Raw genomic sequence first — 72,089 nt, forward strand, 5'->3', positions numbered from 1 at the left:
AACACAAACATGGAACCAAATCGAGATGTACGTGACACGGGTCACCAAGAGAAACTTCATGAGAGGGCAGAGACGGCGGGATTGCACGCAACAGATGGACAAAAAAAAAACTACTGACAGCTGCGGCGACTAAACCCCCTCCCCCCTTCCCTTATATTGTGCCCCAGAACAGTGGAACTACTGAGTGTGTCAGTGAACAGTGATTATACGGTTCTTAGTCCAATGCATATACGTGTGTTTCTGTCAGAGAAACTCTGACTCATGTGTTTTGCAGGAGTTCGGTTTATTGGTGTTTATTAGACTGACTCTCGTATTTTGCAGGTGTTCTATTTATTGTTTTTTTTAGACTTTGACTCTTGTATTTTGCAGGTGTTTTATTTATTGGTGTTTTTTTAGACGTTGACTATTGTACTTTAAGAGCTGTTTTATTTCTCAATGTTTGTGTGTGTTGTATTAGTTTTGTGATATTTTGTTTCGTAAATTCATTCCTGTGGCATTGCTTCGTTTATCAGTCAGATAGCTATTCATGCTCATTGGACTGTGATCGATTAGCCTTTGCATGGGGCACATTTATAGTGAGGAACCTCTTAAAGGTAACAATCACATAATTAATTGTAGTTTCAGTATAATGACACAGTGATCATTGTTTGCTAACTAACTGAAAGATAGTAGAGTGATTAAATTAGCGCCACAAAGTTATTTTAATTCTACAAATTATTAGTTTTATAAGATATAGAATTTTTTTGCGATAACCACTTTGTAAAACATGTTTTTTTCTCTTATCATTTTTGCAGATTGTGCATTGTAATGTTCTGATTTATAATACTGATGTTATTTTCATATTTTTTTAAATTGCTGTGGCACCTTTGCTATTTTCATAAATTTTACTTGTTAATAAACAGTCATAAATTTTCCTGTGATAAGTTGGCTCTTGCAATGAGCAAATACTGGTGAACTCCATAAGGGTAACAACCAGAAATTGTTTTCATATTAATGACACAGAGACCATTGTTTCTACTTGCTGACCGAATTAGGTCTACACTATCTTTTAATAGGTGTCACAGATTGTTTTTTCTCTTTGAAATTGGTAGATTCTAAAGATGTGTTGAAATTATTGTGTTTTAGCAAGTAGCTGGTGACCGTTAGCCTTTTCTTTACATTTTTGGTTTAAGTTGGGTGTGAGAAGCCTGCTTGGGAATGTCCTAGCATGGCCAGAAAATTCCCTGCACAGTCTTTTCCCGGAGCGTTGGGGTTATGAAAGGTCTCTGTTGGATTCCTTTCATGTTAATTTCTTAAATATGTTGTCATTTACAGCATAAATTCCTCTTCTAAATTTACTGTGGTGTTTCTGACTATCTGGGAGGAGACTGAGCGGTGGAACGTGTTACTTTTACACATAAACAAGAACGATCTGTCACACTACTACACTTTATAACACAGTTTATATGTAATTCATGTCACACAGTCTCATACGGAACCTACATGCGCTTTCTTTTATATACTGTATATGACAAGATACTGTCATCTCGCTTCCCTTCTGTGTGAGAGGATGAATGAGCAACTGTATTTCTAGTTGCATGCTGGATGGTAGCAGACAAGCTAGGACCAATGTAGGAACAGGTAGCTACGCTTTCTAAAAGCAAAGAGGTTTCTATCCTTAGTATGGTCCTGTCTGTCCCTTGTCATGTTGTTATAGGAAGGTGCCTCTCTGGCCACTTCCGTTTGTATTTGTGAGCCACCCTCAGGAAGGGACCACGGCAGTCTGTCCCCGGCGAGCGTCTGAAGTGGTAAGATCTCTGGCTAAGCGCGTGTCTGCTAAGTCCGTAGGACAATGGATTTCTTAAGTTCAACCTAACTGAAAATTTAATCACCTTTACTTCAGGTTTGGATCGAAAATATCGGGGTGTACTTTGTGAGACCAGTACCACGTGCTTATACAATTGTTTGACCCATCAGGTTAATAGTAAGACGATAGTAACCAGTTCAAGGTTTTTCTTGTGTAAATTGCGTTTCGATGTAATTTATTGTAATTATCAAAATTATTGTGGAGTTACACTCTTTATGTAAACCAAGTTGACCACGTGAAGCATGTGGTGTAAGCATCAAAGTAGCCCTCAGCTATTCTTTTCGGGAAGATTTCACAGAGAGTTAGTATGAATTTAGTATACCAGTGTGTGGTAATTACATGACGGACAGGATTGTGCTACGAACGTAACTTCTTTGGGTGAAAATTGAATCGGTTGGTTGTGGTTAATTTCCTCTTGCATTTGTTTCAATGTTCTTTGTGTGTTATTTTATGAATGCAGTGTTGTATGCAGTCTCCCAATCTTGGCTCCATATTTGATGTGTTCTGTACGATTACAAACTCACATTTTCACAATCCTAAATAAGGCAGCAGTTTAGTTATGAATCAAGTTTAATATGCTGAAATTTCAATGATCAATATTAAAATAAATTTCCAAATATAAACTGATTTATTTCTTTTTATTTAAATTCTTTTATATATATATATATATTACCGGTTGTCGTATGACTATTAAAAGATTATAATTAATGTTAGTCTGGTTGGGAATTTGGTAAGCTAGACTGGATACCTGGTGAAACAGTTGCTCATTAATGCAAGGTTAACTTCCCCAGACAGCTCACAGCTTTTAACCCGCTTTTATTGTCTATCAGCACCGCTTTCTATAGCAAATTAAAGCCACAACGTTACAAGGTCTCTACAGAAATTCTGGAAGCGCCTATGAATATCCATCGAAAGAAACTCAGGGACAGCTCTCTGCTTGGAAAGCACTTCCATTACAGACACCATTTTGAATGCTACGTAGAACGCGCCACCAATCGGAATTTCATGAAAGTGTATGGGCTGAAACGGGAATATTCCACTACGTCCCACAACAAATTCCGCATTTTTTCAACTGAAACTGGTAAAAAAAAAACTCTTGTAGTGCTGATTGACAGCCTCTCGTAGATGGCTTTACTCCTATGTAGTTTATAAGACTGCGCTGATAATGCTAATCATTTCGATGTCCAAGGATATAATACACGTTACACAGTTTTCACCATTCGTGTTGCTGTTTTAACGACCAACAGATAGGTAAAAATGAAACACCAATATTTCTTCATCCTGGAGTCCGGCCCCGGTAGCTGAGTGGTCAGCGTGACGGAATGTCAATCCTAAGGTCCCGGGTTCGATTTCCGGGTGGGTCGGAGATTTTCTCCGCTCAGGGAATGGGTGTTGCGTTGTCCTAATCATTATCATTTCATCCCCATCGAATCGCAGGTCGCCGAAGTGGCGTCAACTTGAAAGACCTGCACGAGGCGAACGGTCTCCCGACGCTAGGCCCTAGCCACATGACATTTCATTTCATTTTCATCCTGGAGCTGGATTTCTCGCTCACAAACTACGTGGAGCTCGATCTGGAAGCTGTTGACTGTAATTCTGTGGCGGCAAGAAATATCCATCTCCAGAAATTTGGGAAAGGAAGGGGTGGTGGTGGCACGCCACTCTTGACGATGATATTGTGCACCATCGTTCTGATTTAAAATCACTCCACTGATGGTGATGTGACCAGCTTGTTTCTCTCTTTTCCTCGTTGTATGTTCAACTTCAGCAATGACACAATTCTGAACATGTCTTCATCGCTAGTCACAAAGTATTAATATTTTCCGAAGGAACGTTGCCAAATACATCTAAAAACAGAAGATATTTACCGAAAGCCTGCTGAACTAGGAGACTTGAGCGCCAGGAGTAACGTATGGCATGCATTACTTACTGAGGACTTTTTAGAAGCCCACTTCTCTCTGTTGTTTGCATGTTAATCAGATAATTTTAAATCAGCACACTGAGTTATATACAATTTCAACTATTTATCTTACCCTTAGGTAATTCAATAATGTTGTGTCCTCAGTGGTTGCTAAATTTATTTGTAATTTGCACGGTTTTGTACGCGACTGCGAGCCTTAGTACGTTATCGACCACGATCTATTTCCAACTTGGTACTTAAAAATCCGTGTTGAAGGCTTTCATGATCAAAAGTTAGCCTCGTGTGTGTTCTTTACCGTATGCATATATACTGTGAATCATTGCATAGTATTCTGAGCAATCTGCTATGTGGCGAGGTAAGAAAGTAGACGAGAAACCGTGCCTAAGCAACTGTAATCAATCTACCAACCAGCACCGAAAACCAAGGAATAACACTTTGTTCGTTAACAATTATTTTTTCTTGACACCTCCTTCACACGCATACCCTACCCTTACAAATGCTAGCGTCCTTTGTTTTCGGTTTTAGACTTCTTTCTTTTTAGTTATTTGGATGTGAACATATGAGACAATTTTCTGTTTGTATGCCATTCCTATAGTTGCCGGTGCATCAACTGCGTCTTTGTTGAGATGCAACTGGCTGTTGGCTAACCATTGTTTTTCGGTTTTTCGGATACCGTTCGTGATGTTGAAGATTTCCTTGGTTAATCGTGATTCGTCCATTCGAGCTTGAAAATTGTGTGTCCTATTTGCCAGCTACAAGATACTCAATTTATTAGGTGTCTACTACTCGTACAATTAGCTGTTATCTCTGAACCCAATGGCCGATCCCGTATATCTTCTGTGGCGACTGCTAATGTAGTTTTCTCTGACGAATTTGTTTGAAGCGAGTGTGGCTTAAGCCAACGAGGAGCTAGGACGTCGGACACTAGCCATGTTTTCCAAGATTTGAGCGAGGAGAAAGCGTTCTTGGTCCATACCGTTCGAGGGCGTGCGAGAGCTAAGGTGTATTTTGTTTATAGTATATTACAATGTGCTATTGTAAATGTAAATGTCGTGTGACTAGGGCCTCCCGCCGGGTAGACCGTACAACGGGTGCAAGTCTTTCGATTTGACGCCACTTCGGCGACTTGCGCGTCGATGGGGATGAAATTATGATGATAAGGACAACACAACACCCAGTCCCCTGAGCGGAGAAAATCTCCGACCCAGCCGGGAATCGAACCCGGACCCTTACGATTGACTTTCTGTCGCGCTGACCACTCAGCTACCGGGGGTGGACAATGTGCTGTTAAAAGTGGCTGAATTAATATATGTTGAGAGCAGGAGAGAGAGAGAGAGAGGGAGAGCTATGTATATACAAAAGCAATAGTGGGTTTGTAGTAGTAATGAACTACTTAAAATTTTAAATCTCCTGTCGTGCAACTATTCATAAACAAATCATTTGCTACAGCTAAATGTTCACCGAGCCGTGCTGAATTGGCGAGATGTCTTAGGCGCTGGTCGCTGGTACAAAGCCCCACTCATACAGCTATTCAAGATAAAAAGTAACCTTTTGATGCCGGCCGGAGTGGCCGAACGGTTCTAGGCGCTACAGTCTGGAACCGCGCGACCGCTACGGTCGCAGGTTCGAATCCTGTCTCGGGCATGGATGTGTGTGATGTCCTTAGGTTAGTTAGGTTTAAGTAGTTCTAAGTTCTAGGGGACTGATGACCTCAGATGTTAAGTCCCATAGTGCTCAGAGCCATTTGAACCATTGGAACCTTTTGCTGCAACTAAATGTTTGCCGATCCATGCCGAATTGGCGAGATGTCTTACACGCTGATACAGATTGATAGCAGAGTGGCATTCGCAGTTACGAACAAATGAGGAAGGTTCCGTTCTGATTGTGACATATATTTGATTCGTGACGGTATTTCGTTCACCAAATAAATTTTGGATCTTATAAACTTTTCCAAATGTAATTTATAGAAATGGTCTTTGTGTGAGCATCACGTTTCTCATATAACTTAAGTCGATGCGTCCTGTGTGAAATCTTTGTATTCTTACAACCGAAGTATAAACTTAAGTGAAATCTCATATCCTTGATTCAAATTCATCCCCTTCTTCAGTTTTCTTAAATGAAGTACAATTTTTGCATAATGGTACTAGTGAATAGCCATGAAACTTTGCATCTATGCTTCGTGTAGAAGTTCATGTTCTCGTGCTTCTGATTCAGTCGGTAGTTCAATCAGAACCACTTCTGCTCACAACGATTATACAGCTAGTAAATTTTATTTTGGATTACTAGATTGTTTGCTTTTCACAGAAGTAAGTATGCCTCGAGATCTGGGGAACAACTACTTCGCCACTCTGATACTACGTGTTGTGATGATGTAGCGTTACCATGTCACAATAACGAAGTGTGATAAAGTTGTGAATGACTGAATACATGATGTTGGGTACATGTCCTGCCGATCAGGAGAAAAATGAGTTCACTTGTGCGTTTTGAACAAGGGTTCAGTAAAAAAAATAAAAAATAAAAAAATTAGGCAGTGATCAATAATAAAAAATTTCAGATAAATATTTTCCGTTACATTTATGTGTCTGTGACAAACAATGTACAGAAAGTAATGGTCTAAGCATACGCTTCGACTCCTACTGCTACAGCAACAACAACAACTACTACTACTACTACAATTACGAACAACTAACATACACCAACAAAGCTATACATCAGAAAATGTCAGACCTCTTCTCCGTGCCATGAAATTGATTGTTCCATCATTGAATACAGTTTTTCATAACTTTCTCGCATACAAAATACCCTAATGAATCCGGATATTGTCCGTATCATCTGTCATCCTGTTTGCTGGCCGGTGTGGCCGAGCGGTTCTAGGTGCTTCAGTATGGAACCGCGCGACCGCTACTGTCGCAGGTTCGAATCCTGCCTCGGGCATGGATGTGTGTGATGTCCTTAGGTTAGTTAGGTTTAAGTAGTCCTAAGTCTATGGGACTGATGACCTCAGATGTTAAGTCCCATACTGCCCTGAGCCATTTGAACCCTTTTTTGTGGTTCTGTTTTATTAATGTTCATGACACTCGTTGGTATTGATGATATCTTAACCATTGAGTGCTTTTGAGAGAACGAGTGCTTGATAGTGGCATTGTTTGTTCTTGCTGGGAATCGATTTCTTGTTGTAAATATTTCAGATGAACGTATAGGCTTTACGCAGCTTTTTGTTTCCAATGTTCCCAGTAACCTAAGTATTTGAGGTGTTGAACGAGAGTGATGTCGTATTTCACCGTGAGGAATCTCAGGCCTGCATGTTTGCGGTCCGTAAGATTTTTCTTTTCATAAGAGATTTGGAGGCCAGTTTTGGCAGCGGTCTTACGAGATTTCACTAGGTCGTAGTCGTGGTTATTGCGTGGTTATCAGCAAAGGCAAGACGTTTTATATTGATCCTTTTATTTCTTTTTTTGCTGCTTCTTACAGATCTTTATTTCTGCCTTATGTTGATATTACCTTGTACCTTATTTAAAGGGTTGGAGATAACCAATCACCTTACCCTGAGCCTGTTTTATGTAAAATGATTTGTTGATTTCACCCATTATATTTACTTTAGAGACTATATTTGTTAATGTTGTTGGATTAAGCCATCTGTTTTGCTACCCTCATCATTTTCATGCAGCGCATAAAACAGGGTGGTACTGTATATAGAGGCACAGGCTTTTTAAAATTCTACAGACATGACCACTGTGCAAATCGACCGACAGTGCTGCATTATCATCTTGAGAATCCAGATTTGTCCTACACAGAATATACCGTCTAGAATGCCGATTGGTATTCATTTATCTTTCATTCTGTCTGTTGCGTTGCTCTGATCTGGTAACGAAGGCACGAGAGCGTACTTTGCAGGCGACCTACACTAGAGTACGTCGGTAATTATTTGGGTCTGTCTTGTCACTATTTTGGTGTAGAAGCTGAATAAAAGCAGTTTCTTAATCTGCAGATGAAGCTTCTTTTTCCCATAAATCCTCCAGTAATGGCGTAAAGTGCGGCAATCATGAGTCTGCCTTCGATCTTGAGCAGTTCGGTAATAAGAGTGTGTGCCTGATTCCTGGGATTCAGCAGATGTGGGAAGTGCTGTAAACACAATGTTCCAGATTCTCGTGCAGTTTTGTCTGCACTTCATTGAGTCAGTTCTAGTTTATCTAACTGCTTCGTGAGTTACACGCAGTTCTTTAGTCTCACGAAGTAATGAGTGCTATAACCTATAGGTATCCCATACTTCTAGATTTATAGAAGACTTTTGAGACGAATCCTCACAAATGTATTCTAATGAAATTGTGTGGCTATGGAGTATCGTCTGAGTTGCGCGATTGGATTCATCCAAGCGCCTGCAAGCTGTTTCTCTACCGTTCCACTCTCGAACAACACGCGGGAAAAGCAAACATTTAAATCTTACCGTGTGAGTAGGATAGAGTAGGATAGATACAATTTCTCGCCGTATAGCAGATTGCTCAGAATACTATGCAATAGTTTATAATATCAAACGCATACAGAAAAGGACGCTCAAGAGACTAACTGCCTATCAGAAAGGTCAGAGTTCGTAGAAATTGACGGGAGGTCATCGAGTAAAACAGAAGTAGTATCTGACGTTCCCCAAGGGAGTGTTAGAGGCTCTCTGCTGCTTATCTATATAACGATTTAGGGCGCAATCTGAGCAGCCGTCTTAGGTTAGTTGCAGATGATGCTGTCGTTTATCGTCTAGGAAAGTCATCAGAAGATCAAAACCAATTGCAAAACGATTTAGATGAGACATTTGTATTGTGTGAAAAGTGGCAATTGACTCAATTTAAGGAAAAGGGCGAAGTCGTCCACAAGAGTAGTAAAAGAAATCCACTAAATTTCGGTTACAGGATAAAACAGACAAATATAAATGCTATAAACTCAACTAAGATCAACTAAGTACTTAGGGATTACAGTTACGAGCAACTTAAAATGCAACTATAACGATGTTGTAGGAAGAGCAAACCAAAGACTGCGATTTATTGGCCGAACACTTAGAAAATGCAATAGATCTACAAAAGAGACTACTTACACTGCGCTTGTCCACATCAGATAGGACTGGCGGAGGCCACTGAAAAAAAGATCCAAGAAGGGCAGCTCGTTTTGTATTATCGCGGAGCAGGGGTATGATACATGAACTGGGGTGGCGATCACTAAAACAAAGGCGTTTTTCGCTGCCGCCGGATCTTTTCATGAAATTTCAATCACCAATTTTGTGTTCAGAGGAAATCAAACATCACACGGAAAGACTGAAATGTTCCTTTTTCGCGAGTGCTGTTCGAAAGTGGATCAGTAGAGAAACAGCTTTGAAGGCGGTTGGAGGAACCCTCTGCCACGTACCTAAAGACTGGAAAATTGCTCGAGTCACACCAATACCCAAAAAGGGAAGTAGGAGTAATCCGCTGAATAGCAGGCCTACATCACTAACGTCGATTTGCAGTAGGGTTTTAGAACATATACTGTATTCGAACATTATGAAGTACCTCAAAGAAAATGATTTCTTGACATATAGTCAGCAAGGATTCAAAAAATATCGTTTTGTGAAACACAACTAGCTCTTTATACTCATGAAGTAATAAATGCTATCGACAGGGGATGTCAAATTGATTCCATATTTTTAGATTTCCAGAAGGCTTTCGACACAGTTCATCACAAGCGTCTGCTAACCAAACTGCGTGCCTACGGGGTATCGCCTCAGTTGTGCGGCTAGATTAGTGATTGCCTGTTAGTTCGTAGCAATAGACGGAAAGTCATCGAGTAAAACGGAAGTAATATCCGGCGTTCCCCAGGGAAGTGTTATAGGCCCTCTATTGTTCCTGATCTATATTAACGACATAGGAGACAATCTGAGTAGCCGTCTTCGACTGTTTGCAGATGTTGTCATTTACCGTCTTGTAAAGTCATTAGTTGATCTAAAGACTTGCAAAATTATTTAGATAAGATATCTGTATGGTGCGAAAAGTGGCAATTGACCCTGAATAAAGAAAAGTGTGAAGTTATTCACATGAGTATTAAAAGAAATCAGCTAAATTTCGATTACGCGATAAGTCACACAAATCTGAGGGCTGTTAATTCAACTAAATACTTAGGGAGTACAATTACAAATAACCTAAATTGGTTCGATCACTTAGATAATACTATGGGTAGAGGAAACCAAAGACTGCGATTCATTGGCAGAACACTTATAATGTGCAACAGGTCTACCAAAGAGACTGCTTACACTACGCTTGTCCGCCCTATTCTGGAGTATTTCTGTGCGGTGTGGGATCAGCATCAGGTGGGACTGACTGATGACATCGAAAAAGTACAAAGAAGGGCAGCTCGTTTTGTATTATCACGAAATAGGGGACATAGTGTCACAGACAAGATACGTGAATTGCAGTGTCAATCATTAAAACAAAGGCGTTTTTCATTGCGACGGGATCTTCCCATGAAATTTCAATCACCAGATTTCTCCTCCGATTGCGAAAACATTCTGTAGGCACCCACCTACATAGGGAGAAATAATCATCACGATAAAATAAGATAAATCAGGGCTCGCACAGAAAAATTTAAGTTCTCGTTCTTCCCGCGTGCCGTTCGAGAGTGAAACGGTAGAAAGACAGCATGAAGGTGGTTCATTGAACCGTCTGCCAGGCACTTTATTGTGAATAACAGAGTAATCACGTAGATGTAAAATTCTGAATTACAGTGTAATCATGTAGATGAAGATTTAGATGAATACTGTGGATACAGGCGGCCCTACAGTACGTCGTTTCGTTCTTTGGAAACGTCACTATGAGGCTCCAGCATCTAGTCACTCATCGCTGGTCTCCAGTGCTAGGCGACTAACAGCGGTGAGCGCCGTTTTCACGGAGGCGCTGCGACGTCGGCGGTCCGGCGGGATATGAGGCGTTAGTCTCACGGGGCGTTGCGTGCGCGACCGCCGCCTGACGACAATGGCTATTAATGAACGCGTGTTGTTGTATCACACGACCGTCGTGATTAATGGGCCACGCCGGGACAGCAACAGCCGCGAGAATCGTAATCCCTTTAGCCCGAGATCGTACTGTCACTGTAGTGCTCTGGGACGCATGACGCTCAGAAGCGTGAAACAGACTCTCTTCTCCTTACAGAGCGTTAAATTATTTACCATTCTTGAATGAAGTGAAAGTTCGATGACGTCACCATTCGTAATGAAGAATACAGGTATAGCCTTCGAACAAATTTTTAGCTACGGGTGTGTTGCAAATGTATATGTATTTGATATTTCCGTATACATTTTGGGAAAGGTGTTTTCAAAGTTGTCCCGCCCACTTTGACTCCCGAACAAAACGATCGAAGCGTGGACGCCTGCCAGAACACGACCGAAATGTAAAACGCGGACAAATCTTTCCCGGAAATCATCATCACGGATGTTGAGACTCATTATTGTCAATACGAACTTACCACTTTGTACGAACCTAATCACTTCTTCAGTATAAAATTTTCTACCGTACCCCGTCGGTCCAAATGGTTTGGAGACAGGATTAATAAAAAAAAAGTTGAGAATAATTTAGGTGGTGCTTTTAACACTCCAGGTGTTCCAAATAGTCCCCCACAATTCAGCACAACGCACTGTACAGCCATGTGAACCATGTGGAGAAGGATGGTGTTCAATTCGCACGTGGTAGGTTCGTACCGACAACACTAAGTGTCAACATCTATGACGGTGATTACTGGGAAAGATTTGTCCGGGTTTTAAATTTCAACCAAGTTGTGGCAGGCGTCCACGCCTCGTTCTTTTTGTTCGGGAGTCAAGGTGTGCGGGACAACTTTGCGAACACTTTCCTCTAAAACATTCTGGAGACTGTCTTGTGAATATTTGATTCTGAGTTTATTTCCTTGTTGAATGGGTCCACAACTTCTATTAATATTTTAAAGGATTTCATCATGTTTTCAGCTGTTAGAATTTGATTTTGCGATTATAATTTCGGCATTAAGCAATTTTCAAGCATAAGATTTTGACATGTCTCTGCCTAACATAAACCTATATCTCAGAATCTTGTGCCTGAAAATGGCTTAATGACGAAATTATACACACAAAATAAGATTCTAAGAGCTAAAAGGAAGATGAAATCACGTAAAAAAAGATTTGGGGATGTTGCTCCACTGTGATTTGTGACACAACTACGTTGACATACTACGGTTGCAAGTCCACTACGTGAACTGGATGATCACGACTGAATGATCGAAATCACTTCTGTTGTTTAGAGTTATTAGTTCAAGCTGCCACAATACTTACTCTGTAGGTTAGGAGTAAAATCAACTTCGTAACGTTTTGAACGATGGCGTATATATTCAGACAAACGAGATCAAGGCATTCTGTACCGTCTGTTTTGCTAGAATACTAGGATAAAGGAATCTTAAAGATGAAGACTGGTTTGATCCCAACCGTTGTGAGTCACGAGAGCAAAATCAAGAGGGGTGGGTACTGGGGGACGACGCAGGACTCTGCTTGAAGTGGTGACCAAATCACGGTGTAGTCTGGCTTTTCCCAAACGGCTATAGATTCTTATGGATGGAAGTCATGGAACCGCAACGCGACTTATCGGAGACAAAACACAAAAATGAAAATTATGGTCTTACTTTATTCTTACTGAATCAGCAAACAAACATAGCTTAATACTTCGTGCAAAAAAGTAAACGATAATTTCCTCGAATATTTTAACGTTAATTACATGTTTCCTACATATTTTTATTCCTTGTACTCCTTTACTTTACACAATACTCCGACATTTTGACTAAATTTGGTTAATTGTAGTAATAAATCCCAAATCTAAGTATTAAAAAATGGGAAGAAGAGGCAGTGACACAAAAGAGGTTTTTTATACACTTTCTGGGAGCTGTGACTGTTCCCAACCATTGTATCATGCACATTATTAGCAAATACCAAAGGAAACACAGATAATTAAAAAAATATGTAAACAAAGGAATTTCTGATTTACATGTCCTGCCACATTTAGAAGTAAACTTCATTTTCGCTTGATTTGTGGATGAGACTTTCTTACAAGTAACAGTTGCTTAAGAACGATTAAAATTTTGTATAATACAAATATCGTGGCCACCTGAATGAGAAAAAATGAGAAAAAATATAAGAAATCAAACAGCGATCGTACACATTTCTAAGCACAGAGCGAAAGGCATTTCTTCCTGTTCAAGTAACTTTTTAAATACTTCTGACTGTTGGGAATTTAGTGTAACGTATATGAGGTAGTTTCATTGTCTTGTGTAACAGTGTGTACGAATTCCTGCCGCTTATCGATAATTCTGCCCCGCAAATGGTGTTATTAGAAACGAAATTTAGAAGCAAAGCTAAAATATTTGAAATGTGCACGGCGATGCTACGTGTCTGTTTTAGACAACTGCATGTTTATTCCTCTTGTTTGTGGTAGGTACCACTCGTTCACAATTTGTGTTGATTATTATCTAGATGCAACTATAGAAGTACGGTTTATTAAGGATAAATTACGTTTCTAAATGTATATTTGGAGAAAGAAAGGTGTGCACTTAATTTCGAATCCATCGAATCTAGTTTCTTAATCTGGTGTAGTTGAGTTTGAGACAGACATCTTATGCTGTCAAACGTAATATGACTTACCTTTATTTTTCTTTTCAAATTCAACTGTTGCCACTTAGTAACTAAGGGACCATATGCAGATCATCTTTTCTTAAATATAACAGCTCACAGTCGGTATATAGAGTTCAATGAAAGAGATGTTTTATACTGTGGTAGCAAAGAAATAAAATTTATATGAGTGATTGGACTCGGAGCTGACTTTACGTAACATAGTTTTCAAAGAAAAAATAAGTAAATAAGAAATCTGATCTGGCAGTTATCCAGAGATTATAGAATGAAAATGAGCTGCAGTTATTCCTTTCGGCTTACATCCGCGAATGGACTATCTAGTTGTGCAATATAAACTCTTGAGACCTACATAAAGGTTGTAGTTCCCTGTCTTTCCGTACAGTTAATTAGTGTGACCTTTCATGCTTACAGCTTGACTGATTTATTGCTATAAAGGAAAGAACGGTTGAAAAAAACCAATAGAGATCTGTACACAGTCCTTGAACTAATATTGCGCATAGCACTCTATGTCACTACTGCTACTATTGGAAGAAGGAGAATTAGACTCATTACATTCGTTCTGTGGAAAGGCGAATCAGACTTCACGGAACTGGCAGTAAGTTAAAGAGCCGTAGCATAGGATGTACCAGTCTGGTTATTCCGCTTCGGTGAGCTTCATTAGTATCATATCCCACTCTCAGCTGTACTGAGCACTTTAAATAATGTATTTTACTTTCGTTTTATCTCTTATTCTCTAATATATAATTTAGTCTTTCAAAATACTGTCCATGACTTAACATTAGTAGACTCTTGCTTATTATTGTCAGTCTTTCCCATTTAAATGTCATGTTTTTATTTTTGCGTAGTCGTTGAGGTTCCATAGAGCTATCTTGTTTCGCATTTTAAATGTCCTGTTCAAAACCCGTGTCTCGTCCTCCCTGTCTTTCAGTTCCATCGCACTACTCTTCTTCCTCTTGAGTTCTGCTTATGACTTTTTAATTCCATTGCACTCCTCTGAGGCGGAGGATGCAACTCACTATAAAGCGCTGTGTGACTTACTGTAACATCGCAAGTATGGCGCGCTCAAGGTGAAGACACATACACTCCGCTAACCGATGAAACTGGTGCTCTGTAGAACAACAGTTAATATACTTACTAATTTCGTGATCAGTACAGAACGACACGGATTGTGACGCTTTGTGTATATACGTAATTTCTACGGGAAGAAACGTGTGATGAAATAAAAGAAATTATTCAGATAGTGAAGGGAGACGAAAATTTAATAGTCATGGGTGACTGGAATTCGAGTGTAGGAAAAGGGAGAGAAGGAAACGTAGTAGGTGAATGTGGATTGGGGCTAAGAAATGAAAGAGGAAGCCGCCTGGTAAAATTTTGCACAGAGCACAACTTAATCATTGCTAACACTTGGTTTAAGAATCATGATAGAAGGTTGTATACATGGAAGAACCCTGGAGATACTAAAAGGTGTCAGATAGATTATATAATGGTAAGACAGAGATTTAGGAACCAGGTTTTAAATTGTAAGACATTTCCAGGGGCAGATGTGGACTCTGACCACAATCTATTGGTTATGACCTGTAGATTAAAACTGAAGAAACTGCAAAAAGGTGGGAATTTAAGGAGATGGGACCTGGATAAACTGAAAGAACCAGAGGTTGTACAGAGTTTCAGGGAGAGCATAAGGGAACAACTGACAGGAATGGGGGAAATAAATACAGTAGAAGAAGAATGGGTAGCTTTGAGGGATGAAGTAGTGAAGGCAGCAGAGGATCAAGTAGGTAAAAAGACGAGGGCTAATAGAAATCCTTGGGTAACAGAAGAAATATTGAATTTAATTGATGAAAGGAGAAAATATAAAAATGCAGTAATTGAAGCAGGCAAAAAGGAATACAAACGTCTTAAAAATGAGATCGACAGGAAGTGCAAAATGGCTAAGCAGGGATGGCTAGAGGACAAATGTAAGGATGTAGAGGCTTATCTCACGAGGGGTAAGATAGATACTGCCTACAGGAAAATTAAAGAGACCTTTGGAGAAAAGAGAACCACTTGTATGAACATCAAGAGCTCAGATGGAAACCCAGTTCTAAGCAAAGAAGGGAAAGCAGAAAGGTGGAAGGAGTATATAGAGGGTCTATACAAGGGCGATGCACTTGAGGACAATATTATGGAAATGGAAGAGGATGTAGATGAAGATGAAATGGGAATACGATACTGCGTGAAGAGTTTGACAGAGCACTGAAAGACCTGAGTCGAAACAAGGCCCCCGGAGTAGACAACATTCCATTGGAACTACTGATGGCCTTGGGAGAGCCAGTCCTGACAAAACTCTACCATCTGGTGAGCAAGATGTATGAAACAGGCGAAATACCCTCAGACTTCAAAAAGAATATAATAATTCCAATCCCAAAGAAAGCAGGTGTTGACAGATGTGAGAATTACCGAACAATCAGTTTAATAAGCCACAGCTGCAAAATACTAACACGAATTCTTTACAGACGAATGGAAAAACTAGTAGAAGCCGACCACGGGGAAGATCAGTTTGGATTCCGTAGAAATACTGGAACACGTGAGGCAATACTGACCTTACGACTTATCTTAGAAGAAAGATTAAGGAAAGGCAAACCTACGTTTCTAGCATTTGTAGATTTAGAGAAAGCTTTTGACAATGTTGAATGGAATACTCTCTTTCAAATTCTAAAGGTGGCAGGGGTAAAATACACGGAGCGAAAGGCTATTTACAATTTGTACAGAAACCAGATGGCAGTTATAAGAGTCGAGGGACATGAAAGGGAAGCAGTGGTTGAGAAGGGAGTAAGACAGGGTTGTAGCCTCTCCCCGATGTTATTCAATCTGTATATTGAGCAAGCAGTAAAGGAAACAAAAGAAAAATTCGGAATAGGTATTAAAATCCAGGGAGAAGAAATAAAAACCTTGAGGTTCGCCGATGACATTGTAATTCTGTCAGAGACAGCAAAGGACTTGGAAGAGCAGTTGAACGGAATGGATGGTGTCTTCAAGGGAGGATATAAGATGAACATCAACAAAAGCAAAACGAGGATAATGGAATGTAGTCGAATTAAGTTGGGTGATGTTGAGGGTATTAGATTAGGAAATGAGACACTTAAAGTAGTAAAGGAGTTTTGCTATTTGGGGAGCAAAATAACTGATGATGGTAGAAGTAGAGAGGATATAAAATGTAGACTGGCAATGGGAAGGAAAGCGTTTCTGAAGAAGAGAAATTTGTTAACATCGAATATAGATTTAAGTGTCAGGAAGTCATTTCTGAAAGTATTTGTATGGAGTGTAGCCATGTATGGAAGTGAAACATGGACGGTAAATAGTTTGGACAAGAAGAGAATAGAAGGTTTCGAAATGTGGTGCTACAGAAGAATGCTGAAGATTAGATGGGTAGATCACATAACTAATGAGGAGGTACTGAATAGGATTGGGGAGAAGAGGAGTTTGTGGCACAACTTGACCAGAAGAAGGGATCGGCTGGTAGGACATGTTCTGAGGCATCAAGGGATCACCAATTTAGTATTGGAGGGCAGCGTGGAGGGTAAAAATCGTAGGGGGAGACCAAGAGATGAATACACTAAGCAGATTCAGAAGGATGTAGGTTGCAGTAAGTAATGGGAGATGAAGAAGCTTGCACAGGATAGAGTAGCATGGAGAGCTGCATCAAACCAGTCTCAGGACTGAAGACCACAACAACAACACGGGAAGCAAATTCTGATTTGATTTATTTTCGTCGAACTTGTGAAAAGCCACCATGCTTGTGGAATAAAACTTTTAACATATACTCGACTGTATGAACTGAGACATAATATTAAGAATCGTAACGTCTAATGCTAATGTGCAGTGGGAGCTAAATTGATTACGTTTCTGAAAGAACGAACTAGCTTTGTTCATATTATGCGTGTAACGTTGTTTCGAAATGGTAATCCTCTCGACAATTGTTTAGAACTGTTATAAGCCTGGGTAACAGAATTACACGAAAATTTACATTCGCGCCAACGGTGAAATCCAGGTCATTACGCTGGGCGCCCAACGTCTCCGTGAATATCGCCTTGTTGGAGTGAACTATAACCAAGTGAGAGAAAGTCATAGGAAACAGACTCCAAAATAGACAGCTGTCCCTCCAGTTTACGCGGCGCACTAAGTAACGATGATTTGCTGAAGAACTGTTCATACACCTGCCCGATATGTTTCACTGCCGATGGTGTGGCAAATACGAATTCCAGAAACCTCTCCTTTGAAAATAAGTTCCATATAAGAAAATAGCAAACGATATGCAACATTAAGGTTCCTAATGAGCTGTCAGTAAAGAAACTGGTAAGAAAGATGAAGAAATCGGGCACCGAACAACGTAACCCAAGGTAGTAATCATGGTTTAATATATAAATAGAGTACGACATGTTTTTAAAAATACCGTATTTTCATAAAAATAAATCATGTCTTCCGTGTGTACGTCCATTTTTGTTTTGAAAAAGAAGAGATGTGTTTGGGAAGCACTTAATACGGACTACTGAGACATATAAATTCCAAGTAATATAATATGTACCTGCGAGGTAAAGCAGCCGTACATAACTTACAGAAAAAAAATTTTTTCGTAATTCCGGAATGAAGAACTCTTTCATATTCGTTTAAAATTAAAGCGTAACAGTGAAGCGTGTAATCATAAAATTTGAAGCTAAAATGTTAATGGTAGTAGAAGTGGACTGGAGTTACCAAAAACTAATCTAATACGTAAGTTATATCTATAAACTGTGATAATTAGAATAAAATAGTATTTACTAAGTAATACCCTAACCTACCTCTGGTAAACCAAATATCGCTAAAAATACAGCACTCCAATGCGCGGAAAGATTTCTGCTTGAACAAGCTACATGTGTCGCATTGTCCTGGCTCAGTTTGTAAACGTAAACATTTCATCAAAATTGAACTTGAGGATACTACATGTAACACATTGGAATCATGTCCATAAGAATCCAAGCTCAACAAAGGGCATCTTTCCTAAAATGCATTTATGCTAATGAAAGTTGAGGCACTTTGGGCGACACAAGTCAGTGAAGTGGGCCAGCGGCTTTGCCGCATTGGTAGCACCTGTTCCCGTCACATCACCGAAGTTAAGCGCTGTTGGGCTTAGCTGTCACTTGGAGGGGCCATCATCCGAGCCAATTGAGAAACTACTTAATTGAAAAGTAGCGACACTGGCCACGAAAAATGACAGCAGCCGGGAGAGCGGTGTGATGACCACATGTCTCTCCGGTGTCCCTAAGGGCTGAGGATGACACGGCGGCCGGTCGGTACTGTTGGCCCTTCATGACCTGCTCGGAAAGTGTTTATTTTATGTCACTGAAACGAATTTATTTTGCAGGCAGATAGAAATATGTAGATAGCTAGTATTTAAAAAGTGTGAATCAAAAAGGGCTTGGATATGTTCTTGTGGAATCTCCCTTCACCAGGTCCTTGGCGAATAAGTGGCCTTCCAGTCTTACTGCAGATACACAGGTGTAATCGGTACAAGTACAGGTAGTTTTATATGTGGTACCGTAATACATACAATATCAGTGTGCTGGTTGTTTCTTCTCTGCATCGAACAATATTTCCACAAACACGTCACAAACCATATTATCTGAAGTTTTCTGCACAGTTGTAACTGCACCACCAAGTGGACTGTACCTTCCAGTATAGAATAATTCCTTTGCATCTATTTGTCCACAGTTGAACACTTGACCTGCTGCCCAGGGGAGAATAAGCATTAATGGCACATGCTTGCCATGTGTACTTGGAGGTATTATACAACCTCAGAACATATGACTTATAATAGCTATTATTATTAGTCTGCAGGTGACGTAAATACTGACAATGTTGTTCAGGACACGGTCCTCAGTCACCAGAAGAAATACCTGCACTTATACCCATTGCCCCCTGTATAAATTTGTGAGCTTTTGTGGTCATTGATATTGTGAGCGTGTGGGTGCTATTCTGTCGTTCTGCGCAACGGATTAATCTGAGATGTATCCCTTACCCCGTGGTTCCTGCAAGATGCAAATTTCACCCCCACACTACGACAGAATTCAGACATACGCTCCTAACATTCTAAAGATAAATGCCTGAAAAACTTTCAGCAATAAATATCTTCTGGAGTCATCCGCTGTAAGGAAATGACACGAAAATTCACAAAATTTCTTACTTAACTAGTGGGATACTTGGGTACGGGAGTAGTGCTAGTTAGTGTAAGACAACATGAAACTAACGAAAATTATTATTTATTTTGCTAAAATTCTGAGAAATCACAATGGCATCTTTAGTTATGAACTGAACAAGTTATTTCCAGGTTCTTTTCGGAATGTGAAGTTACCTCTCAAGGATAGGATTCGCTAATGAAGTTTCTATACAAAGTTTAAGATTGTTATTGACTTGGCAGAATGGCTGAGAGCCGCGCCTACTCAACTTGAATAATTATCCATTAGAATGTTGCTAGGTACGGTCGAGGCTGTCGCGTGTGAAATGCAGTGAAGTGTACTGTTGTGGAGGAAATATGGGGCTCGCAAGAACTGTAGCACACAATACCACAAGCTGCGATGACTGCTGTCTGCGCCGCTAGCTGCTGACAAGTAAGATAACTCTCATTATATCTGGATTGACCTTGGCCAATCAAACTCTCCCTATGCCTTGATGAAGTCAAGGACTCCTATTCGCCCCTAGTCTAACTATTGGCGTGGTACACCGGTCAGATAACCAGTCCACCGCGATGCCACCCAAAAATTCGCTCGTAGGCGTTTAACTATAACTCTGTCTGTTCACACTGCTGGTCGTGCGGTAGCGTTCTCGCTTCCCACGCCCGGGTTCGCGGGTTCGATTCCCGGCGGGGTCAGGGATTTTCTCTGCCTCGTGGTGACTGGGTGTTGTGTGCTGTCCTTAGGTTAGTTAGATTTAAGTAGTTCTAAGTTCTAGGGGACTGATGACCATAGCTGTTAAGTCCCATAGTGCTCAGAGCCATTTGAACCATTTGTTCACACTGCACAATAAGTGTGGCGGCCAACATAGTGAACAACGCTTAATCGCAAGGGCTCAATATAGAGTCGCACTCCGATTCGCTCTCGTCAGAGGTGCTCTCCCAGTGAAGTACTGAGGAGAGACTTGTTCCTTGCTCTTTGAGTACATGTACGAGCGCGCACGCTCTCGTTACGTGTTCTCGCTCCAAAAGCGACAACGGAACGGCCCCTCTCCAAGCCAGACGTGAAAGGGTATATCTTTCGGTCTCTTCCATTACTACTTTAGCTAAAGGCGTCACAAATATCGTCTGCCAATCAGCATTGCTCTTCTAAAATGGGAGAATGACGTTTTGTTTAAGGCGACCAATCCAGAAATCTGTAGCATCGGCGTTTGGCGTTTGCTGTCTCCCTATGAAAATCTCTGAAATTGCGTGCTATATTTGTAAAGAATGCGCAGGCTGGGCGCTCCCACACAATGTAGCGGGATTTGCTTTCAAGCTGAACACGGGGTCGTCCTTTCACTCGGGCAAACGCTGTCTGCTCTATGGGCGATCACCGGCCGACGTAGATACGTTGGGACCGGCCTCCTGGAGTGCGGTTGCTCTCCCGAACTAAAAGCTCCTGTGACCGTCGTGTCTAGAATGTGTATTTGTACGCCAGTCTCGAGTATTTCAACTACGGTGCGCTTACTTGTTATTTGCATATCGTTTACATGAATTCATACAACATTGACTTTATCCTATCGAGTTTGGGTTCAAATGAAGCGTCTTGATGTGTGGAATATGATTGTGAGGGCGGAATATGTAAGCAATGAAGGTCAGGAGGCCATGACGTCTTACAATATTGAAGGTAAAACATTCTCGATGGTTACCCTAGTCATATTGGTCTTAAAACTTCTTCGAAACCTGACGTTCGGCCCCTGTGCTGTGGTCTTCCTGAAGAGACATATGGCCTTCATTGACCCATGAACACTAGAACACTCTTGAGGAAGATTCCAGCAGAGGGATATAAACATCAACTTTAGAAAAACATGGTTTGAAGAGGAGCGAAAGGGTTCTCGTGGACATTGCAGCAGGGTTCGTTTGAGGTTTCTAAACAACAGGAGTCAGTAAAATGTAATGCTTACCATCAATTCGGTCTACAGTGGGTGGTGTCGAACCATGGACGCAGCCAGCTGCGTAGCAGTAGCGGGACACCAGTGGTGATTCAGTACTCTAGACGAACCATTACAAGCAGTTACTGTTAGACGGGCGCGGCAGCGGTCGTGCTCACATGGCGTCACTGTGTAGACTTCTCTTATATCCACTGGTTTTAAATACACTCCTGGAAATTGAAATATAAACACCGTGAATTCATTGTCCCAGGAAGGGGAAACTTGATCGACACATTCCTGGGGTCAGATACATCACATGATCACACTGACAGAACCACAGGCACATAGACACAGGCAACAGAGCATGCACAATGTCGGCACTAGTACAGTGTATATCCACCTTTCGCAGCAATGCAGGCTGCTATTCTCCCATGGAGACGATAGTAGAGATGCTGAATGTAGTCCTGTGGAACGGCTTGCCATGCCATTTCCACCTGGCGCCTCAGTTGGACCAGCGTTCGTGCTGGACGTGCAGACCGCGTGAGACGACGCTTCATCCAGTCCCAAACATGCTCAATGGGGGACAGATCCGGAGATGTTGCTGGCCAGGGTAGTTGACTTACACCTTCTAGAGCACGTTGGGTGGCACGGGATACATGCGGACGTGCATTGTCCTGTTGGAACAGCAAGTTCCCTTGCCGGTCTAGGAATGGTAGAACGATGGGTTCGATGACGGTTTGGATGTACCGTGCACTATTCAGTGTCCCCTCGACGATCACCAGTGGTGTACGGCCAGTGTAGGAGATCGCTCCCCACACCATGATGCCGGGTGTTGGCCCTGTGTGCCTCGGTCGTATGCAGTCCTGATTGTGGCGCTCACCTGCACGGCGCCAAACACGCATACGACCATCATTGGCACCAAAGCAGAAGCGACTCTCATCGCTGAAGACGACACGTCTCCATTCGTCCCTCCATTCACGCCTGTCGCGACACCACTGGAGGCGGGCTGCACGATGTTGGGGCGTGAGCGGAAGACGGCCTAACGGTGTGCGGGACCGTAGCCCAGCTTCATGGAGACGGTTGCGAATGGTCGTCGCCGATACCCCAGGAGCAACAGTGTCCCTAATTTGCTGGGAAGTGGCGGTGCGGTCCCCTACGGCACTGCGTAGGATCCTACGGTCTTGGCGTGCATCCGTGCGTCGCTGCGGTCCGGTCCCAGGTCGACGGGCACGTGCACCTTCCGCCGACCACTGGCGACAACATCGATGTACTGTGGAGACCTCACGCCCCACGTGTTGAGCAATTCGGCGGTACGTCCACCCGGCCTCCCGCATGCCCACTATACGCCCTCGCTCAAAGTCCGTCAACTGCACATACGGTTCACGTCCACGCTGTCGCGGCATGCTACCAGTGTTAAAGACTGCGATGGAGCTCCGTATGCCACGGCAAACTGGCTGACACTGACGGCGGCGGTGCACAAATGCTGCGCAGCTAGCGCCATTCGACGGCCAACACCGCGGTTCCTGGTGTGTCCGCTGTGCCGTGCGTGTGATCATTGCTTGTACAGCCCTTTCGTAGTGTCCGGAGCAAGTATGGTGGGTCTGACACACCGGTGTCAATGTGTTCTTTTTTCCATTTCCAGGAGTGTATGTAGCAGCAGTATACCCTGTAATATTCGAAGCATCCAGTAAAAAATCCATTTCGTAAAGACTGATCATTCTCCCCACGTTCGATTTGATAATGCACTCTTTCACGTGGACAAGGCATATCCGCCTTTGGGATCACATGTTCTCTATGAAACAGATATTTGTTCGACACCTCTTCACCGAATGAACATGACTTTACAGTGACCATTACCGTCAAACAAAAGAAGATGACGTCAGACTAATTTGTACGGCCTCTCTTTACAGTATCACATACTTGTTATAGACATCCTCAGAATGTTTCGGCAAGTTGCTGTTTTCAGAAACATTAGTGCAGATATCTTATAATCTCGTTCAATGAAGGAGAAAACGTAACCATTGCCGATTCTATAAACAATCCGAACCATTTTCGGATAGGCCACCTTAAGGCCCCCGTAAATTCAAGTTCGCTGTTAGTTATCCACGTATTTGTCAGGCAAGCACGTAGACGTAATAACATCATCATCATCATCATTTAAGACTGATTATGCCTTTCAGCGTTCAGTCTGGAGCATAGCCCCCTTATAAAATTCCTCCATGATCCCCTGTTCAGTGCTAACATTGGTGCCTCTTCTGATGTTGAACCTATTACTTCAAAATCATTCTTAACCGAATCCAGGTACCTTCTGCTTGGTCTGTCCCGACTCCTCCTACCCTCTACTGCTGAACCCATGAGTCTCTTTGGTAACCTTGCTTCCCCCATGCGTGTAACACGACCCCACCATCTAAGCCTGTTCGCCCTGACTGCTACATCTATAGAGTTCATTACCAGTTTTTCTTTGATTTCCTCAACGTGGACGCCCTCCTGCCATTGTTCCCATCTACTAGTACCCGCAATCATCCTAGCTACTTTCATATCCGTAACCTCAACTTTGTTGATAAGGTAACCTGAATCCAACCAGCTTTCGCTCCCATACAACAAAGTTGGTCGGAAGATTGAACGGTGCACAGATAACTTAGTCTTGGTACTGACTCCCTTCTTGCAGAAGAGAGTAGTTCGTACCTGAGCACTCACTGCATTAGCTTTGCTACACCTCGCTTCCAGTTCTTTCACTATGTTGCCATCCTGTGAGAATATGCATCCTAAGTACTTGAAAACGTCCACCTGCTCTAACTTTGTTCCTCCTATTTGGCACTCAATCCGTTTATATTTCTTTCCCACTGACATTACTTTCGTTTTGGAGATGCTAATCTTCATACCATAGTCCTTACATTTCTGATCTAGCTCTGAAATATTACTTTGCAAACTTTCAATCGAATCTGCCATCACAACTAAGTCATCCGCATATGCAAGACTGCTTATTTTGTGTTCACATATCTTGATCTCACCCAGCCAGTCTATTGTTTTCAACATATGATCCATAAATAATATGAACAATAGTGGAGACAGGTTGTAGCTTTGTCTTACCCCTGGAACTACTCTGAACCATGAACTCAATTTACCGTCAACTCTAACTGCTGCCTGACTATCCATGTAAAGACCTTTAATTACTTGCAATAGTTTGCCTCCTATTCCATAATCTCGTAGAACAGACAATAACTTCCTCCTAGGAACCCGGTCATATGCCTTTTCTAGATCTATAAAGCATTGATACAATTCCCTGTTCCACTCATAACATTTCTCCATTATTTGCCGTAAGCTAAAGATCTGGTCCTGACAACCTTTAAGAGGCCTAAACCCACACTGATTTTCATCCAATTGGTCCTCAACTAATACTCGCACTTTCCTTTCAACAATACCTGAGAAGATTTTACCAACAACGCTGATTAAAGAGATACCTCTGTAGTTGTTACAATCTTTTCTGTTTCCATGTTTAAAGATTGGTGTGATTATTGCTTTTGTCCAGTCTGATGGAACCTGTCCCGACTCCCAGGCCATTTCAATTATCCTGTGTAGCCATTTAAGACCTGACATTCCACTGTATTTGATGAGTTCCGACTTAATTTGCACTGCAATCTATTTACCATTTTCTCCACTTCCTCAAATGTGATCCTATTTCCATCATCATTCCTGTCCCATTCTACCTCGAAATCTGAAACATTACTGATCGTATTTTCACCTACATTGAGCAACTCTTCAAAATATTCCCTCCATCTGCCCAAGGCATCCACAGGATTCGCCAGCAGTTTTCCTGACCTGTCCAAATTAATTGTCATTTCCTTCTTACCCCCCCTTTCGGAGACTGCTAATTACAGTCCAGAATGGTTTTCCAGCAGCTTGACTCATAGTCTCCAACCTGTTTCCAAAGTCTTCCCAAGATTTCTTCTTGGATGCTGCAATTATCTGTTTGGCTTTGTTTCTTTCTTCAACATAACTTTCTCTGTCTACCTGAGTTCTAGTATGTAGCCATTTTTTATACGCCTTCTTTTTCCTTTTACAGGCTGCCTTGACTGTGTCATTCCACCAAGCTGTTTGCTTCATCCTACTTTTACACACTACTGTTCCAAGGCATTCTTTAGCCAATTCTAGTACTGTGTCCCTGTACCTTGTCCATTCCTTTTCCAATGACTGCAGTTGACTACATTCAACTAACTGGTACCATTCTGAGATCGCTGTTATGTACTTGTGCCTGATTTCCTTATCCTGAAGTTTCTCCACTCTTATCCTCCTACATATGGACCTGACCTCCTGCAGTTTCGGCCTCACAATCCCAATTTCACTGCAGATTAAATAATGATCAGTGTCATCAAAGAATCCCCTGAATACACGTGTGTCCCTCACAGCCTTCCTGAATTCCTGATCTGTTATTATATAGTCAATGACAGATATGTTTCCCCTGCCTTCCCAAGTATACCGGTGAATGTTCTTATGTTTAAAAAAGGAGTTTGTGATTACTAAGCCCATACTGGCACAGAAATCCAAGAGTTGTTTCCCGTTTCTGTTGGCCACCATATCCTCTCCAAATTTACCCATAACCTTTTCATACCCTTCTGTTCGATTTCCAATCCTGGCATTAAAATCACCCATGAGCAGAACACTGTCCTTGTCCTTTACTCTAACAACTACATCACTGAGTGCCTCATAAAAACTATCCATCTTATCTTGATCTGTCCCTTCACAATGCGAATATACTGACACAATCCTAATTTTCTTGCTAGACACTGTCAAATCTATCCACATCAGTGTTCGTTTACATACCTTATTGCAACTACGCTGGGTTCCATTTCTTTCCTGATGTAAAGCCCTATTCCTGCTTTGACTCCTGACAGGTAGACCTTGTATTCTCCCACTTCCTCTTCTTTCTCACCCCTTACCCGAATGTCACTAACTGCCTAAACGTCCAGCCCCATCCTACTTGCAGCCTCTGCCAGCTCTACCTTCTTCCCAGAGTAGCTCCCATTGATATTAATAGCTCCCCATCTCATTACCATTTGTTTGCCAAGTCGTATCTTAGGAGTCCCTGGTTTGTCAGTTGGAGGTGGGACTCCATCACCTCCAAAGGTCCGAGGCATTTTGCTCTGATTGTTGCCAGCATCATATTTAAAGTACCAGGGAAGCAGGTTGCTAGCCTTACTTGCCCCGAGTCCCATTGGGTTCTACTCCTAACGGTTGAGGGACTAACCGGTGGATTTGGTAGTCTTTGCCGTATGAGTACAAAGGTGACCACGACTCAGAATATGTCCGAGATGCCCAGCCTTCTTCCAAAGTAACTGGTATCCCGACTGTCGGGACCACTTACTTGGCCACTCATACGTTGCCCGCGGTTCATGAACGAGGACATGACTACAGGAACCCACACCATGAACGTAATAACAATGTTTGCCAAATTGAACCTCACTTTCTAAGTGGCTGCCAAGTTGTGTTTATGTTGCCGCGAAGTATTTTGATACTTTTGAAAAGAATAAACCGCCAATTGCCTGTGCATTACTATATTAATTTTCTGTACTATCTAGATTTCGGTTTTATGACATTACGAACTACAAAGTTAAATGTTATTAGGCAGATATGTCGTAATAATGGTCTAACAACCTTTAGCGCAGTACTTGATGATTGCATTAAAACTGAAATATGGTTTGTACAGAAGATAAATATAGTAACACACAGTCAAACGGTGGTTTACTCTTTCTAAAGTACTGCATGACTGTGGCTCAGCTCCATCGAAATTTTTGTATTTTAGCACTAATGGCCAATGTACGAGATGCAATGCAGAATACAAACTTTAAATCTTCGAAATCTGTTCCTTCTTCCAGATATCCGAAAGTTATTCATAATAGTTTGGCAAGCAGCTAGCTATTGTTTGACAAACGCATGTGTAAACGATTAAATTTATTTGTCAGATCAGCTGTCAATCAAAATTTCTCACGACGAGGATAGCCTGTTTCATAAATACACCAAAGAGAGCAACATGACGCCAAAAACCGTAATTTGACTAACACGTGAAGTTTGACTCACTGTTTCATCGTTAGGGATCATTGAGAGGGGGGGGAGAGGGGGAGGGGCGTTTAGTAAAATGGCTAACTCTGGGATATTAGCCATACCACCCCGTAACCCCCAACCCCCACCCAGTGTCCAACACCTTGTGATGTTGACGGTTCTGTCGTCGGCTATTCTTTGGTTGAAGCAATTCCTCATTGCTTTCATTTTGCAGCTGTCCTCTTCATTTCAGCGTGACTAAGAATCAGTGCGATTCCCGGGACAAACGGTGTCGAATTGGGATAGACTATTTTCCTTGACACTTGCACCACATCAAAAATGGCTCTGAGCACTATGGGACACAACTGCTGAGGTCATTAGTCCCCTAGAACTTAGAACTAGTTAAACCTAACTAACCTAAGGACATCACAAACATCCATGCCCGAGGCAGGATTCGAACCTGCGACCGTAGCGGTCTTGCGGTTCCAGACTGCAGCGCCTTTAACCGCACGGCCACTTCGGCCGGCTGCACCACATCAGAAGGAGACAGTTGTTCATGCCTCTTTGCTGTTTTGGTCGGCGAGTCACCTTGGTTTGATGTAGTTCTCCATTACTGCCTTCATTCATCAAGGACTGTTTCCTTCTACCACGCCTTCGATTAATGTTTTCAGGAGGAACTGATTCTGACACTTCAGTTCCTTACATTATTTTCACGGCTTTCTTTCCTCGTTGGTTAGTGGTAGGACGTCCTGATTATTTATTCGATCAATCCATCTGATCAACGCAATGTATTAGTTGATCCTTAAGTTCGTAGAGTTTTTTCATAACTTAAAAAAACTACAGATATACATAACAGAGAATTTAATCATCAGTAATATATTCCTCTTCAGTATTTACAACAATCTGCCAACGCTGGATTCAAATGGTTCAAATGGCTCTGAGCACTATGGGACTTAACTTCTAAGGTCATCAGTCCCCTAGAACTTAGAACTACTTAAACCTAACTAACCTAAGGACATCACACACATCCATGCCCGAGGCAGGATTCGAACCTGCGACCGCAGTGGCCGCGCGGTTCCAGACTGTAGCGCCTAGAACCGCTCGGACACCCCGGCTGGCCGCCAACGCTGGAGTAAATTTTTGATTCCTCGACTGTAGCAGTAACGAAGGTTCGAGCTGAAGAAGTCGTCGAGCCATGTTCGGAGCGCATTTTCATCTGGAAAGCATGCTGCTTGAAAGTTGTTCAATAGAGAACGGAAAAGGTGAAAATCTTAGAGCGCAAGATCAGGTGAGTGAGAGGGGTGCGGAATGCCTTCCCAACACAACTTCTGTATGGTATTTTTTTGTCAGTGTAGCAGAATGCGGGCAAGCGTTAACTAATTCACGCAGCCTTCCTGGTCGTTGTTCTTGGACTGAGCCTGGGGGACGTCTCAGCTGTTGATAATAAATGGCAGCAGTGATGGGTACACTTCGGGGAAGCAATTCGTAGTACAGCACACCATCGATGTTCCACCAGGTGCATGACATTACCTTACGTGGATGCGCAGAGGTCTTTGTATGGGGTGTTGTTATATCGTTTGATCTCAACCATTCCTTTGTTTTGTCCATTAAATTTCGGGCATGCAGCCGCGCAAATAAAATTTCCTCCACTGATATTTCGGCCGCGTATCGTCCGGCCGTCTTCAGAGTGAGTCACAAGTCTTACGCGGCCGAAATATCAGCGGAGGAAATTTTGTTCGCACGGCTGCATGCCCGAAATTTCATGGACTATTCATTACGCCGCGAGAAGTTGAAAATGCATATTCTTTTGTTTTCCTTATGTTTGCATAAAGACAACATTTCTCGTCAGCAATACCGATAGAGGTTAGGGATGGTCGGTGTTGTTAACGAGCCAATTGATAACGACCAAGCAAAGGTGAACATATGGCCACCCGCTGCATTTTGTGATTTTGGCTTAGAACGTGCGGTACCCATACACCCGCTTTTTGAGCCTTCCCCAGTGCATGCAGATCTAACACGACGGTGAAATAATCACAGTTCTTCACATTTACAAGTTCTCGAATGCACTGACATGGATCATTGTCGATTAATACGTTTAAACTATCTTCATCAAACCCCGACGGTCGTCCGGAATGTGGACGGTCACTAGTGTCAAAGGTGTCATTCTTAAAAGGAGAAAACCGTTATCTTGCGGTGGTCCGACCAATGGCATTATCCCCATACACTACGGAAATGTTTCTGGCTGCCTGCACTGCTGTCACCCCTCTGCTGAGCTCAAACTGAAGAATATGGCGAAAATGTTCCGATTGCTCCACTCCATTTTATAGCGTCCACAGCCCCATCACTATTTGCAAATGACAAAATGACAATATGTATACTGATAGCAACAGTGAATTGCAAATAAAAAAATTAGAATCGATAAACAAACCCATAGTAACCGGAATACTGATATACAAACCAAATGCGGTACGAACTTAAGTATCATCCTGATAAATTGCCAACACAAAATATTGCGTTTGCTAATGGACCTCCAGCGTTGTCCACTGCGCCGGACACGTATTACCTGGGGTTTTTCAGGCGTTCATGCAATGAAAACTTTGCGAGAAATTCGGCCTGTCGGAATATTTGATACGGTTACGTAATCACTTTAGCCGAATTTGAGGAAGGCGCGTGACAAATGGAGCTCGTTTCTCCAAGTAACGGCAGCGGTACGTGTCGGTAATAACACGGTGCCGGACTTGGATATTTTATGGCGGCTCGCGTGCGCTGCCGGCGGTAATGGCTGGCGTTCCCACACAGATCTCGGTGGCGCCTCTGGTCAGGGGAGGAGCCGCGATGCGCCGGGCCGGGCCGTACCGTGCCGGGCTGCGGGGGCAGAGGACGCCGCCACGTGGGCGGCGCTGTCCGCCCGCGGTCTCTGGCTGCGCCTGCGGCCAATGACGCTCCATCATGCGAGGCGGGAACCAGAGCGCGCCGCCGTAGGGGCAACGCTACATATGGAGGTGCAATTTACCACAGCCTGTGACTCAGCGACTCAATAGTACCGGCGTGACGTACAGATCCTTGACGTTAATAGATGCAATTTTTCTACAGCGATGTCCGTGCATCTCGGATCAAGAGGGAGGCGCTCCGTGATGCTCAGAATCATTTCCTCAGGACAATACTTGTTTCATCTTCTACGTGACGTGGAAGAATGTTAATCCACAGTAATCCATCGACGAATTGTCTAGTAAAATACTTGTATGGCTGATTACTGATCCGAGACTCCTACATGGTTAGATTACTGGGAAAGAGAGAGAAAATAAAATGAACAGCGGCACGTTTTATCACAGAATTTATTACACTACTGGCCATTAAAATTGCTACACCAAGAAATGCATATGATAAACGGGTATCCATTGGACAAATATATTATACTAGAACTGACATGTGATTACATTTTCACGCAATTTGGGTGCATAGATCCTGAGAAATCAGCACCCAGAACAACCAACTCTGGCCGTAATAACGGCCTTGATACGCCTGGGCATTGAGTCAAACAGAGCTTGGATGGCGTGTACAGGTACAGCTGCCCATGCAGCTTCAACACAATACCACACTTCATCAAGAGTAGTGACTGGCGTATTGTGACGAGCCAGTTGCTCGGCCACCATTGACCAGACGTTTTCAGTTGGTGAGAGATCTGGAGAATGTGCTGGCCAGGGCAGCAGTCGAACATTTTCTGTATTCAGAAAGGCCCGTACAGGATCTGCAACATGCGGTCGTACATTATCCTGCTGAAATGCAGGGTTTCGCAGGGATCGAATCAAGGGTAGAGCCACAGGTTGTAACACATTTGAAATGTAACATCCACTGCTCAAAGTGCTGTCAAAGCGAACAAGAGGTGACCGAGACGTGTAACCAATGGCACCGGGTGATACGCCAGTATGGCGATGACGAATACACGCTTCCAATGTGCGTTCACCGCGATGTCGCCAAACACAGATCCGACCATCATGATGCTGTAAACAGAACCTGGATTCATCCGACAAAATGACGTTTTGCCATTCGTGCACCCAGGTTCGTCGTTGAGTACACCATCGCAGGCGCTCCTGTCTGTGATGCAGCGTCGAGGGTAACCGCACCCGTCTCCGAGCTGATAGTCCATGCTACTGTAAACTTCGTCGAACTGTTGGTTGTTGTCTTGCAAACGTCCCCATCTGTTGACTCAGGCATCGAGACGTGGCTGCAAGATCCGTTACAGCCATGCGGATAAGATGCCTGTCATCTCGACTGCTAGTGATACGAGGCCGTTGGGATCCGGCACGGCGTTCCGTATTACCTTCCTGAACTCACCAATTCCATATACTGCTAACAGTCATTGGATCTCGACCAACGCGAGCAGCAGTGTCGCAATACGATAAACCGCAATCGCGATAGGCTGCAATCCGACCTTTATCAAAGTCGGAAACGTGATGGTACGTATTTCTCCTTCTTACACGAGGCATCACATCAACGTTTCACCAGGCAACGACCGTCAACTGCTGTTTGTGTATGAGAAATTGGTGGGAAACTTTCCTCATGTCAGCACGTTGTAGGTGTCGCCGCCGGTGCCAACCTTGTGTGAATGCTCTGAAAACCTAATCATTTGCATATCACAATATCTTCTTCTTGTAATTTCAATTTCGCGTCTGTAGCACGTCATCTTCGTGGTGTAGCAATTTTAATGCCCAGTAGTGAGAAGAGAAGTTTGTGGCACAACTTGACCAGAAGAAGGGATCGGTTGGTAGGACATGTTCTGAGGCATCAAGGGATCACCAATTTAGTATTGGAGGGCAGCGTGGAGGGTAAAAATCGTAGGGGGAGACCAAGAGATGAATACACTAAGCAGATTCAGAAGGATGTAGGTTGCAGTAGGTACTGGGAGATGAAGAAGCTCGCACAGGATAGAGTAGCATGGAGAGCTGCATCAAACCAGTCTCGGGACTGAAGACCACAACAACTAGTATAGTAAGCGGGTGCACGATACGGAATTGCTCAACAAGCCGCAATGGCTACAAAAGCAGCAAACGAGTCGAGTGACGTATCACTACCGGCCACCAATATATTGCGAAATGACCTATACAAGAGAATAAGAAAAATCAGTGCAAACACGGGCGTTTATCGAAACATCCTTACTTGTAGCGGAGGTCCAACAGCTGTCGCCGCATCATACATCTCTACCGCCAGATGCCTCGCCTTCGCCATTCTTCCCCATCTGCTTCTCTCCACCGCTTCTTCGATACTACTTTTTCACACTTGTTTATCGAAACATTTTTATTTGTGGGACTTCTGCGACTGTTCTGTGACATGTTCACAGTAAACATATCCGCCACGGTTGTAAAATATTATTGCTGGCCGCGGTGGCTGATCGGTTCTAGGCGCTTCAGTCCGGAACCACGCGGCTGCTGCGGTTGCAGGTTCGAATCCTTCCTCGGGCACGGGTGTGTGTGCGATGTCCTTAGGTTAGTTAGGGTTAAGTAGTTCTAACTTTAGGGGACTGATGACCTCAGCGGTTAAGTCCCATAGTGCTTAGAACCATTTGAATCATTTGTAAAATATTTTTATTGACCGAAGTCTTGCTCAACAGAAGTCGCTATACACAATACCACACTTTTGGAATCGGAGCCCTATCATCAAGTGTACCTGAAACTTTGCGGTAGTAGGACGTCATGTCCATGCCGAAACAACTAGCAAGCAAACATGTACCCTAAGTGGACCGTCTAATAATATAACACGCACAATTTCGAATCTTATTTGACAGACGACCTACGAGAGATATTTGTCTATTAGTTGTTTCGGCATGGACATGACATCCTACTACTGCTGGATTTCAGATGCACCTGACAATGGGCTAAGACCCCGAAACTTTGATAGGGTATAGCGTCTGCTGTCATGCCAATAAAAATATTTTACAACTGTTCAAATGGTTCAAATGGCTCTAAGCACTATGGGACTTAACATCTGAGGTCATTAGTCCCCTAGACTACTTGCACTTAACTAACCTAAGGACATCACGCTCATCAATGCCCGAGGCAGGATTCGAACCTGAGACAGTGGCAGCAGCGCGGTTCCAGACTGAAGCGATTAGAACCGCTCGACCACAGCTGCCGGCTATTTTACAACTGTGGTGGATTTATTTACCATGAACATATTTTTCGAAACGTTCTTAACAGGACATTTCCTCATTCTCCACATTCGTGACGTGGAAGAATTCTGAGAAAATTTAATACGTCCGTGAATGACGTGGCTTCCAAACTATTTTTAAGTCGGATTCTTGAGTGTTCCTAATTGGTTGTGTTAACATAAATGTCATAAAATATCCAGCTATTATAGGCATGGTTCCTCACTGGATCATTTAATAAACACGAGAGCGTTTCGGAGATGCTCAACAATCTCCAGTGGCAAACGCTGCAAGAGAGGCATTGGGTATAACGAAGAAGTTTGCTGTTGAAATCCCGAAAGCTTAAGTTTCTTGTAGAGCCAGGCAAGATACTACTTTCTCCCACACATCTGTTCTTGTGATCTTCAGCGCAATAATCGGTCTGGCGCAGCTCTTCATCCTACTCTATCCTGTGAAAGCCTTTTCATTTCCGAATAACTACTGCAACCTATATCCTTCTGAATCTGCTTGCTGCATTCTTTTCTCGGTCTCCCTATTCTATTTTTACCTGCCCTCCCCCCACACTTCCCTCAAATACTAAATTGGTGACACCCCAATGTCTCAAAATGTATCTACCTGTCGTTCCTTTTAGTCGAAACTACGTCCGAAAAGGCCTCCAAAGGGCCACCGGTACCTACCGACCACCACGTCTTCCTCATCCGAGAGGCATCACTGAATGCCGATACGGAGCGGCATTATGCCGATACGGAGCGGCATTTTGTCTTCAAACCGCCCTTTCGGCCGTTGTCATTTTCGTGACCGGAGTCGGTACCTGTCAGTCAAGTATCTCATCAGTTGGGCTCAGGGCTGAATGCACCCCTTTTGCCAACATTGCTCGCCAGACCCGCACGGTCATCCATCCAAGTGGTAGCCAGGCCCGACAGCGCTTAACTTCGGTGATATGAAGAGAACCGGTGCCGTCACTGCAGCAAGGCCGTTTGTTTCTTTTAGTGAAGCTTGCTCCCCAGTTCTGTTTACCAATTTAATATTAGCGTTCTTCTATAGCACTATATTTCAATAGCCTCTACTCTCTTCTTGTCTACCCTGTTTATCGTCCATATTTCACTTCCGTTGAGAGGCACCCACATGCCTTGCTCATACTGTGGCATCAAGCAGTCAGGCCTGCAAGATGAGTGGTCTGCCAAGCGAGTGGATTCATTCTTATTTATCGAGTAACATGAATTCTAGTACTCACACTTAAGTTACAAGTTATCCTCCTATATGATTAATACGCAACGGAAACACATCTGACTAACAGTAATTTACAGAACTCTGACTGTACACTACGCACTGGCAATACCACATTTTCTTTCTTTTTTTTATTTAACGGCTTTTGTCAACACGTGGCCACCGCACTGAATATGAATGGCGCACACATTATAAAATCGGGACATTATGACAACATACAATTCGAAGGAAAAGTCCACCAATCTTTTTCTTTTCACTATCTTATTTATTTCGATAAATTCTCTAACCTAAACACACAAATTCTATAACCTACAATGAGAAATTCCGCCCAGTGGGCATGGCTTTACATTGGTGAATCTCTATATTATGGTCTCGTAATTATTTAACGCTACAGTGCACTTTCTGGATAGGATGGTGGATCTTTTATTATTTCTCACACTTCGACTCTCACAATCATCATCACGAAACTATCCTCCAGACCGAGCAGTACAGAAGGAACAAGCATAACCCACTAATCTTTTGCAACTACCTCGCTACTCTCCCATGCAAACCACACATACCCAAATTACATGACATACACCACACTACAATATGAAATACTACACAGAGAATAGTCACAACATTATCACTTTCAGCTTTCCCACTTCAATTAATATTTATCCCAGTTTCACACGTACACTGCCCCACTTCGTAATTCTACTTTCCTACTATGAACTCTGGAGATATATGCACGTCTTCCTGTGAAATGCAAGCCAATTGGCGTTGCTGGATAGACGGCCGACTCACCTTGCTTTTCTCTCAGAGTTTGAATCTAACGTCACACGGAATCATATCACGCAAAATAATATTAAGAACGTACTCATCACACACGCGAGTCCTCAACTGATACCATGGACGAGTACTTCTCTTTATCTTTTGTCTCATACACAGTTTGAGACTCACATAGTACTCACCACGTGGAAGTACTCGTCTCTAATTTCAAGTCCTGCACACGCCATTTCTTAAATATTTCAACTTATGGTACACACGCTATTTCTTAAATATTTCAACTTATTGTACACACGCTAGTAATTCAGCTTAACTTAAGCACACGGAAGTATTTTGACTTATTGCTACACGTGGTTTCATTGTGACCGTTGGTCACTTCCGAAGATTACTACAATCCCATTAATATTACCTGCCTGACACTTAATTCTCCCCACAAAAGTTCCTGAAATAGAGAAATTATTATTTCAAACTACTCTTAAATATTCCACATGCATACCATGTCTCCACTCTTTTGTCATTACGGAGCACAACTAAAAAAGGTCTTAACAGCACAAGATCCAGCGGCAGAGTGCTGAAACATGGCCGTTCTCCAGGTCCTCTCGCACCTCTGCTGAAGTGGGGGAGCACCTTGCTACCGTATTGGTCAGCCACATTTCAGGCGCTCAAAGCTCAGGTAAATTTCATCTCTTTGGTCCCACCAAAGGTGGCCAAAGGATCGTTTCAAAGATGATCATATATTCACATTCACTATCTGCGGTTAGCAGACGACCATACATTCATTCATTTCACAGATCTCACCAAACTGGATGTAGGGATTTACTTTGTGGGAGTGCACATGTGATCAGTTAAATAAATAAATTGTCATTCTTTCCCACACTGGTATCCGGCTTCGCTGTATTAATTGAAATTGAGCTATTTTACAAAAAGAATGTGTTGTTCTGACAAAAATAATGAAGTATGTTGTACCTATTTTCAATGTCGGGCGGTACTGTACCCTTTCACCGTAAACGCCTAGGCTCCAGACAAATATCTTGAGAAAAGACTTCCCAACACTGAAGCTTATATCCAATGACAACAAATTTCTCTTCTTTATAGACGCTTTTCTTGCCACTGCCAATCCACATTTTATATCCTCTCTACTTCGGCCGTCATTGTCGGCCGGTGTGGCCGAGCGGTTCTAGGCGCTACAGTCTGGAACCGCGTGACCGCTACGGTCGCTGGTCCGAATCCTGCCTCGGGCGTGGATGTGTGTGATGTCCTTAGGTTAGTTAGGTTTAAGTAGTTCTAAGTTCTAGGGGACTGATGACCTTAGAAGTTAAGTCCCATAGTGCTCAGAGCCATTTGAACCATTTTTCGGCCGTCATTAATGACTTTGCTGCCGAAATATCAAAACTCATCAATTACTTTTAGTTTCTCGTGTCCTAATCAATTTTCCTCAACATCACCTGATTTAATTAGATTACATTCCATTATCCTTGTTTTGCTTTTCGCGATATTCATCTTATATGCTCCCACATAAGACATGCAAAATCACTGCATATAAATGACGCAAATTAGAGGTCATATGGTGGCTTATTGAAAGACGTGCTACCCATGCACCACTCGAAAGTGAAATAGGGAACAGGTACCTGACGTTCCTTCCACCATGCAACGGAAACTGGCATGTCAATTGTAAATCTAGATTTAGATAAAAGTTTCCACATCGTTCCGATGCGATACTTAAGTATGCCACTGAAATATAGATTTCGCCAAACCTCTCAATGGGAGTAAGGGATTTTTCGGCAGCTCAATTTGGGCCTAGCGTTAGAGTGAACAGGAAATGTTGAAAAGGTAGATTTCAGTCGGCTGCGAGGTAATAAGAAACGGATATGATAAAATTCGGACAGGTAAACGACCGTAAATCAAAGAGACCAAACCCAGGATAGGCATACAGTCATTTTTAAAAAGGAAGTGAAACCGATGTAGCGGGATCAAAAAATTAGTTCAAATGGCTCTAAGCACTATGGGAGTTAATATCTGAGGTCATCAATCCCCTAGACTTAGAACTAATTAAATCTAACTAACCTAAGGACAGCACACACATCCATGCCTGAGGCGGGATTCGAACCTGCGACCGTAGCAGCAGCGCGGTTCCGGACTGAAGCGCCTAGAACCGCTCGGCCACAGCGGACGGCTGTAGCGGGATTTGTATGGCTGTCGCGACAAGAATACAGGCGGCAGCTAGCAAAAGCGATGAAGCACTCCACAGAAAATATTAACGGGACAGAGAACAGTAGTAGTGCTAACAGACCTGTTGACAGCGCATTGGCAAAGACTGGCCGCAATAGAAAAATATCTAAATGTAAAGTACTAACATTGGTTAGGTACTACACTAGAACTGGTAACTACTATCGCAGGGGAAACCAATATCCTGGGCATAAAACAATGCTGAGAACTACCTTTACAGGACACAACATACACATGCATGCATAGTAGAACTCTAACAAACCTAGAATCGTGAATTTATTAATAGAAATGTCACTAAACATTATGTAGACACACTGTCCTGTAGAACAGAAGAGACATAGAATTTAACCTAAATACGGTAGCACACAATCTGAGGGCTCGAAGTATTTCGAGGTGTTTCGCTCTCCGTATAGCGAAAGTAGTAAATGGTGATAATAGTAGCAGTACTAGTAGTAGATGGGGAGGTGGGTGTTCAGGAGAGAGAAACTCGATGTTTTTCTGAGACACTCCCTCAGGACAGCATTGATGGTGGCAGATTACAAATCTGAACTCTTTCCTGTCTTCCTAACACCAGGTCATGATAATTAAAGTGCACTTCCTCAGGGAGGTTCGATGAGGGCTGTAATTATCGCATGGCAGCGAAACTTGGTAGACACGCTAACGCGATAACGCAGAACCGATTTCCAGTTTTGGCCACCAGGTGCAAATCAGATGCTTGTGAGTGCAAGAAAGACGTGTATAAATGTTTCCATTAGTACCAGATTAGGAACGGGATGTGGGTAGAAAAGGCCTGACAAGTGAGAAAGTCATAATGTTGATTTTATTATTGACCATTTTGCATGAAAACGGTGGTTTCCACTTAGTTGGGTTCTTACAAATCAGGATTCATATACTGTACAAGAAGGCTTCGATAACGAGCAGGCGTTAAGGTACACCTGACACGCCGTTTGGGTGTATTCTCTTCAAAGAAGAACGGACCAAGAATAAATGTGCTAATAAATCCACACCACACAGTCACATACGGTCAGTGCAACGGATCTTCCTGCACAACAAACGCTTTAACAGCACCCTAAATTTTGCAGTTTTGTGTATTGACTGTGTCCTGTAGTGTAAAATTCGTGTGGTCACTCCATGGAATATTGCCCTGCGACATTTCATCAACTTCGATCTTTGATAGAAACCGAAGAGCAAATTCAGAACGTTGTGCTGATCATGAGGTTACATGGTAAAATGTAAACTTTCACAGCCGGAATTGTCACACATAATAAGATATTCCGGGATATTATGCCGTGGTCGCAGGGATTTCATATTAAAACAGCGTACGTTTCGTCCCCATCTGCGGAGGACATTTTCAACAGGGTTGTAGCTTTTTTGAATGTCCGATACACACACTGGGTCTCTACTGACTTTGTCAGCCAGGGAGTGAATCGGACATTCAACAAAGCTGCGGCCCCAGATGGGGACGAAACGTGTAGTTTTAAAGTGAAATCCCTTCGTCCACGGCATAATAACCCGGAATATTTTATTAATTGTATGAGGTTACAGTTGCTGCGACGGCTGGATCTTGTAATAGGGTGTATATAGACCGCAAAACTTTCCGTACTGTTGACCGTGTGATAGACAATTCTCGTGACATTACTCGAGCACCAGACTACCCGAGGCACGTCCGGCATTGTCACTTACAGTAACAGCAACCTCGTCAATAACGTCGACTGGGATAGTAAACTTTCTTCTTCCAGGTGCCATACCAAGCTCATCTACGTTTCCGAATTTCATGATGTTGTTGTGGTCTTCAGTCCTGAGACTGGTTTGATGCAGCTCTCCATGCTACTCTATCCTGTGCAAGCTTCTTCATCTCCCAGTACCTATTTCAACCTACATCCTTCTGAATCTGCTTAGTGTATTCATCTCTTGGTCTCCCCCTACGATTTTTACTCTCCACGCTGCCCTCCAATACTAAATTGGTGATCCCTTGATGCCTCAGAACATGTCCTACCAACCGATCCCTTATTCTGGTCAAGTTGTGCCACAAACTCCTCTTCTCCCCAATCCTATTCAGTACCTCCTCGTTAGTTATGTGATCTACCCATCTAATCTTCAGCATTCTTCTGTAGCACCACATTTAGAAAGCTTCTATTCTCTTCTTGTCCAAACTATTTACCGTCCATGTTTCACTTCCATACATGGCTACACTCCATACAAATACTTTCAGAAATGACTTCCTGACACTTAAATCTATACTCGATGTTAACAAATTTCTCTTCTTCAGAAACGCTTTCCTTGCCATTGCCAGTCTACATTTTATATCCTCTCTACTTCGACCATCATCAGTTATTTTGCTCCCCAAATAGCAAAACTCCTTTACTACTTTAAGTGTCTCATTTCCTAATCTTATACCCTCAACATCACCCGACTTAATTCGACTACATTCCATTATCGGCGTTTTGCTTTTGTTGATGTTCATCTTATATCCTCCCTTCAAGACACCATCCACTCCGTTCAACTGCTCTTCCAAGTCCTTTGCTGTCTCTGACAGAATTACAATGTCATCGGCGAACCTCAAAGTTTTTATTTCTTCTCCATGGATTTTAATACCTACTCCGAATTTTTCTTTTGTTTCCTTTACTGCTTGCTCAATATACAGATTGAATAACATCGGGGAGAGGCTACAACCCTGTCTTACTCCCTTCCCAACCACTGCTTCCCTTTCATGTCCCTCGACTCTTATAACTGCCATCTGGTTTCTGTACAAATTGTAAATAGCCTTTCGCTCCCTGTATTTTACCCCTGCCACCTTTAGAATTTGAAAGAGAGTATTCCAGTCAACATTGTCAAAAGCTTTCTCTAAGTCCACAAATGCTAGAAACGTAGGTTTGCCTTTCCTTAATCTTTCTTCTAAGATAAGTCGTAAGGTCAGTATTGCCTCACGTGTTCCAGTGTTTCTACGGAATCCAAACTGATCTTCCCCGAGGTTGGCTTCTATTAGTTTTTCCATTCGTCTGTAAAGAATTCGTGTCAGTATTTTGCAGCTGTGACTTATTAAACTGATGGTTCGGTAATTTTCACATCTGTCAACACCTGCTTTCTTTGGGATTGGAATTATTATATTCTTCTTGAAGTCTGAGGGTATTTCGCCTGTTTCATACATCTTGCTCACCAGATGGTAGAGTTTTGTCAGGACTGGCTCTCCCAAGGCCGTCAGTAGTTCCAATGGAATGTTGTCTACTCCGGGGGCCTTGTTTCGACTCAGGTCTTTCAGTGCTCTGTCAAACTCTTCACGCAGTATCGTATCTCCCATTTCATCTTCATCTACATCCTCTTCCATTTCCGTAATATTGTCCTCAAGTACATCGCCCTTGTATAGACCCTCTATATACTCCTTCCATCTTTCTGCTTTCCCTTCTTTGCTTAGAACTGGGTTTCCATGTGAACTCTTGATGTCCATACAAGTGGTTCTTTTATCTCCAAAGGTCTCCCTAATTTTCCTGTAGGCAGTATCTATCTTACCCCTAGTGAGATAAGCCTCTACATCCTTACATTTGTCCTCTAGCCATCCCTGCTTAGCCATTTTGCACTTCCTGTCGACCTCATTTTTGAGACATTTGTATTCCTTTTTGCCTGCTTCATTTACTGCATTTTTATATTTTCTCCTTTCATCAATTAAATTCAATATTTCTTCTGTTACCCAAGGATTTCTACTAGCCCTCGTCTTTTTACCTACTTGATCCTCTGCTACCTTCACTACTTCATCCCTCAAAGCTACCCATTCTTCTTCTACTGTATTTCTTTCCCCCATTCCTGTCAATTGTTCCCTTATGCTCTCCCTAAAACTCTGTGCAACCTCTGGTTCTTTCAGTTTATCCAGGTCCCATCTCCTTAAATTCCCGCCTTTTTGCAGTTTCTTCAGTTTTAATCTACAGGTCATAACCAATAGATTGTAGTCAGAGTCCACATCTGCCCCTGGAAATGTCTCACAATTTAAAACCTGGTTCCTAAATCTCTGTCTTACCATTATATAATCTATCTGATACCTTTTAGTATCCCCAGGGTTCTTCCATGTATAGAACCTTCTATTTCATGATAATCTTCCTGAAAGCGTTTAATGACATCGGGTCTCTCCTCAGACCTTTCAGTTGGCGATACTCCCTCAATGCAGCAGCGTGACTGCTACCGGTCACATAAAACAGTTTCACTGACAGCGTGCGCTCTCTCTTCTCGACAACCTAGTGATCACTCAAGGTATGGTTTGTCGTATCACAGCGTGAATGTCATACCGTCATACAAACAGTGTACAGAGCCAGATTCGCCCCTGGTGATGAAAATTTGAACTTTTTTCAGTGCAAATCGGTTTCGCAGTAACACACTGGCCTAGCTACCAAGTTTCGTTGCTATACGATAATTGCAGCCTACAGTGGATGACTGTGAGTAGGTGCCCTTTAATTATAACCATTTGGTACGTGAAGTGCTTGTTTTAAGCATTTCAGTTCCTTAATTACACTCCTGGAAATTGAAATAAGAACACCGTGAATTCATTGTCCCAGGAAGGGGAAACTTTATTGACACATTCCTGGGGTCAGATACATCACATGATCACACTGACAGAACCACAGGCACATAGACGCAGGCAACAGAGCATGCACAATGTCGGCACTAGTACAGTGTATATCCACCTTTCGCAGCAATGCAGGCTGCTATTCTCCCATGGAGACGATCGTAGAGATGCTGGATGTAGTCCTGTGGAACGGCTTGCCATGCCATTTCCACCTGGCGCCTCAGTTGGACCAGCGTTCGTGCTGGACGTGCAGACCGCGTGAGACGACGCTTCATCCAGTCCCAAACATGCTCAATGGGGGACAGATCCGGAGATGTTGCTGGCCAGGGTAGTTGACTTACACCTTCTAGAGCACGTTGGGTGGCACGGGATACATGCGGACGTGCATTGTCCTGTTGGAACAGCAAGTTCCCTTGCCGGTCTAGGAATGGTAGAACGATGGGTTCGATGACGGTTTGGATGTACCGTGCACTATTCAGTGTCCCCTCGACGATCACCAGTGGTGTACGGCCAGTGTAGGAGATCGCTCCCCACACCATGATGCCGGGTGTTGGCCCTGTGTGCCTCGGTCGTATGCAGTCCTGATTGTGGCGCTCACCTGCACGGCGCCAAACACGCATACGACCATCATTGGCACCAAGGCAGAAGCGACTCTCATCGCTGAAGACGACACGTCTCCATTCGTCCCTCCATTCACGCCTGTCGCGACACCACTGGAGGCGGGCTGCACGATGTTGGGGCGTGAGCGGAAGACGGCCTAACGGTGTGCGGGACCGTAGCCCAGCTTCATGGAGACGGTTGCGAATGGTCCTCGCCGATACCCCAGGAGCAACAGTGTCCCTAATTTGCTGGGAAGTGGCGGTGCGGTCCCCTACGGCACTGCGTAGGATCCTACGGTCTTGGCGTGCATCCGTGCGTCGCTGCGGTCCGGTCCCAGGTCGACGGGCACGTGCACCTTCCGCCGACCACTGGCGACAACATCGATGTACTGTGGAGACCTCACGCCCCACGTGTTGAGCAATTCGGCGGTACGTCCACCCGGCCTCCCGCATGCCCACTATACGCCCTCGCTCAAAGTCCGTCAACTGCACATACGGTTCACGTCCACGCTGTCGCGGCATGCTACCAGTGTTAAAGACTGCGATGGAGCTACGTATGCCACGGCAAACTGGCTGACACTGACGGCGGCGGTGCACAAATGCTGCGCAGCTAGCGCCGTTCGACGGCCAACACCGCGGTTCCTGGTGTGTCCGCTGTGCCGTGCGTGTGATCATTGCTTGTACAGCCCTCTCGCAGTGTCCGGAGCAAGTATGGTGGGTCTGACACACCGGTGTCAATGTGTTCTTTTTTCCATTTCCAGGAGTGTAGTTTTAAGTTTCCTAGTATACAGGGTGTTACAAAAAGGTACGGCCAAAATTTCAGGAAATATTCCTCACACACAAATGAAGAAAAGATGTTATGTGGACATGTGTCCGGAAACGCTTAATTTCCATGTTAGAGCTCATTTTAGTTTCGTCAGTTTGTACTGTACTTCCTCCATTCACCGCCATGATTTCATACGGGATACTCTACCTGTGCTGCTAGAACATGTGCCTTTACAAGTACGACACAACATGTGGTTCATGCACGATGGAGCTCATGCACATTTCAGTCGAAGTGTTCGTACGCTTCTCAACAACAGATTCGGTGACCGATGGATTGGTAGAGGCGGACCAATTCCATGGCCTCCACGCTCTCCTGACCTCAACCTTCTTGACTTTCATTTATGGGGGCATTTGAAAGCTCTTGTCTACGCAATCCCGGTACGAAATGTAGAGACTCTTCGTGCTCGTATTGTGGACGACTGTGATATAATGCGCCATTCTCCAGGGCTGCATCAGCGCATCAGGGATTCCATGCGACGGATGGTCGATGCATGTATCCTCGCTAACGGAGGATATTTTGAACATTTCCTGTAACAATGTGTTTGAAGTCACGCTGGTACGTTCTGTTGCTTTGTGTTTCCATTCCACGATTAATGTGATTTGAAGAGAAGTAATAAAATGAGCTCTAACATGGAAAGTAAGCGTTTCCGGACACATGTCCACATAACATATTTTCTTTCTTTGTGTGTGAGGAATGTTTCCTGAAAGTTTGGCCGTACCTTTTTGTAACACCCTGTATAAAGCAGCAACTTTGTTTCAACAAGAAGATACAAATCATCTTCGTTTTAAGTACATGGACAATTTAATATTTTGAAAAAAAAAAAAAAAAGACGTGTCTCAGTCACTGAGTGAAGGTCAAATGTAAATGGCAGAAATGAAACTGAAATGGTACGCCGTTCTGCCCTCATGCGCACCCTGTGTTTTACCCACCGCGCCACGTCACCCGGTTCCGTGGTAAGCATTCATACTGAAACGGCAACTCGGCACGCCTAACTGGTAGACACCAGTCGCAGCCCGAGAGTCACGGATATCTGTCCTTTCGCAAGTTACGGCATTTTAATGTCCGCATCCATCGACGGCTATGTGCCATGACACATTTGCACTAGCTGACAAGATGGAAGGAGAGAACGTGCTACCTGGAACCCTACGGCCATCCTGAGGACTAAGGCGGTCACTGACCCGGAATGCAGTAAGTTTCTTCTCGATCTTGAGAATGTTGCTTTCATTTTTTTAAATAGTGTATTTGCTGTACAGCTGTATAATCTCCCTCAGTTCTATGTATTACAGCAATTATAAAGTAACAAATCATACACGAGAAGGAGAACTACATGGAATTTACGGCTGACGCATCATAATTACATCAGAGAATTTGTGTTTTGTATGATACTGTTCATTTGATACATTTTTTGTATTTGTGGTGCCAATTTTTTACTCTGCTATATGTGCAGAAGGGGAAGAAACTTACTTCTTTTCTAAAGTCACCCATGTTTTGTGTTGATTAATGTATCTACAACTGAAAGTCAGTACATCCAATGAGGCGAATGTATGTACATCATTCACACTCAGTAACCGTAGGATTACAAATACACACATGTTCTGCTGCACCGTGACACATCGATACATATTCTCTATGATTTTTGATTTTAAAAAATTGTGAACCAACATGGGTCCAGTGGTCTGGATCTGCCATTCCAAGTTCTGTTGGGAGATCAGTAAGGTTTCAATCACGAGGGTTCTGAGAGCAGCGGCAACTGAGTATACACTGTGATACAGAGCTCCCGACATTCGTTCGCTGTATCCTTTCGTCTCTGCACGCGGAACAGATGAGTCGGACAAGGGCCTTGTCTGGTGTTGTCGATCCTAGTCGGTGTTGCTTCATTCCCACTGTCGTTTCCACCTCTAATAGAACAAGATTTTTGAGTCTTTTCGGTGATAACTTTTTGTACTGCATCCAGAGCTCCCCTACTCAAACAATGCAATGTAGCTGCGTAGCTCACAGCATTGTCTGTGAGATATACGAGGCGGTCCAAAACTCACTACTCATTGTAACCCATTGAAAATGTTAACGTAATTTTGTTTTATTGTGATAATTATAGGTGCAAACACCAGAGTGCATTGCTATACTTTTTTCAGATAATTGTTGATACAATTCCCAGAGCGCACTGCTATTAAACATCTCTGACGTTATTCAATGTTGATTGTAATCTGTTGCGAAGATGTTTTGGATTCTATTAGGTTACGCTGGATAGTGACTCTTGGGCGACCTTGCATACATAATGTCGAAATGGTACAACTGGTGTAACACTGAGGGTGCCACTGAGACGTACTGGTATACCTCTGCTCATTTTATACGATTCCCCTTAATCGTGATGAACATACAGCCAAAGAGCGAAGCTTTTAATAGCAGAAAGTTGACATTGTGGGATTCCCTATTCTTCCACTTAGCACTGGAGACCCTGGAAACTGACGGCCAACAAGTCACCATGGTGGAAATACCTTTCGAAAAACATTATAATTTGCGGAATATAACACGGGTACAGCAAGTTGGGGTGGTTAAAAACACGCACATCCCTCAGCGTATCATAACGTGGTAGCGATGGAGAGGTAGGCTCACGTTCAAATGGATAATATCGCAGAGTATTGGAAATTTGAAAAATATGATCCGAAATATTCTAAATAGTCACGGATGGCTATAATTTACCAAAAATATCGATTTAGTTAAATAATGAAACGTATTATTAAACAGGGTGGGAGAAAACATTAACGCGACGCAAAAAATAAATTGAAACACAAAAGTACATTAATAGTCTTTTACGGTATTGATAAGGAACAATATGCAGCCAGTACAAGTAGCATAGAAACAAAATCAATAAGAAGAACTAAGTGAAAAAAACTGTGATAAATTTTAAAAATTTAAAGCGGTTCAAAGACCAACAGCCGGACACACATTACACTCTAACACATTTTGGAGTAGGAACGAAGAGAGAACAAGAGAATAGCACAAGAGAAGACATCGAACATTAGATGAATCACCTAGGTTATTAGGATTACCACAACAAAAGATTGTAAGGAGGACAACAGCTTTGCAGAAATCAAATAAAATTAGAAGAGGGGGTGATGCGAAGGAGCTAAATAAAACTAATGTAAGGCTCTTGGTTTTTGAGCCAAGTAATTTCGTCGAAATGGTGCGACGTTTCTACGAGTGTAGCTCTCAATATCTTCTGACGGAATAACCTAACTCTCTGCTGAAAATCGAAGAAGAGACAATGAGATCATATCAAGCAAATTAATTATATGTTGCACTTTAAATTTAACTATACGACGAAAAGTCCTACGTGAAGGATGAAAACTGCTGTGATAGTCAGGATGTAGCGACAGTCATTCCGTGAAACAAAGCTCTGTTACCTAAAGACAACGACGAACACTCTACAGATTTAAAACCTAACGCATATAAGTTCCAGAGACAATTTTCTTATTCCCAATTAGGTACCCACCAGCAATCCGCAGTAGATCGATGCCAGCATTTTCACTCCACAGGTACCAGCATTAATCTCGAGTCGAGACTCGAGGCGTCTGTTTACGGCACTGATCCGTCATCATCAGCATATGCTATGATTTCACCACTTCTTCGTTAAGAGGACAAGTCATCGCCAGATCAAACTACTACCAGATTCAGCATACTTTCCAAATACTCGTAGTATCCCTGCGACACACATTTAACTTGACTTATCATCGTTTCATTAATGTGAATTTCCAGAAGCCTGATAACAAAGAAAAACAGGGCTGTATAGCATAATGGAAGCAGTACGCAATCACATACACTGACGGAAAAAAAGAGTCGCAACACCATGAAAGAGTTATGCGACATGAATGAAAGTTGGTAGCCATGTGTCTACATCTGAAACTTTATGATATTCAAATTTCGAATGTGCCATTATGAGGATGCAGATCAGGTTTGCTTTAAACACACGCTGTAGCTGTTGTGAGCGCTAGTAACCTTTGAGATTGGACGTGGTGAGTTGGTGTTAGTCAGGAATTTCTTTAAGGTAACAAATATGCCATTATCAACACCTTACTAACTTTGAACGAGGTCGTTTAACACAGCTACGAGAAGCAGGATGTTCCTTCTGCGATACTGCAGTAAGACTCGGCAGGAATGTAGCCATGTACACGATTGCTGGCAGCGATGGTCACGAGAATGTACGATTGCAAGAAGACCGACCTCCGAACGGGCAGGTTTCGTTACCGACAGGAACGACCAGCTAGTTCGGCGTATGGTTCTGGCGCATCGTACTGCACCTGCAGCAGTAATATGAGCAGCAGATGCCACCACAGTCTCTTAAGGATGTTTCTGAGCCAGACGCCCTGCAGCGTGCAGTGCATTGACCCTAAGCCACCTCCATTTGCTATTTCATTGTTGTCAAGCGATAGCTCATTGGATGGCAGGGTGGAAGTCCATTGTGCCTTCTAATAAAAACTCAGTGCCACTGATGGCCCTGTTTTGTTTAGGAGGAGGGGAGTTGAGGGGCCGCAACCAACCCGTCTGCGTGCTAGAGGATTTGGACCTACATGTGGTTCAAATGGCTCTAAGCACTATGGGACTTAACATCTGAGGTCATCAGTCCCCTAGACTTAGAACTACTTAAGCCTAACTAACCTAAGGACATCACACACATCCATACCCGAGGCAGGATTCGAACCTGCGACCGTAGCAGCAGCGCGGTTCCGGACTGAAGCGCCTAGAACCGCTCGACCACAAGGGCCTGCACCTACATCTGGAGTTATAATCAGGGGTGCGATTTAGTATGACAGCAAGAGCGCTCTCGTAGTTATGCCACGCACCCTGACTGCAAATGTGTACATCAATCGGATGAGTCGACCTGTTATGCTTCCATTCACGAATAGCACTCCAGGGGGTGTTTTACAACAGGATAACGCTCGCCCACATACCGTTGTTGTAAATCAGCAACCTCTACAGAGTTTCGACACGTTTCTTTGCCCTGCACGATCACCAGATCTGTCTCTACTCTATCACGTATGAGACATCGGCCGACGACAACTTCAACGTCAATATCATTAACCCACCCTGTACTGGCCGACCAAGTGCTCCAGGCATGGAACTACATCCCACGAACTGACGTCCAACACGTGTACAACACAGCGCATGCGCGTTTGCATGCTTGCATTCAACATTATCGTCTTTACACACATTATTAATGTACCAGCGTTTCACATTTGTGATGGTTTATCTCGCGCTTACAGTAACTTGTGACCTCCTAAAGTACTTATCGAGCACTACACTGTGCATGGTGTTGCGATAATTTACTGCACGTTTAGTATCGAGAGTTCAGTCCTTCACACTGGAGAACTATGACACGAATTACGAAATGGTGTATCATACAGTACATTGCATTATCCTCCACGTTTGCTTTTTATGACAGCGGACTACCGCAAAATTCTTTGTTGTTGATGTTACGCGACTATCGTCCAGATTAACTTTAGATTTGCCGAGAAATTGTTTTAGCAAAGGAGGCAAATGGAAGTACAAGCACGATAGCAACTCGTCTCTTTATTGACGGATCCTGCGACACTCAAATGTGACGTGTCAGACATCTGTGTGGGACGTCATTTTCTCAATGGATCGGTGATCTGAAGCATGCCACTACTTACCTGTTCGTCGATTTTTGTGACGCAGAAATCTAATGCCTGTTTAGCATTCTATGTGATTTGCTTTTTTAGCACTTAGTGGAAAACTTACGTGAGTATGCGAGTTTCCCAGACTTGAGATGCATTCAGTTCGACAAAAGTTTATTTCTTCGAGAAATAGGCTGTCCGGTTTGTTTTACCCTTCGTATTACAATATCTATAAGTCAGAAAAAAGGAAATTATAATTCTAGATAATCAGAGACTACTATTTTATGATTATTAACTTCCCATTTCACTACTGCGTCATATAATATGCTCTTTATTAACCGTGTTTAGGTAACCCTTCTTTGAAGATGACATAGTGAATCTGCACTCTTTTTTTCTTATCTGTATTCCTGAAAATCATAAACGTCTTTCTCAGACTGTATGGGAGCTCACACATTTAGCTTCACAGCATTTCTGTTGACGATAACCGCAGATCGTGACCAACGCAAATGGAATATGTTGACCCGCGCGTCTTACATGCTGCACGGAAGTGAATTCCAAGATCGCCACTTATGGACAGGGAGTCACGACGAAGAATTTCTTTCCGCATCGTTTGTTACGGAAAAGTATTTTAACCACAAGTCGGAGTTTCTTTGATACCAGCATAGAAAAGCATTTCGTATTTTTTCATCGTATAATGTAATGGTGCTGGCGAGCTGATAATAATATGTTGCCATAAATACTACATAATGAAACAGAAATTTCGCTTACAGATGTCATGTGGAATAGTGAAACAGGATTGTTGCTTCTGATAATGCCACATACAGAAATAATGGAACCAATGGAACAAATTTTGTGCAACGTACTATGCTCACTAGCATCTTAAAATAATTAAGGACCGACAACAATTGTAGCAGGTGCAGTTTCAGTGCGTAATAATCTACAACACATAACACAAAAGAAAATCGCCCCTCCCCCCCTTCCCGCGGGGCCAAAACGTCCTTCGCTAAGACTGGCATTCCCTAGACAAACAAGTTCCACTGTCGTTAATATCGAGAGAATTTGAAAGTTCAAGAAAGGGGAACTTCTGGCGAATTAAGAGTGAAATGGAGCTAGATCTTATTGTACAGAAATATAAAGCAAGGCCACTACTATTTATAAATAAGTAAATGGAAGAAAAGAATTATATTTAACATCGACAAATATGTTATTAGAAACGGGTATCTACACCAATGCCCTAAAATTAAGCATAATAGGCGAGAGAACAAATAGAAACACAGAATTGAGCAATGATGTAAATTACCGTCGAGACTGTCTCTCAGGTTCGAGAATGTCTCTCAGATCGAAATTGTGGCATTTGTATAGAAAAAGCGCACTCCCTGCTCCGGATTCTCAGGTAATTCATATCTAAAAGCAATGCGTTGCGCTCTTATTATCTAACCAGTATTTGCACTCTCACTGTGAAAGGATAGTGATGCCGACTATAATATAATGTCATAAAGCCGGCGCTCTTTTGCAGTAAAATTCTGCTAGAAAGTCATAGACCGTCGTCTCAGCAGCAATGAACGTGCCGCAGTATGTCATTTCACCATGCGACCAACGTTACGAGACGTCGGAGCTGGTAGTTGCACCGCAGTAGAAGATAAACCGAGAGCAACTATTCTTCAGCAGATTGAAATCTGGTCGTAATGGCACAAATATGTGTAACGATTTGTACAAGTTAGTTAACTGAACAAGTCACAACTGGATCAGAAGTTTCAGCTCCCCAACAAATGAAGAAGTTGGTATGTACTACACGCAGCCAGCACTCTGCGCTCCACTGAAGGCAGTAGAGACCCAGTCTTGTTTGTTAAGGATTCATCCACCTCGAGACTGAACCACGAATGAGTGGAGGAATGTGCTCTTCACAGATGAATCTCTTGAAGTTGTAGAATGACTCTCATTGCGATTTCGTAAGAGGGAAATGTAGTAGCCAGTAAATCGCAGCCATATCTTAAGACCTATTCAATGACGACTTCTACTACAATAATCCTTCTTCGTTTTGCCAATGACTTTGTCAAGAGTAGACAGAGGAGCAGATAGTGGTCTTGCCCTTCGAGTGGTAAACTGGCCCTTAAGGCGGAAGTCTTAGCGATTATCAACTGCAAGAGGTGGCAGAAGGCAAGGAAACACTGCCTTAAAGACAGAAGTGTAGCAACAGGAAATGTCTCATGGTGATCCTTTTGATGAAAGGGGAATGTCGAGGAAGAGAAAAGACTATGAGAAAGAGAAGACTAACGAAAGCGTAAAATTCTGATAGTCTTAGCGTGGAATACCAGAAGTCTGAATGTGTTACAGAAACTACAGAATCCGGAAACGGAAGCGTAAAAGGTCGAATTGGAACTGAAACGGAAAGAAAATAAAGACTGATGATAACACGAGCTTAAGACATTACGAAAAGCAGCAGAAATGATACAACGCTACTACGATTCGTTATGAGTAGGAAGATGTGGCAGAGAGTTTGCAATTATAAGTTCGCGAGACAAAGACAATATACAAGCGAAATGAGTCAGTAATACAGTATAAGAAAGAAGTTCAAAACCTCTCAATCATTAGGGCTGCGACCCTGGACCAGGGGCAAAATAGGAGGCAGAATTACAGTACAATATGAGCTCAGAAATAGGAATAAAAAGGCAGAAAGACTTACTGATTTCTGCAAATAATTATTGTTGTTATTATTATCATACACATCAATTACAACTAAGAGCTCAATACACTCGTGGAACTCTTTTATAAACATTAAATGGCTCAGATTACACACGAATGTCGGAAGACTGAGCCCAGTGGGGCATATCGTTCGATGCTTCATACAGACGCTGAATGCTACCAAGGAAACGTCTATTATAGCAGTCATTTAGCACGTGGTTGATTGTATAAATATCACCGGAACCACACGTACAACCATAGGCGGAAGCATAAGCGGACAAAGACTCTAATAGCTGTGGCATAGCCACCTATGGTAAGCTAACATTCACCCACAAGCGACAACATCGTCAAGCCCCCACATATCAGAAACGTTGACTGGAAATGCCAGCTGCTATTGAAACCGACCTAACAGGCCACAGAAGGGAAACCGACAAGCTCGCACACTGACGTACACAGAAACCGCCAACATTACCCTACACTGTCAATCCCATATATGACCTATCTGACCCAAAATGATGAACCTAACTGTTACAGGTATGCTGACACTGGTCGGGAAATCTAAACCGGCACCCAGCAGCAGCCGCCGAGTAACACCCCCGCACAACGACAAAGGTATCGACCTGCATGATACCCATTACTAACAAAGCCTACACTTGTATGACATGTCGCAGGCAGCACGAAAACCACTACTGCTCTTACAACCCGATACAACTGTCGCAAAGATTTTTTTCCCTTGGCTCTTGCCTTGGCACTTCTTTCCCCTCTGATCTTCAAACCGCTACCCTTCGTTCAACTTTCGACCCAATCTATCTGCGTATTAATGGTTAACCTTAACCAGACGTACGCAGACATCACAGTACCCACATTCTACGAGACCTCGCTTTAATGAAAACTAACCGTTACGGAAAGATGAAAAAACTACTGTCAGTGCAAAAGTCCCATTTGTGCATGTTGTATTTGCACATACCAATCTCTAATCAGGTATCTGCTAAGTTATACCCAAGCCTCCGTAGGAAGATGAAAACCTGGAATTTTAACATTTGACTTTAACATTTTTTGTGTGTTGTCATTAACATCGTGGTTCCGGGTTTCCGTGGGTTGCTACTCACGTTTTCGTTCGGCGTCCCGGTTGAAATCAGTGGAGAGCATTATGACTCCTTCAAGTGGTTTTGAGGCGTTTCTCGGGCAGTGAGAGTAAATCTACTTTTATACAATCAGGTGAAATGTTAAAATGGCTTAAACTTCATACTTCATACTGGCAATCGCACGAAAACTCTGGGTGAAAAATGAACTGAAAGAACTTTATATTAAAAAACAAATGTTCAATACACAGCTTTATAATTCGGAATTACAGTTGGGAAAGTTGCTTCATAGATTAGAATATGATTCCATAACCAAAAAAGTCAAAGAGTACACCGAGTTCATCGTACAGAAAACGAAAACTACACAGAAGAAAAAACTAGCCAATCTTATAAAACAACAATTACCTCCCAAATCGAACCTAAACAGCCAAAAGAAACACACATTCTACACACTTTTCCTCAACAACACGAACATAACATTCACTGCAGAAGAAGAGGCACTACTCTGCAAAGGCTTAAAACACAATGTTCAAGCTCCGCTGGATCAAAAGAACCAAGAAAAGCTCATCACTTGTACAACACAGATCTCGACCATCGCCTTTAAGAAGCAAACTGACAGAATATCAGCCTGCCACCAAATTAACGAAATCATTGAAAAGGAAATTGCAAAACCATTACCAGCATACAAGAAAAGAGAAGAAGCCCTAACACGTACCATTAAGACTAAATTAAACGTGAATAATGCAATAATTGTAAAAGCTGACAAGGGCAACACAACTGTTGTAATCGACAAAACAAAGTACATAGAAAAAACTTTAGACTTCTTCCAAACCAGCAACATAACTGAAATACATAAAGATCCAACAGCCAGAATACAAAAGGAGATTAAACACATTTCAAACAACATTAACTTTCTACTCACCATCCAAGAAGCAAGAAACATTGTAACAATGAGACCACAAGCACCTTGCCTTAGATCACAACCAAAGATCCACAAAAATGGGACCCCCATCAGGCCCATAGTGAACTGTAGGAACAGCCCAACATTCAAGCTCAATAAAATACTCTTCAGAATTCTCAAACAAGCATGCACATTCAATAATGAGAGAACACTTAAAAACACAACAGAATTTACATAATATGTCAAAAAGATACAAGTACCTGATGGAGCCACACTTGCCTCATTTGACATACAAAACCTGTATTCCTCTGTGCCAATAGATCCCACACTACAGATAATTAATGCCAACCTACATAAACACAAAAAAATCCCTTCAACTTACATTAATGAACTAATGGACCCGCTTGAATTCATACTTTCACACAACTATTTTAAATTTAACAATAAAATCTACAAACAAACAGATGGTCGGGCAATAGGCTCAAATCTTTCCGGATTGCTAGCAGAAATACTTATAAGTAACCTAGAAGACAAAATCCTGAATTCCAATCACCACCTCCTCAAAAATATCATCTACTACTACAGATATGTAGATGATACCATCATTTTAATCAAAGGCACTAAAGATGACATTAGTGAGTTGAATCAGTTTTTCAACAACTCCCATGAATAACAGACATCAGTTTGAAATTTATCAGAAGCCTACCACAACACATACCACAATCCACAACTCCTCTTGCCACCCCGCAGCACACAAAATGGCAGCATTCCGGTACATGATTAATAGAGCTGTCCAACTACCACTCTCAGAAGATAAATGTGATCAAGAAATTGAAATAGTAAAACAAACAGCTATTGAAAATGGCTATAACAGCTCCATAGTAGACACTCTAAAACACTCAATAATGGCAAAGAAATCACAACACAAAAAACAAAAAGAAAATAACATCTTCAATACAATCCCCTTTCTGGGTAACATTTCATACCAGATTGCCAATGTCTTGAAACGAAAAGGCATAAGCATATCCTTTATAACAGACAACAAGATTGGACAGAAGTTATCCCACAACATCGGCACACGAAACCCACTTCATCACACAGGTGTGTACAAAATTGAATGTTTGGACTGTGACTGCTTCTACATAGGCCAGACAGGCAGATAATTTGAGATTAGGTTCAAGGAACACATGGCAACACTAAAAAACAAAAAATATCACACATCAGCAATATCTACCCACCTGCATTAAACAAAACACCATGTTAACAACACAAGTATTAGCATCCTACACATCCAACCAAATGGCAGAAAACTAGACATCCTTGAAACACAAACATCAAATGAAACAACCAGAATCCATCTTAGATGACAAAAATGACAATATTTACAATAGTATCATCTCTGTTTTCAGCAACTGCCTACACTTTTAAAAATGCACACACACACACACACACACACACATAATATTTACCATAAATATTGACAGCTGCCAAGAGTACAAGAGATTGACCTCATTCACAGATAATTCATCACACCAACAGCTTGTACCCCTTGTCAGCTTAAAACTGTATGTACATCAACTACTGGCACAAATGTATATATATCTGCAAATTTTACAGCATTAACCAATGTATTACCCCAACCTTTAGGAAGCTAATATATGCAACATGCAATCTTAAGACTCCTTGCCATGTAAATGTTAGCTCTCATATAATCACTCTTTCCTCTCTCTCTCTCTCTCTCCCTTTCACCCACACACACACTTTTTCTTTCTCTCTCTACCTCTCCTTCTGCCTCCAGCCCCTCGCTTCACATCTGTTTATTAATCCCAATCAAAGAGTGTAATGTATGTATGATTTTACTGTTGTAGCCAATATGATCATTGTAATTAAAGTCTGTAACATTTCACCTAATTGTTATCAACAAGTATGAAGTTAAAGCCATTTTAACATTTCACCTGATTATATAAACGAGTACGAATTTTTAGCTGTTTTAACTTGTCAGAATTGGATTTATATACCACCTGAAGTACACACACATATATTTGACACCTCAAAACAAACACCGCCAAATGCTTAAAACAATTATTCTGTAATAATGTTGTTACGATGTATATTCTTTGCACTTTGCGATTGTGTCTTCTCTTCTGCTATACGAACCTTGCACCCAGCTGATTCCAGACGACATATTTGTTTACAAATGTGGCAGTATACATGTTATGTGTTACGACAGCAAAAGGAACCTGTGACCACTGAAGGTACTCTACTTTACTTATTTAATGTTTACCATTAGATATCAGTTTAATTTTTTGTCAAAAGTAATCCTAAACCATATTCTGAAATAGTGTCTTGTTTCTCCACTAGGCAGTGCCACAAGTTCCTCCAAAAATCGTAACACAACACACACACAAATGTAATACGTACTAATGTAAATCCACCCGATGATGGAGGTTTAAACCTTCGAAACGCGTCGTGGAAATAAATAAAACGGTGACTGGTAACAGTGAACTTGTTGTTTCATTTAATGTCAGTAACAGTCACGGTAAAGCCTAACCTAAAAATGTTCGCATTTAAAGAAAACAGCACTGTCTGTTAAAGAGGTTTCTAGCGAAGTACAGCATCCCAGTGTCAGACCACCCAATTAGACTGACCTAACACCAAGTGACTTTTATCTATGCCTCAATGTCAAATGCGCATTAAAAGAAACATTTCAGTCCGTTGAAGCAGAGAAAGATAAAGTGGTACGTGCCATCAAAGAGCTCATAGAGAAAGACTTTCAGTACTGCTTTCATCAACAGAAAATTCGCATGGAGTGTTATAAGGATAGGGAGGGAGTATACTGAGAGTGGCAGTAAGTAAATATGAATGCTTTTGTAATAATATGTTTTACAGCAAGAGCTCCTTATTTTATAGCCACCCGTCGTATGGTCGTAGCAGGACGGTGAAAGAGACCAAAAGCAATAAAGCAAAGACAAGAGTTCTTCCGCCTATCACAATCAACATGATGTAACAGTTCCAAAAAAAACGCCTTACGCTTGGCACAATAATAATAATAATAATAATATCAGAAGGGTTCTCGATGTAAGATGCAGATGCGAAAATGACAATAATTTATTTATTTATTTATTGATTTATTTAACGTGGCAAGATTAGGGCCATGAGGCCCTCTCTTACATCTAACCAGGCATTCTACTTATTTTACATTCATATGTTTTAGTAGGCATGTTAAACTACATCTAGTACAAAATGTGAAATAAACAATTAGAAAGGTACACCTGGAAAAATACATACATATAGAGTTTATATTCGTAGATCATAAGTACTGTTATAATTAGACATTGTTGAATAGACAGATTTTATATAGGAGTGCTGGCAGCAGGGAGTATGAGGGAGACTCATGGTGAAGGGAGGAGAAGAATAGAGAGACATGATGAAACATAATTAAGAAAATATAAAGGAAAAGAAGATTGCGTGGCTAATAGAGATAGATGAAGAGGAAGGCATCTCAGGAGCAAGATAGGATGCGCTAGCTTTGCTATTTGACAGATGGGAGGATTGGCCTTGTACATTAATAACACACCATTTTATTGAATTTAGGATAAATAGTTTAATGAATTTTACTCATCTGAAACTGCGTTACTCAAATCTTAGAATGAAGTTTTATAGCATACAGTCTGCATAAAATTTTGCTTCTTTTCTAAAATAAAAAGGGAAACACTTTCACTGAAGTAAGATTTTCAATTTCTTTAGTCTTTTATTAGGATTCAAAAGGACATTTGAGTATATTATCATGAATTTCGAGTCCTTTGTGAATTAATTTAATGTTGTCTCAACATTCGTTAGGTGTAGCTATATCGTAGAAGATTCCTATAAATTCTGAAAGAGTTCTTCCATTGTTTCATAACCAGAAAACCGGAATTAAACCCTTCTTCGTTTTTGTGGACCTTCGGTAGGCATACTCATTCCTGAATCTAAGTTGGTGCTACCCTTGTATACTTTTAAAATGCTCTATCAGACTTCAGTTAGGAATTTAACTAGCTCACTGAAAACGTATGCGCTAGAATGGAAACACAGCGACATTTTACTTGTAACATAAACATTTGAGGGAATATCATCATATTTAGGAGGAAGGAAATGGACATAAAAATCGCTGTGCGGTATACCACGTGGCCTTCGTAAGTTCGAGGGCTAGGTAACAAAGGACACATACGTTCTCTACTTGGTTAATCAGATGCGAAATGTTATGTTAAAAAATAATTAGAAACATTTGTTAACAACATGTGTGCTATTGAATTATAGATGGCTCTGTTGGAAACAGTACTGAACGATTTTTACATATTTCTCTACAGAACCAGACCCGAATCATGGTGAAAATGTGGTGTAGATAGGCATCACTTTTTGTAATGTATTGAGGGAGTTTTATTTATTCCCTGTTGGCCGGGGGAATATCATTAACACTTAGAGTTACAGCGTGGTACTGCGACTGATCAGATATCCAGTTAATCGAGTAGCCGGGAGTACGATCGCGCTGAGCCGCTCTCGCCGATTGATTTTTCATACTGGGAGATATCACCCACCTGAAGTGACATATTGTGTGAAATCTATATAGTGCATTGGGAGTACAAACTCCATATAGGTCTTTATCAGTAAACCGACGTAGGTTCCATCCATATCACAGCTCTATCCATCAAGAGAATAGTGTTAACATCCGTACATGAGCACTAAGACGGGAAGCTCCAGATGTCTCACGTACCTTGTTTAGTGATGAAGCCGCATGTACGTTCCAATCACGGTCAGGTAAACCGCCGAAAGATGCGCTGTTGGTCTGTTGACAATGGCAATTTACTTTGTCAGGTGGAACGTTAACGCCCATGGAGTGTAAACATGTGGTGCGGGATAGTGAACTATCAGCTCATAGGTACGTTTTCCACAGATAGAACAACGAATGCGCACAAGTATCGCAGCCTCCTAACAGATGATCTTCGACGGATGCTAGGAGACATTCCTCAGCAGACCAGCTGGAACCTATGTACCAGCATAATAGCTGTCCAATCCATAGCGAAGTACTACAGCATGTCTTCAAGAATTGTTTACAAATCGTTGGATTAGACGCAGAGGACACGTACCTTGGCATTCCCATTTCCAGGATTTGATGCCTGTCGACTTCTTTCTGGAATGAAAGCTGAAAGGTGCTGTCTAAAAGGACATACCAACTACACCCAATGAAACACTGATCAGTCAGAACATTATGACTATCGACTTACTATCAAGATAAACCTGTCCAGGCGACAGCAGCGCCACCTCGCGAGGAATGACTGCTAATCAGACACATGCACTGTGCATGTCATATCAGTGAGCGTGCTTCTGTGTGTAGAATGGGGAAGGCGCGCAATCTATCTGAGTTTGAGCGAGGGTGGATTCTGATGGCTCGGAGACTCGGCACGAGCATATCGGAAACTGCATGATTTCTTGGGTGTTGGGGGAGTGCTCTGGTGAGTGTCTTCAACAAATGGCGAAACACATGTGGAACCAACGTTGTGGGACTGGCCGGCCTCCCTGTAGCGGAACAAACATCGGACTTCAATGCTGGGCAGAGTACAAGTATTGCAGAACACGCAGTGCACCGAACACTCCTAACGATGGGGCTCCACAGCAGACGACCCATGCATGTGCCAATGTTAACACCACGACATTAGCAACTACGACTGAAAAGGGCATGTGACCAACGGCACTGGACGTTGGCGCAGTGGCGTTGCGTGGTCTGATAAGTCCCGATACCTCCTTCATCATGCCGATGGGAGGGCGCGAATCCGTTATCTTCTAGGGGAACAGCTCCTTGGCATCTGTACTGAGGGGCGGGAAAATGGTGGCGGCTGCTCCATTATGCTGTTGGGAACATTCAAGTGGGCATCCATGGGTCCAGTGGAATCGCGCAAGACACCATGATGGCCAAGAAGTATCGTACACTGGTTGCAGACCACGGACACCCCTTCATGACGATCATGTTTCCCAATGGCAGTGGAATTTTTCAGCAAGGTAATGCGGCTTGTCACAAGACGAGGTGTGTGATGGAGTGGTTCGAGGAACACAGTGCCGAGTTCCAGTTGCTGTGCTGGCACTCCAATTCGCGAGATCTGAACCTGATCCAACACTTCTGGAATGTGATTGAACGTGGCGTCAGAGCTCATGGCTCCCCTCCCCCGAATTTATGGCAATTAGATGACTTGTGGGTGCAGACGTGGTGAAAACTCCCTCCATTGACCTACCAAGGCCGCATTGATTCCATGACACGAGGTGTCGTCGCTGTTATATGTGCCAAAGGTTGACGCACCGGCTATTACTTAGGTGGCCGTAATGTTCTGGCTGATCAGTGTACGCAACGACTTATTACTGCTGCCTTCTCGGACAACTCCGCTGAAATGCTAGCACGTGTCCAGCAGTTGTTCCATACCACACTGGAAGTGTGTACTGCCGCTGGCGGTCGTCATTTTAAGCACAACATGTGATGGTCAGGTGTCTCGTTATTGGTCATAATCCACATAAGTAATGTATGCACTTCTGTTGTTCTTTAGTGTCGTCTGCAACAGGTATTGTACAAGTGTTGGTATGGGAACTTTTCAGAATGCGATATCTCGTATACGACTCGCACTAGGATCCTGCAACAAACACCACTGACCTTCTGATTTACCCAATTTGGAGTTTCTAAATGTGAATGGGCATTGTTCCACATAAAAACGTGTATGTTTCCACAAAAAATACACCTTGTAAGTATTATTACAATCTGTTGATTGGCTAACAATACTAGGCGTTGACTACCAATCCACTGTGTGAAAACCGCATATCAACAGCAGTTTTCATTTCCGCAATATTTGCGGTTCAGTTTTCGCTGATTTGCCCTGTATATGTTGCAATACGAACAATTAGTGAATTCATATTAGCTGAATTTATAAAACGTGATTTCAGTCAACATACGTATTTGTGTCTTTAAAAATCCTGAATTGGTCATCCACTAAACGAAACAGCCGCTTTAGTGTGCTATGTGAGCGGCTGATATAACTATTTTTCCATGAAATTAAGTGTCCTACATCTGTTTGACTGTATACATTTAGACAGTTCGACTAGATGTACGTTGTACATAACTGTATGGTCTGTTCCATTACAGTTACCGTACTATGCAAATAGTACACATGTGAATATAACTGTAAATCGTTTCACACTGGTGTCTCTGAGTGCATGTAAGCCATTACTTCTATGCAGCTTGTTTACTGTCACTGCAATTGAAATGATAACATGCACAAATTGCTGTTAGATGTAACTTATAGAACACCTGTTACGGCTGTCACACGTACTTGCAGTAGGAAACGACACACAGCTTAGTTATCGGAAGATTCTGGTCACTGTCGATGTGTGTAGACATATGTGACCGTCATTGACTTTACTAGTTCAACAGTAATCAACTGTTCAGTCGCCTCCATATGGCATAAATCTGTTCACGGCGTTAAAGCCGATTTCAATTGTAACATGAATGAATTCACTCACTAGCACAGTTATAGACTGACGACATAACTTACATTACGAAACGATAACAGGTTAAATTTGTAGAAAAGTTAACCATTTACGTCTTTACGAAGTGCTGTTTTTCATAATAAGTCACATCACTGTGTTGGTATACTTCTATTTTCAGTGTATTGTGCATGGTTCTACCACCTGACGGTAACGCTTTTATATTTCGCCTATCATGATGCTGTGAATACTTTCATGTGAGTACGTGACATTCCATTACGACTAAGTTGTTGTTAACGTTTACATCAGTTAACAGATTACTGACAGTTTAAGCCTGTAATGTTACTTACATATTATATTATTTCGTACACAGGGACCTGATTACGGTCAGACAACTGAAACTGTTTGCATAAATGAACTATTTTACGAAAGATCAAGGGGCGGGGGGGGGGGGTGTGTGTGTGTTCTACACTGTCACGAACACTGTTTAATAAGTTATGTTCAGAAGGGTGCTGGTCTCTTGTTTCATTGGTCTCCAGTGCCTCCACATCATGCTCATCTACGCTGAGTTCCTCTGCATAGTCACACTTATTAGTTTATTCGCGAGACTGTTAACCGAGGGATCTAATTGCACGCTTTTGCAGTGTGCCCCAATGAAACCTTTGAAATGATCAAATCCCAGCCTAAGGAACTGTCAGTGAATGGATTGCGAAGTACAAATAAAAGTGAAATATTAATTGTATGGGAATAGTCTGTTAGCACAAGAAAACAACTTATACTGAATGGCAGCCTTATGCATGCTTACATTGTGCAGAGTGAAACAAACAAGTCTTGAGATAACTGACCTAGCAGAGGAAGGAGGGCGTAAGCAGGCAACGGCTAGTGCATCCCAGAGGCGCCATATTGATAGTGTGAACAAATTCTGAAGCTTTAACGAGCTCACTCAAATCTATTTGCATCATTTTCTTAAAACATAGTTCAGTAACAAATGTCTACATTGGCAGTCAGTGATTATACATTAACAAGTAGCAAACTGTTGCTCTGAAAAAGACTAACAAGGGGACCGCAAAATGTAATCCGATTTTTGCATTTTTCTTATATTTATGGTGCGTGAAGTCCAGAACTCGAATATTAGTGTCCCAAAACAGTGTGATGCAACTCTCAAAAATTCTCGATGAAATCGGCTTTGAAGCTTTCCGTCCGTCTTTGACGTATTAAAGCAAGATCGATTTTTCTCAAAAATGGCTCTGAGCACTATGGGACTTAACATCTATGGTCATCAGTCCCCTAGAACTTATAACTACTTAAACCTAACTAACCTAAGGACAGCACACAACACCCAGTCATCACGAGGCAGAGAAAATCCCTGACGCCGCCGGGAATCGAACCCGGGCGTGGGAAGCGAGAACGCTACCGCACGACCACGATCTGCGGACGATTTTTCTTGACAGGTCCTGTGACTGTGTAGTTGAATGCTCGCCAAAGTGTGTGGCGTGTGTTTTATACAAAGGTGCATGTGCCATAAATATTTCCCTAAAACCCAGTGTACTTGTACATGCGGGTAAAAACAATTTAATCTGTAATTTTTTAAATTTTAACTATCTTTTAAGAAAGAACAACCATTAAAAATTTATATTTGCAATGAAAACTGGATTTTTGTGTGCAATATGTAATTAGAAATAAGATGACGTGCATTTTTCTAAGAATACCAATTAGATATCTGATAATTAGCGTATATTTAATGAAGTTTGTATTTAAGTAATGTAGGTATGCAAACTGAACGGGAAAATGATGACCGTATCTGCCAAGTTCTATTGGCAAGCAGGGTGCATACAGCCCTTGTGAGGCCATTTGGGGGGCTACTTCACTGAGAAGCAGCGGCTCCATCCACGAAAGCTGATAACAGACGGGAAAGCGGTGAGCTGATCACATGACCCTCCGTATCCACATCCAGAGACCCCTAACGGCGGACGGTCGGTAACTCTGGGCCATCCGACGCCTGTTCAGACGGAGTGTGAGGCTGTATTTATACCTTACAGAACTGTTACTAGAACATGCAATACTGATAAAATAACTACACCGGCAAAGACGTAGCTTTTACTGAAGTTTGACGTTTTGTTAGACACGATAGCGGCGGCAACAGGAAGTGTGTATGGGGTGCTAACACGATTTTCTTAAACGAAATGGCATTGTAAGCTTTACGAGATGGTTTAAAGAATTTCTGCAGTTGAGCGGATATTTGCAAACTAGTTGAGCTTAACACAAGCAATGTAGAATCGTGTTATGAGAAGAGCATCCTGTTACATATACACACCTTTTAATCAGACTATAGTTTTCGAAAGAACACTCAAATGAATGAAGACACTCGTTATTAACGACAAATAGCTCGTTCTGCTTATAGGAGTAGCTTCCAATAACAACAGCAGCTGCAAGTAGAAGTTTCCAGAGAGCAGTTCGTCGATCGCAATTTATTGTCACAGATAAGCCAAAAGAGAAAAATGAAAAGCAACATTTCAGAATTCAAGGGACTACCTTTCATACTACCATATATAAGTTAAGGTTTTGTCAAATTTTATGTCAGAGAAGTAAATAAATATGAAACATAGTTTTACGAGTTTTGAAGGAAACTTAGGTAGAACCTGGTTTTCTTTATTAGCGACTTAAAACACTTTCTAGGAAATTACGCAGTTAAAGCAGCTTGTGTTTCGAGTCATCGTTGGCAATAGACGCAACTTCTGGAACAACCTTTCAGACATTCCAAGCAGAGAAATTGGCAGTGCAAAGCCAGTGCTATCAGTAAAACTAATAATTTTAATGCTATTTTGTCTAAATCTGATATGGTGAGGCCGTGGCTGTGTACAATAATTTTGGTTGATTCTTACAAAGAAGAAGACAGCGACAAGACACCATCAATAACGCTATTTATTTAAGTAAATGGGGCTGTAACCGGTTTCGAACGGACAAGTTCATCATCAGACGGCTGTTCTCAAGATTCACAAGATGCACTTTACATAATCGTCAGTTTTCGATTTTTATTCTCCCACTGTATCGAATTATTCTAGGTGTGTTGGTGCCCTACGGTAGAAAATAATGTAAGAAGCGCCCTATGTTAACATAACTAACCTTCAAACGATGTAATGCAGAGTAAACAAATATGTGAGGTTAAGTGGTTATAGTACTTACATCGAAGATTCCGCGAAATTTTGTTGCGAAGTTGCAGGATTGTATTTTTGAAATGTTGCAAAGTACATGCAGCACTTATACGATTTGCATATCACCATGTTGTGCAAAGCACCACACACACACACACACACACACACACACACAAACACACACACAAACACACACACACACACACACACACACACACACACCAAAAAGCTTTTGCCACATTTGAAGTTGACAAAAAGCAAAATATCACATCATACCCTCAATAAACAGACAGAGCTTGCCAATGCAACCTTTCTGCAATATTTCGCTCACCTATTTTCCAGTTTAAAACATAAATAAACACCACTCCTTTTAACAACAGGGTAACGGCCTTTCCGCAGTGTATACACCGGTTCCCGTGAGACCACCGAAGTTAAGTGGTGTCGGGCGTGGCCGACACTTGGGGTGACCATCCGGGCCGCCATGCGCTGCTGCCATTTTTCGGGGTGCACTCAGCCTCGTGATGCCAATTGAGGAGCTACTCGACCGAATGGTAGCGGCTCCGGTCCAAGAAAACCACCATAACGACCGGGAGAGCGGTGTGCTGACCACAAGCCCCTCCTATAAGCATCCTCACCTGAGGATGACACGGCGGTCGGATGGTAGCGATGGGCCACTTGTGGCCTGAAGGCGGAGTGCTTTTGTGCTTTTAACAACAACATGCAATAAACAGTCCAAACAAAATATTACATCATAATATGGCTGCCTGCTCAGTCACTCATTACTGCAACTGTAAAACTGATAAAAAAATTGGTGAGCCATACTACATTAATATAATGTCGACTGTCACATTAGTCATTTTATCTCATCTCTATGTTGTTACCTGTTTATGGCACAGTATTTACACAATACGATATAAGTAACATTCACACAAACTGGTTACTACATTTTCCGAATTTATTTGTAATTAATGCTCACAATGTAACGTTTATTCTTTGTAATATAAATGCTTGCAATGTTACCTTGATTCTTTGTAAAAAAATTCCACTGTCAAATCAAAGCAAAGTACAAATTGTAATACATGAACTTCTTTGGCACTGCTTTACACCAAAATATAGCTGCATGCTCAATCACACATTATTGCAAATGTAAAATTTATTCAAAATTTCAGCGCGGCTGCTATGTTAATATAATTGCTACTGTCATATTATTCATTTTATCTCACCTCTATGTTGTTCCCTGTATATGGCACAATATTTACATAATACCATGTAAGTAGCATTCACACAAACTGATAACTACATCTGTCAACTTCATCTGAAATATTATATGCTCATAATGTAAGTTTTATCTTTGTGTTTTAACTGTTCATCATGTTACGATTATTCTTTATAAACATTCATACTGCGAAATGAAAGTAATCTATATATTGTAATATATCTGAGAGAGAACATCTCTGGCACTGTTGTATTTGTGAAACCGCAATCTTTGTGTCAACTACACAAACGTAAAATACTTTTTGGTGTGTGTGTGTGTGTGTGTGTGTGTGTGTGGTGCTTTGCACAATATGGTGATATGCAAATCATGTGTAAGTTGCAATATTTCAATAATACAATCCAGCAACTTCGCAACAAAATTTCGCGGAATTTTCGATGTAAGCACTATAACCACTTAACCTCATATATTTGTTTACTCTGCATTGCATCGTTTGAAGGTTAGTTATGTTCACATAGGGCGCTTCTTACATTATTTTCTACCATAGGGCATCCACACACCTAGAATAATTCGCTACAGTCGGAGAATAAAAATCGAAAACTGACGATTATGTAAAGTGCATCTTGTGAATCTTGAGAACGGCCGTCTGATGATGAACTTGTCCGTTCGAAACCGGTTACGGCGCTATTTACTTAAGTAAATAGCGTTATTAATACTGGCTTCTTTTTAAAGAAACTTTCAGACTATTTCTTTTAGCGCCCAGTAATAATAATACAATATTTTATTTATAACAGTTCGTTGGATTGTTTACTGTTACGTCAAATAGGCTCATTTTATAGCTGATTTCAATATCTTTTTAGCAGTGTATCATGTGCGATTTAATATGTCTTTATTACGAGGGTAAGTCAATTATTATCCGTAAAGTAATAAAATTTAATTTTAATCAAATACGAAGCTTACAAGAACATCATTTTTCGACCTAGTCTCCTAGCGTTTCAACGCACTTGGTCCATCGTTGCACAAGCTACCTGATGTCCTCATAAAAGAAGGTTCTCGGTTGAGCTGCGAGCCAGGAATGCACTGTTTTTTTCACTGTTTCGTCCGAGGCAAATCGACGGCCCCTTAATGCCTGTTTGAGTGGACCGAACAAGTGATAGTCAGAAGGGGCAAAGTGGTTCAAATGGCTCTGAGCACTATGGGACTTAACATCTTAGGTCATCAGTCCCCTAGAACTGACAACTACTAAAACGTAACTAACCTAATGACATCATACACATCCATGCCCGATGCAGGATTCGAACCTGCTACCGTATCGGTCGCGCGGCTCCAGATTGTACGTCTAGAACCGCTCGGCCACCGGCCGGCGAAGGGGCAAGATCGGGACTATGTGGTGGAGGATCCAGTAATTCAAATCTGAGTTTCTGGAGCGTTTCAGCAGTGTGGCCAGCAGTATGCGGACGGGTATTGTAGTGCTACAACACCACACATTTTGACAGCATTCCTCGGCGCTCGCTTCGAATTGCAGGCTTTAGCCTGGCAGTAAGCATCTCACTGTAACGTACACTGTTTACTGCTGTGCCCCTTTCCCCATAATGTTCCAGTACTGGACCTTGTGCGTCCCGAAAAACCGGAAGCATTAGTTTTCCTGCGGACTGTTGGGTCTTGAACTTTTTCTTGCACGGCGACTTTGGATGTTTCCATTCCATACTCTGCCGTTTACTCTCCGGCATGGATCCATGTTTCGTCACCAGTAATGATCATGTCTTAGAAGTTGTCCCCTTCGTTACCATAGTGATCCAAATGTTTTTTTCAGATGTCCAAGCGCGTTTGTTTATCCAACTGTATGAGTTGTTTTGGGACCATATTGCACAAACTTTATGAAACCCATGTCTGTTGTGGATGATTTTGTAAGATGAAATGTGACTAATTTGCAGAAGATGTGTCACTTAGTTACTCGTCTGTCTAAGAGAATCATTTCACGCGCACGCTCAATGGTTTCTTCATTTGTGGCGGTAAACTGTCGTCCGGCTCCTTCATCGTGTTCCTTCGAAATTTTGCAATCCATTCGTAGACACTCCGTTGTGGCAAAACACTGTTCCCGTACTGTACTGAAAGTCTTCGATAAATTTCGGCCGCTGATACGCCTTCCGACCACAAAAAACGGATCACTGAACGTTGCTATTCTTTGGTGCAAACAGACAGCGGAGCAGCCATGATTAACAGCACGGCAGCGATAACGAAACTAACCTAGCAGCTTGAAAATTGCAAAGATATGACTACAAATAAACAAAGCATGCGTCATCAACGTAAAACGACAGTACCACCAAAATAAACAAAAATATAACTAAATTGCAGATAATAATTGACTTACCCTCGTATTTGTTGCTTTTGTTGTGAACCGTTTAACACACAAATTTCAGTAATTTTCATAAAATTGGTTGTATGGATATGGTACTGATTTTATTGAACTCGACTCTTTATTGTGATTTTAATGCTATTGTTAGTTCTGCTATAACTTGTTTAAAAGTAATTTTAATGTTTATATGAAACTTCATTTTTGGCGCATCAGACTCTAGTCAGGCTGCATGGCATCCACAACCATGTAATGGCTGGATTTTATCCCTTGGCCTCCATTGGGAAATCAGGCGGCTTCCGCTTTGTGTCTCGCTAGGCCCCTACCTATCTCCTCGCTACAGCCACGGCCGACCCTTACTTACCGCCTGTAATCTCACAACTCGTCTCCATATCTACATGGAATCCTTTCTATTCCTGTTTCTTCCAGCAGTCTGCGGGCATCCTTGGACGACTTTAGGTTGGCCTTTATCTCCTGGGTTGTTTATAGAATACGGTGATATTCTGTCTTTGGTGTCACCGCCAGACACCACACTTGCTAGGTGGTAGCCTTTAAATCGGCCGCGGTCCGTTAGTATACGTCGGACCCGCGTGTCGCCACTGTCAGTGATTGCAGACCGAGCGCCGCCACACGGCCGGTCTAGAGAGACGTCCTACCACTCGCCCCAGTTGTACAGCAGACTTTGCCACAGATGGATCAATGACAAATACGCTCTCATTTGCCGAGACGATAGTTAGCATAGCCTTCAGCTACGTCATTTGCCACGACCTAGCAAGGCGCCATTACCAGTTTATATTGAGATTGTAATTATGTATCATCAAGAGCGATGTTCTCCAATTATGGATTAAAGTTAAGTATTCCAAGAGCTCCCTACTTTATTTATTAGACCCAACTCCTTTAACTGTTCCAGACCTCACGCCAGTCTGCGTGAGCTTAAACGCGTGTATTTCGGCCTCCTCTAGCAACACGGTGTTGGCTCTTCAGCCAACACATCACTGTCTCATCAAGATCTTTGCCATACGACCAGTTCCGTCTTCAATAAATACCAGGATAACATTGGATTTCACAGACGCTTATAGAAAGCAAAGATTTTTTACGATTGTCTTAATGCTCTTTTTATCTAGCAGACGAATATCCGTTCTTGGGAAATGCTTTGGAGAGACGTTTTAATTCCGTACTGAGCAGCTGTGGTTCACCGATATTTTTATCTCTATCCGCTGATGTCTTTATAACTCCTCACTTTTGTTGCGAGTTGTGATGGACTGTGTTTTTGGGTTTTCAGGTATACAGTATGCTCCAAGCTTCCTGTCTCGAAAACAAGCACATCATGGAAATGTAATCTTCCAACTGAAAGAGTCTTTGGATGAATCTCACTGAGGTGCTCATGAGAACAGTATAGTTCCTCCGTGCCATATCTCCACGACACAAACATAAATATCATCCACATAACGAAACCGTGTAACCGGGTTTTTGTTGGCATTTGCTAATGTCGATTCTTCTAATTTTTCCACAAAGAAATTTACTTTCGCCAGTATTAACAGGCTCCCCATAGCCATGCTATCCATCTTCGATGGAACACATCCTTCCATTTGCAGCACGTGGTCATGAGAAAATATCTAAACAGTTCTGCAATACAGGCAGGAAAAATCTGATTTAGTTCGTTAGAGACAATTTGTAAACCAGGGTAGAAAGTGACATCCCACGAAAACTAACTGATATGTCCTCTGGCTGATTAAATGTGACAACATGACAGTCGAAAAGGTGGTCGAACCAATGGCACTTTCTATTCGTCTCACTGGAACCTTTTTCTTATGGGTTTTCGACAAGTGCCTGATTGGAAAGGTTTTGCTTTCTCCATAACCAAAGACCTCTCTCAGTACAGCGTATTACTTGTGTGCTAGGTGTACGTGGCTACAGTGAGAGTGTGTATGGAATGCTGTCATGTTTCTATTGTACGATGATGAGAGAAATCAGAGAATGAGACCTGGTGCTCGTACACTGTCTACCCGTCTCTAACTGCACCAACTTGCAACGCCTTGGCTAAGCTTAACGTCTCCATCTGACAGACGTACCACCATTAATAGTGTCACATGACCTCACTCCGTGAGACACTGCACAGAGGTTTAGACTGCGCAAATACTAGCGATCAGAAACGTTGTGTCTCCACTTCTCCCTTGGTGGCCAAATACTGACAGTGAAACTTTCGACCGTAAGGATCACATTGGCTACCTTTGAGTCGAGCGCTTCTGCGCAGTCTACGCAGATAGGTTTTAGAACAGTAGTAAGTGCAGTTCAAATTGTCCATTGAGGGAAGACCATTGGAAATTTTTTTGTGACATCAGAGAGGAAAATTTAAACGATAAAGGGATTATGTGCTGCACTTTCTCGTTGCTCGTGGACACCACCAACGTAGCACAAGAAGGGGCTGTTAGGGCATATTACTTTTGTGCCATAGGTATGCACAAACTGCCTCTATTGGGGAATAATTTTTCTATTATTATCCCGTTTTCTTTCTCTATACTTACTTTTTAATCTTTGCAAATTTTGTGTATCCCTGTGTAATGATTAAATTTTAGGGAAGAAGGAAATATGACACCGTCTGCACATTTTTTGGTCTTGTTTGACCCTGTACATTCCTATTTTACCAGAAAGGTTTCTTCAACGTTAACAGTCAGTCCTTTACGTTTCCTCGGTTTGCAGAAATCGTTTTACCTTGACAACAGCATTTCGTCATTTCTTCCTGTATACATTTTTGCGTTCGTTGTTGTTACTGCATCTACAACATCGTGCTATCTTATACTTACTCTTTCTTGTAAAGAATAAAAATTCCGCATGAAGTAACTTGTTGATTGTAAATATTTTCCGCGTTTTGTATACTCTAAATTAGAAGGGCACCAGTGTCATAGATCTTATTGTTAGAATACATTACCAATGCATTTGTCCTCTCATTCTCCTTTAAATTTCATGGCTCATAAGCGTCCTTAAAGATCTTGTGACGGTAAAGGCTCAAGCGACAGGAATGGAAACGTGAAAGTAATAGCTATGTCACGGAGATTTCTATTAAGGTACATCACATTGTAATAGAAGAATTCATATACTCACTAACGAAGTACTCAAAGAACAATTATGTCTGGAGGCATTGCTTTTCGTCATATCCTCGTATTTTGATTCTTGTCGAAGTCGATGGGATGTAGATACTGTCGCCTCATTCCGAGAATTTTGAGGCATCGCTATTGCTGAGATGAGGACCAGAATTCGGATCGTTCATGAAAGCTTGAGGATAACCTAAAAGAGAGAGGCGGAAGACTGTCTTGCCTCAGATTATGTGGCACTAAATTAGACCTGATGAAGATGTAGACCGAACCATGTGAATTTTCTATGCATTGCTACAGTAGTGGAAATAAGTACTGTACAAAAGAGGCAGTGTTTTTCGAAAGTAATAGTAAAATGAGTGAGGCGTACATGTATCGAATTTATTATGAAAGTAATAGATACATACAAGGCATAAACAATCTTGACGAATTACATAATTTCTTTCATAACATGAGTAACAAAATAAGATGCCTGCATTTCCTAAACTGGTATAAAAGGCACTAATTGTTCTGTTAGGTTATTGCACTGTTAGTACACTGTTCAAACTCCGTTCTTCCTATTCACCTCAAAAATTCTCTTCGACAT

This window comes from Schistocerca nitens, chromosome 4, assembly GCF_023898315.1.
Source record: "Schistocerca nitens isolate TAMUIC-IGC-003100 chromosome 4, iqSchNite1.1, whole genome shotgun sequence".
In the NCBI taxonomy this organism is placed as follows: domain Eukaryota; kingdom Metazoa; phylum Arthropoda; class Insecta; order Orthoptera; family Acrididae; genus Schistocerca; species Schistocerca nitens.